Source organism: Botryllus schlosseri, chromosome 15 (assembly GCF_051294905.1).
Source record: "Botryllus schlosseri isolate E-star chromosome 15, Bs_hap1, whole genome shotgun sequence".
Taxonomy (NCBI): Eukaryota; Metazoa; Chordata; class Ascidiacea; order Stolidobranchia; family Styelidae; genus Botryllus; species Botryllus schlosseri.
Genome location: NC_137250.1, coordinates 3,142,168 through 3,214,256, shown reverse-complemented (window position 1 = coordinate 3,214,256; position 72,089 = coordinate 3,142,168). Strand labels below are relative to the sequence as shown.

Genomic DNA, 72,089 nt, shown 5'->3' with positions numbered 1-72,089 from the left:
CATCGTATGACTTGAGCCTGTTTGGATGCTTCAGTATAGTGTGCGGGCTCTAGACCTGCATTTCGGCTCCAGCCATCTCCAAGCCTGGACACACCAAGACATATTAAATGTCGGCACTTCATGCGAATTCCCGAGTGATCTCCCCGAAGGATGGTCAGCGAAGAAATTCTGGCCCAAAACGATCGACACGTATTGGTCGGAAGCTGCGTAGGCACCAAATAATTCATGCAATGTGCGCCAGTACCGAGATTATGGACCGAATTCACCCGTGAGCTTTGCAATATATTTCGAAAATATGAGCGCATTGAATGTTCAAGACACCAATGTCAGCGTACAAAACGTCATCAATACCCAAGTGACCCGCGCAATGGTTTGGAATACCGCATATCAGACGCTTGGCCACCTATGGTGTAGAACAGGGGTTTCCAAACTTTTTACGGTAATGAACCCAAATTTCGATGTGAAAATGTTGCGCGACCCCACCCCACCAGCACCTTCGCGCTAACCTACTCACGGTCCATGTGTGAAGCTTGCGACTATATGCGCAGTAATTGCAATTATCCAACTCGTTCACCTTCGTCCTTGGATTAAGAAACTCAATCAAGAGTCATAACTATAGCAATGTATATAGGTCTTTTGGGACTATTTCTAACGATATCCAATCGATGTATAGCAGAGGTGTCAAACTCAACTGGAGTCGCGGGCCGGATTTAAACCTTCAGATCACTCGCGGGCCGGACCAGCCGAATGATTCCAAAATGTTGCCTCAGAATCCATGCCCTTGTTTTTACTTGCGCGCACTTTATTAAAAAAACCTGTATTTACAGTAGTATATTACATTATTTTACAGATCACATGGGTTCTATTCTAGCAACACCTTTCTCCACTGACAATGGAATTGGCAAAATACGATGATTGACCGGTTGAATACAGTTATGAACAGCTAAAAAGTGGCTCTAACGACGATATAAGCTGGCATATATCTATGCGTCCCTCGTTTTATTCGCACTCCAACGGCAGTGCTGCGTATGAGTTGAGAGGAATGCAATATATTCAACTGTAAATGCGGGCGTAGGGATTGTTTTATTAATATTTAGTCGATATTCGGATTTCTCTGGAGGCCTGGAGTATTTGTCAGAATTCAGAGGTGATACAGCAGTGCGACAACACGTATTTGAAGACTATTTTTGTGTACTATCATATTCCCCAAGTAACCTGCATATATAACGGTTTCGCATTGGCGTTTTCGCTTCAGTGAATAACTCCGTTTCTGTCAGTTTTTCCATGAAAACCTGTACTCAGTGTGCACTTTTGGGCCTTCCTGGAATTGGGTGACTGATTCCTAATGGCGAACAGAATGATATCTGAACACCGTTCTAGGATGGTGGTAATGAGGCATGTGAACACGAACAATTGAACATACTCGAAATGTGTCGATTTGAGGGAATATTTAATGGATGTATTTCCCAACAAAAATCTCAGTCATTGTCAGAGATGTATACTAGATAATACAGGCATTTTCTCAATCTACTTAGAATTGCTTCGCTGGTTGGATGAAATCGTCTGGCGGGCCGGATGCGGCCCGCGGGCCGTATGTTGACATCCCTGATATATAGTCACGTCCTGCTTCGTGAAATAATGCTTAACGCAAAATACAGATATCGATTTATAGGTTATTCGGCCGCGCCGCCTCGAGCGTGTGTATGTATTAGACCAGTGCTTTTCAACCTGTGTGACGGTTCGCACTGGTGCGAATGAAAAAAATTGCAGTGCGAATGACGAAGGTGGTGCGAATAGTGCGAATGAAAATCCGGGGCAAGTGCGAATGACGAAGGTGGTGCGAATGGTGCGAATGAAAATCCGGATCAAGTGCGAATGAAAATCGTGATTAATTGTTGACTTTTCTGACGAGGAATAGTTCAAATAAACTTAATAGGAAATTTAGAATCAGTGTAATTTTTGTAGTTGCGACGCAACTGTAAGAACTTAATACGACGCACCACTAATCGTATAGCTCCTACAAGTCGTAGTGAATGAATATTATTCCCACACTATAATTATTACGTCACCAAAAGTCTGGTTTGGGAGCTGCTGTAGTGGCAGTATAGAGATCTCTACAATCTCTATAGTGGCAGGCATACAGTATATCAGCCCGTCTGATCCTGCGACGGGCTCGAAAAATGATGTCAAATTGACTTTCTGCTTTCTTTCGCTAAACAATCATCATATTTTCGTAATAACTGTTCGATTAGCGCGAGGTACGAGGATAGTAAGTAGTAAATACCATCATTACAGCGACTCACATTCGCAAATTTTCTGTAACGTAAATTTTTACCCCTTCATGGTTATTAATGTAGGGACCGCAAAGGGTATAATTTTGGGTCGACACGGTGCCAGAGCTATCTGTTAATATGTAGGCTATGTAATATTTATTGAATTTATTGCAGAAAATCCTGCGATCGTTTTTACATATCCAAGGTCACTGTGTTGGGTACTGTAGCCAATAAGCGAGACGCGCAGCAAATATAGCATATGACATGGAATTCATGATCAGATTTGTCCGATTGTTTTTTTTCTGGAAATCATGGTCGAAGACCGTTGGGATGAACTAGTGTAGGGGTGTGCAACAAGCGAGTTCAGGCCTATGAGACTCATTCATTTCGAGGCCAACCCCTTTTGCGTCGGGGCACATGAAGACGTAAAGTTTTGGCGAATAAACCGCTGATAAAATGCGGTGCCAAAAATATGAGCGGCGACAAAATCTCGGTCTACAAATGACCGATGCTGGATGGCCAAACCTTTCGAGATGGATTGGATATGCTTCGTTGTCGGCACGGAAAAGTCGCGTTCTTGCAATCTGAGTAGACAGTATAGTACAACTGTGATACGCAGAGGAATTTAATTCGCCCTAATTTGAAATCGCGTACGTAAGACATGTGTTGTAGAGCTGTGTTGGTTAGAATTGTGATGTGCGCGTTCTGTATGTCATACATGCCTGTAACATCGTAGCATACAACTCTGTAATATTAAATATAAATTACTCTTCATGGGTGAGGCTCGGGTCGCGAGATGCCACAAAAACTCAGATTCTGGTGGTAGTCTAAAAGCTGGTTTACCGTTATCAAACTGTTATGAATTCTCAAGTTAGATTGAGGTGAAGAGTAGAACGCGCAGTACCATGAGTTATCTGCTCTTCTCATAAACTTGCGAGACAGTAGTCGGAGCAACGTGTCATCAGGTATCGAGCTCTAATGTGCCAACTCTCCTTGATCGTTTTGCACCTTATGTTCCAAAGACATAAGACAAAAGCCTCAACACAAACATGTCGGTTTTTCATCCTTTCGACAAACTGGAGCTTCGCGGGACCTTTGTGTCAGCTCTCATAAACGATTTCTGCCAGCAAGCATTTTTCACTCGCGAAAAATACGCTGTATTTTGGATAGGAGTGCCGATCAGATTTTAATAAGACCTGGCCATCCAAGCACTGGTAGAAGTTATTCTTCAGTGGTGTTATTTTCTAATGAGTTAACATATTCCAAACTGAGCCGCCAACATCGCCCGATTGATTGACATTCTTGTATTAGTCATTGGTATTTAATATTTGTCTACGCAACCCCAGAGAATAGCATAACGACCGATTGGGGTCGCAACCCCTAGTTCGGGAACCCCTTGTGTAGATCATTGCTGTAAACGATAATAAAAGATGGTAGGTCTCAATGCAAATGTACATAATGCCTTTACTTTCGTGAATTTAGGGCATATAACATGGTATAATGGTCTGTAGCAGTTGCATTCAATCGTTATATTAAATACAATTCGATTAGAGTTAAATAGGTTACGTCGCGGGCCATGTTTGAATTCGGATAACAAGTTTCAGTGGTCCCATATATACGTCGATCGCTATATTTGACCCGTCTGCTCATGTTAAGTTTTTTCAAAATGTATGTGTGTCGGTAGTAGGAGTGATACTAAATATTAGTGATTGTACTGTAATAAGCACAATGAATAATAAACATATACACGGAGCAAAAGAAAACATAGCGAGCGAGTAGGACGTGATGGGCTGAAGACGGCAACTGGAACTGCCCCTGAAAAACATATCCAGGTTTGCTTCTAATCACGTACTTTCGAAATCTGGCAAAGTTGAATCATTGAATACTCTTGGATACTCCAAGCATTCATTACTCCGACGGCGAAAGAGCTGCGCCGAAGGCTCAGGTTAGTTTTCGGTAAATGATGTCCGATCAACGAATTGCAACAGATCAAACGATCAGCTCACGTTACTCTTTCAAGGTCTTTACATTGGCTATATCGTAACATCCATATATAGTACAGGGGTGGGCAATTATTTTCCTACGCGGGTCAAATGACAAGTTGAAAATACGTGGGCGAGCGGAGTGAAAAATTCTAGTTATACTCTCAGCGTATTTTAATTTTATCTCTAAATTACATTGTTAATAAATGCTGCTCAGTGAATGGGTTGATGTTAGGTAATTATAAAGTGACGGTTAGTTAAAAGAATATCTATTTGCCGTCAAGATTAGAAACAATGTTAAACATGATAATTTTCTCAATCTCCCCTATCCACGTTTTTCTGTCAGGACTCTTAAACAGTGGTTCTCAAACTTTAGTTAGCATACCTTCTTTTATGATAGTGAAAAATTATACGCGCTCCATCTTATCATGATATCAAAAAATATTAAAAAGTGCAACCAGAGTGCTAGCAATCCCAACGGATAGTTTGATGGCATGGAAGGTTACGTCTGTTGATGAGAGAATTCTGATATATCGAAGTCGGACAATACACAGATCAACAACTATAAGCTGGGGGTAAATCGCGAGGAGCGCGACAATATTTTTCATTATACTTCGGCTTCGAGCCCCGCTTCAGATGCTTTCACCCCCCTAATTCGAGAACCACTGCAATGGAATGTATATGCGATAGTACAAAGCTTATTGTCTTGGTCTCTGCATTCGGAGCAGTGTGCAGCTTAATAGTCTTGATATTTAGCGAAGCTTGCAATTTTTATGAAATTCGCCCTCCCTTGACCTAAAGTGTTTCGTGTTTTTGTCATATGACCGACTTCAACTAAAATCTTTAATCTCGGCGACATGCTCGGCTAAAAATTTAATGGACGGGTTTACCCCTGACTGAAGTATACAAATATTTAGTGCTTGAAACCTTTAAATATCTTTTTTGACATGTCCGTTGATACTTTTTGGGCGATAGGTATAATGAGTCATATAGTAATCGCGAGCACTGATTGCCTTGTTTTACGAATCAGGGACTTGGAAACGTATCACGTAACAATTTGAAACACACACCGTATAATGCATAATGATACAATAGCAACAAGGAAAGTTTGAACTAAACTGTATGGAGAGAGTGATTTCTTGTGACTTTAATTGCTACTCACACTTTTCCACAATGCCTTTATTTTGGATCTGTAGATTACGCATGCCAGGTACGTATAGGCGGCGTAATCGTGGCATAATAATGAACAGGCTTCAAAGTAAACGAATTTCTTGTTCAGTTAATACAGCCTATGGTGTTGGTCATTCAAAAAGCAAGTTTTATGTTTTGAATCCCAAGCAAGTTTTCGCGGGCCGCACAGAATAGCTTCGCGGGCCGTATTTGACCTGCAGGCCGCACATTGCCCAGGTCTGATATAGTAAATCGTAGAAGAAATTTTTTCTCCGCTATACGAAGCATGTTTGCGCGAGAAAAATCTCTCTTTAAAACTTACTTAACTGGAATATTGCAGTCACCGAGTTCTAAATGACTGATTGTCTCGCTGGAAACGGAGCTAATTTCATTTCCTGAGTGATGGAAATCGAGCGAAACAATTAAATAACTGATCGATTGTGAAGCTAAAGCGTCATCACGAGAAGTAATTGCTTTTATCTTTACCAATATTTGCTACCAGTGGAAGTAGAATGTAATAGATTGCTCTTCTTGACTATATGTTCACGGTGGCTATAGTGTATCGCAAAAATTATATCAGTCGGACTGCGATTGTACATTATACGTCTCCGACAAGTCGTAGTTACGGAAATGTGGGTATTCAGTGATTTAAGCCGCTATTTCTAGAGGTATTAGATCAGATTAACGTATGTCTGTATTGATAACTCAAGTACGTATTAAAATCTGCGCACGCCGATGATCGTTGGGTAATCTTTCAGCTCTCAGTGTTGTACCCAGCGAACGTTTAGCACGGCAGAGCGTCCAATAAAGTAAAGCAGAACGTATTTATTTGTGCAACAATTGCTCTCTCCTTGAAGGTTTTAACCTAGTGCAGTGGATCGAAATACTATGAGTGGCATAAACTAGATTTACCTTTTCCAGATTAGCGATGGCAATGTTGCAATGAAGTACGATGAAAATGCTGCCACTAACTAGATCAGGGGTTCCTAACCTTTCTTTGGCAGTGGCCATTTTCCGGTTTGAAAATGTTCTGTGGCCCACCTCTTATCCTAGAGTCATAGTTTTGTTCAATGAGTGGTAATCGTCGGCGCCGATATGCCTATTTCTCCAAAACATGCGCCTATTACTGTTGCTATTATTAATATTGAAATATGTACCGCTAGAGGGATATGAGATCGCGCGAAGCGTGACGGAAACTTTCAGTTGAATAAATATCCTCATAGAAACTACCAATGAAATAGTTTGGGCTCCTATACGAGTTCCCCCCGATTGGAGGTTGGGGTGCGGAAGTTACGGTGTACATTATGACCGTCCGCTGTTCCACTCAGCACGTCGCGCAACCCAATGATCTAATCCCCGCATGTACTGTGTGATTGGGGTTTTAGTTCCACTTTATTATGGGAAATAATATAACCATTCTGGGTCAGCTGCAAACAATTACTTGGTGAATGGGATACTACAGAGAAGTGGAGGAACATTTGTTTAAGATGCAAGCTGTACAATGTACGTAAATAATGTGTCTTGTACCTGCTGAAGTTGCGATGTCAGAACATTCAATCCAATGATACAATCAATTCTTGTGACTCTTACATTAAGTACAAAGATTTTAGGGTCGGACGTTTTAATCCGACTCCAAAGATTTATGTGCTGCGCTACGTCCTCAATCCATTACGATTCGTTGCTGTGAAGCCTCATACTTCGCAGGAAGTTGATAATTAAAAATAAATTGCAGTCATAGGCATTTTTATGTTACAATAATACGACCTGCCGAAGTAGCGTAAATCTACATCAAATACACCTCAGTTCGAGTTTGTTGCTTACCCATTGCAACAGCATATGACCTCGCCGGAATACTTTTGGTTATTCAGCATTAATTTCCAGTTAATATATAACCGAAAGCCGGGGCGACAAAATCCGCCGTTTATTCCCCATCCAATTTTCGACTTCCACATGGTGACTTACATACGTGCCCCTACGTCACATCAGAGTCTGATGAAAAGCTTCATGTAGCCTACGTATAACTCGATAATGTGAATATATGTTTCAGCGAATAACATGATAAATATAACTAAACTTTCAGTTATTCTGCAATTTTCCAAATAGCTCTGTGACCCACCTCAAAATGCTCCTGTGGCCCACCGTTGCGCCATGGCCCACAGTTTGAAAACACATGAACTAGATTGATCATGCAATTACAAAAAAAATGTTCCTTAATTCGTTCCTCACATGCTCATGACGACAATGCATGATTGAATAACAATTTCGTATCGCTCACCTAATAGCTCACAGCCAGTTGCGGCGGCTAACGATATGGCTCTGAAAGCGAGCGAGTCTCGATCGCCAGTAATAATATCAATACCACAAGTTTACTGTATAATTGATAACAAATCCTATGTAACATTGCAACAATCCTGCCTTTAACATCCATATTTACATTAAGTAGGCGGACTGGCGATTTAGTAAATTGTCATATTATTGGCCTATTATCTCTGTAGTAAATTACCAAGTTGGAAAGAATTTTGACATCAATTAGTGATATTGATATCGCGAATCAACGAAATCGAGTAATGATTTTCTGGACCAACAAAGTAATCCATGCATTTTCGAACTGTAGTTGGCACGTAAATAATTTCCAAAGTCAGATTATCGGATTATCATATGTAAATAAGACCTTAACGCCCTGCACACACGCTATCCATCACAAAACTCGACGGATACAGTCAAATTCTATATCGACATCCGTAATTCACTTATCACAAATATATATATATTTTACGGAACCATGTTCGATTTTGTGCGGTTCAGTAGACCTAAACAATAAACATTCGGTTGCGATTTATTAACCTGATATACCATACCTCTCAGAAGCTCTTTAGAATATATACTATAACAGGAAACGAAATTGTGTATTGTTTGACCCAACAAGGACGATCATGCAATTGCCGCTCATTTTGATGTTGACCTTGCTGGTGGCTGCCTTCGCAAACTTCGGAATGCCCAGGAGTTCCTCCGGAAATCAACGAAGTTAGTATTCGCAGTTATTCCAACATTGGCAGCGCCACAACACAATGAAAATAACATTAGGAAAATTTCGTCAAGCGATACTTTGCGGGCTGTTTTAAGGTGGTTTCATTGAGCTGACAAGATTTTAATGTAGATTTTCGGAATGAGTGCGACTCTAGCCTTCGATTAGGGTCAGTTTTATTAACTTTCAGCGCTCGGGTCGCCAGCTATAGCACTAACAATCATGCTGCTTATAGATTACTCAGCAACAAGATACGCTGTTTGATCAAGCGTAACGACGGGATTTGCGGGAGTTGCGTATCTATCCGTTGGTTAGTAGCCTATAGTTCAATCGCATAACACCGACATACATTTTCACGAAGCTCATTAAGCCATAAATGTACCACCATGCTCATTGTCGACCGAAATGCTCTTAAACGTGATTCTATAGATAACTAAGCTCCGTAGCTTGGTTATCTATAGCGATTCCTCGATGTTAACTGACGCACTATATCAGTGTTCCTCCGACAACTTTTACCGGTGACGTCGTGCATGCGTAACCGAAGCCATCTCTGAGCATATTAATTCGCCCAGTACGCTTTTCGACAATATTTGATAGTATGTATTCCGAGTATTAGTGTTATCACCATGCAGGAATGCTTATGTGGGTAGGGTGTGATGGCCGTGACGAAAATGTAGTTAAAACCAGGCATTGGCCACAAAGAGAAAGAGGCCGCCCTTATAGCTACATTGCATAATCTTCATTCGCCGTAAACCAGTGGAAAAGTTAGTTGGCTATTCGCGCGACATCAAAAGTTCCAATGCGATAATTTATAAAATATGAACTGGAATTGGTCACCACATCGCAATGACCTGTGCTGCTAGAAGTAGCAAGGATGGTTGAAAAACAATTACTGCGAAGCCATTTTGCTATACATGCTATATGTATATCAAATTAAACGATTCGTGTCATTGATCTACACCAGGAGTGGCCAAACCGTGGTCCGCGAGAAGGTTTTGTGTGTCTCACGCTGTCATTTTTGAAATAAGGTACATTATTAAAATTTTATTTCTCACGTAATTTATTGTGAAATTGCAGTGTCAGCCAAAATATTGGATATCCTGACGGATAGATGCGTAATACGTGATTACCGGTTGAGTACCTCGATAATGTCGCCGATTTGTAGTCGCTTCGTGGCATGCAAGCGGCTGGTTGTCGGCCAGATTAACTGTTAAAATGCAGTTATGTTTGGTTTGGAGAGGACGCGGGGCATCGAGAATCGGTTAATTAGTGGTATAGTAGCCTACATCTAGCAATTGGCGCGGCTATCAAAGCATTAATATCAGTAGGATATTTGATGAGCAAAAGAAGTCATGATATTCACTCAATGTATGTTATCAATCGGTTTCAACATTCACTCTCATTTTTCAGCCAAGGTTTGCTTAAAATAGTTTGACATTTGCCCTAAACACCACAATGTACAATGCGATATACAATACACAACGCGATATAATCAACAGTCTTCGATGTAAATCTTTCTTCGTCGGTCCTTTTAGACGCCATTTGTTGCTCCTTTCTTCATCAGGTCTTTTACTGGGCTTGTTTGTTGCCGTAAGAACAGCGACATATGGGAGAGGTACTCAACCGCTAAATCACGTGTTGCGCATCGATCTTTAGCGATATTTGGGCAGTTTATGACTAATAAAACAGTTCCAATGCATTGTCGGAGCTTGAGGAGGCGAAAGCGGTAATGCACCCGCCCCGTCCGATATTGTTTGTTAATTTTCGTAAATCGAACATTGATTAGAGTATCTCGCTGCAGATTTACTCAACTTGAAAATTTTCTTCGGGCGATTTAGTGCCACTAGACTTCTTGCCTTTAGTACTTCTCCCGATAAATAAAAATGCAAAATGCGCCATTTTTACATAATTGAGTCAAACTGTACTCGCAATATGGAGACGCGGTATTCCTGGTATCGCTCGAGACCGCTGGGATGCTTCAGTATAGCGATGTGCAACCACTGGGACCGTCATTTCGCTGCTAGTCATCTTTGGACCAGGACACGTAAAGATTTATCAAAGATTGGTAAACATGCGACTTCGCGAATGAGCTGCCATAAGTATTGTCGGCGATAAAACATTGGTATATTGATATGTCCCGGCGCCGAATACTGCTGCCCTTATAATCTGGGCATCAGGGTACAAATGAGACCGGCAATATATGCTAGTATCATTCGGTAATTTTAAAATATTTTTGCGTTACGCATGGCTAAAACCTGAATACACACGGATCTTTCATGACATAAATGTCAACGATATTGGTGCGGAGTAGGATAAGTCATGCGCTCATTGTTTCCTAAGCCGACTCACTCATATAGGACGGCGACAAAAGGGTCATCGACATTCAAGTGGCGCGCACGATGGTTTGAAAAACCAGATATGGCCCGTTGGCCAAAAAGGTTTTTCACCCCTGAACTACTGTACACGATGATACGGAAAATAACAATTTAGTTTATTTAGATCTTGCTTCCAGCTCTAAAACGAGCATTTCAAACCTTTGTCGATGCATCGCCCTGCCTATACAGTTTTACAATAAACTGCTGGTACTAAGGAAGTCACTCCGAATCTACTTACTAGACTGAGACTTCTCTCTAACACTGATAGATCGTATATGTCCTGAATAAACGTGCCCGTCAACTCTACGAATTGGTAATTACATCAAATGATGCGCAGAAATAACACAATTACACGAATATTGACAGTATACAATCTATTTCGTGACATACTGATATAACATTTGCAATTTCAATATAACCCTTTTGATCTGCATCTTCATTTATCATGTAGCCGATGTAAAACAGGGGTGGACAATTGTTTTTCCCAGCAAGCCAAATCTGAACCAGAAAATACGTTGGATGGCCGAGACAGAATTACAGACTATTTTCTGCGTCGTGTAGTTTTATTCCCGAATTGAAAGCAGTGAATTACATTGTTAACACATGCTGCTAAGCAGAGGTGGTCAGTAACGAAGTACTTCTACTTTTTCGAAGTACTCAAGTAGTTTTCCTCTACTTCTGATACTTACTCAATTAGATCTGATTTTCGCTACTTCTACTTCTACTCCGTAATATTTTGTGATCTACTTACTTACTTTTCGCTCTTTTCAGTTTGTCAAGTAGAAGTAGTTCAATCTTTCAATCAGGAAGATAGCCTGAGGAATTTCGGGGCTGTTTTCACGGAGTATCAACATTTAATTTTCATAAAAGTTTAGTAAAGCCCAGAATTTTCGTCGCGCTTAGCGCGCAGTGCTGGATACGGAGTGACCAGTATGATTTCACGAAAGTATCGGTGAATATAATTTAGGTAGAGGGTTGGCGTGGTTCCGTTCACACCACATTGTCGCCCTTCGTCCATATCACTTAATTCATCACTGTATATATGGCTCATCATAACGTTTGAAACTGATGCTTCGCAATCTAGCATTTACTAGTCATATCGTTATCTAGCATGTCCATGGTGTGTCCAAATCGGGAAAAGTGGACCCTGACTTTTTTCTAGTTTTAGAGCTGTTTTAGCATACCACCTGTGACACTTTCTGGACTAAAAACATGAAATACATGTTCTGATTTTAGAAGTAGTGTTTATGTTTCACTTTCAATTCCCAGTATCATATACTTTGAGTTATAATTATTATCAGTTCTTTTGTCTGGATAACATACATGTTGAAGTATAAAAGCAAGTGTAGTAATGCCTTCAATTTCTGGAAATAAAGCTACACAATATGGCATTTTTACGGTCCACCGTATCCTATACAACTTCTCCGTATTGCTCTTCGACTAAACTACGGGCCTTATAATAAGGGGAATGACGCAATACCATGCTATTTTCTTAAACGTGCTGTTCGAGAAAACAGAGGATTAAGCATCACATTTCCATATCAATACTATCATTTTCATCTCATGATGTGGACGAATAATACTTATGCTATCGAAAATTGGATACCTGCTGGTATGCATCAATATGAATCAAGCTCGTCACCTATTGCACAGCTCAATTTGCACCTTTTTACAATCCTTATGAACGAATTAGGATCGTTTTCATAACTAGGCTTACTTACTTACTTGAGTACTTTTAAAGTCAGTCAATTCTACTTCTACTTCAAGTAGTTTTAGGTTGCTTAGGGAAGAAGTACTTTTACTCGTACTTGAGTAGATTTTTTTCGTCGCTACTTCTACTTATACTTGAGTAGATTTCTTTACTACTTTGACCACCTCTGCTGCTAAGTGAATGTGTTAATATTGGGCTGCGTCCTGAGCTCTGTGTGACTTGGTAAAATAGCCTTGCTGTTTTGCTAGTTTCGCAAGCAGGTCTTTCTCATCAGCCGAGTGTATGTATTTCACTGTTTGAAGAGCTTCTTGGAGGTACAGAACTTCAATATACAATTGAATAGTATATTCAACCCGAATATTTTCGGCTGACACTCGTCAGCGGTAATCGTCAGCAACTAGTAGAGAATTGGAAAGAACATTATATATCAAAGGCCGGTAATTCTGCCATCGGCAAACATCTGTTAGATCAGTGGTTCCCAACCTTTTACGACCCATCGCCCCCTTTTCAAGCTCAACACCGATCATCGCCCCCCAAATTTGGTGTACCGAAAAATGGGCATACAAACTGTAATCACCGGCGGGTTGACGTAAAAAAAAGAGGTCAGCCGTTTTGACGCGTCATCGCCCCCATTCACTATTTTCGCCCCTTGTCGCCCCTTGTCGCCCCCTATGTCCATTTTCGCCACCCTATCACCCCCTTCGTCATTTTCGCCCCCCTAGACCGCCTAATCGCCCCCTGGGGGGCGATATCGCCCACGTTGGGAACCACTGTGTTAGATAATCCGATTTGTGCGAATAATTATCGAGACGACCAATTTCGAATCGTTGGGCGGGGCCGTTCACCATTCCATTTGTGCTCCTCGGAGTCGACTTTTATCAAAATACACCAACCAAAACTCTGTCAACAAAAGGAGTTCGTGTACCACCTAAACATAGTACATTGAACGCTCTCTCTTATTCGAAATTTCATGCTGGTGACGTCATATTTTGTGATACGATTGTTGATATACATATACAATGTTTTTTCCAATTCTCTACTAGTTGCTCACGATTACCACTTACGAGTGTCAGCCGAGAATATTCGGGTTCATTTCAATATGAATATAATATTCAATTGTATTTCACTGTATAATTTTTCTCCTAATGCCGAGTCCGATTAAATCATAGAGACCTGCTCGGTGCCCATCATAATGAGGTTCACGGCTGGCTCCAGTAAACAATAATTAGGTGCTCCAAATCTTGTTGAAATGTCGGCCTTCACGCAGGCGCATCTTTTATAAATTGACATAATATCGTTTATGAGTGAGGATGACCGCTCACCACGTGCACTTATTGCATTATTTTACGTATTAGAAGTTGGAACGATGTAACGTAATAGTTTAATGCACAGTCCTAGTAATCCCTAATGTGACAATCGCCCCAAAAATATTGGACCTTAAATTTGGAAACAGTGACTTTTGACTTTGTTTATTACGTCATATACTTTTCTACATTAGTTTTATTTTGAGCCTGGATTGCTCAAATGAGGTACGTATGTTACGTAATCATGGTACATAAATGAGCTAGACTTCAAAGTAAACACATTTCCGGTTCAGTTTATACAGCCTATTGTTTTAGTCCATTAACAAATATATAATTTATGTTCTGCAACTTTTCACGGGCCGGTCAGAATCGCGTCGGGGGCCGCATTTAGCTTTAGAGCCGCACAATTCCCAGGCGTGATGTATATCATCCCTACATTAGCTAATCCATCTTGGAAGTTACGTTTTCAGTTGAAATTGATGAAACTACAGGGCTTTGAAATGACTTTATTGTTTCTAGTGGCGGGATTGTTCCGAGTACTTTCAGCCAAGTGCAAGTCAATGTACTGCCCCCTGGCCTCAGGTTATCGCGGCTGTGTTGGATTTTCAAGAGTAAGAAGTGTTCGCAAATGTAAGTATCGTAAATGTTAATTTACAACAAAGAGTAATAAATGTATTAACGGTAAGCCTATCACTGATATGGAATGTCTGTATAGCGAACATTACTTAAAGTATTAGCTATACGTATGTACTCATCTCTAAGAGGGTATCTCGAGGGGATACTGCTTTTGTTATATTTTTCAAATTTAATACTTCTCAAAGTACTGTGATTTAGTAGAGGTCAATCTGATGTTTGTACAAAAATAACTGAAACAGACTGCGAAGTGGAATGTTTTCTGTGATATTAAATGACTTTCACCGGACGCACATATGATATTGATCGTATCTTTGCGATATCTTCAACAACTGCGAATTAGCAAAATTGTATTGAAATTTTTGTTCGACTTAGAGTCCAACCACTAACAGAAGAGCAATGTATATGACTAGGAAAGACGGAAGCTAAATGTACTATCGCTCAATATACTATTTTAAGATGGTATGCGAAATCCTTATGTTGGTTCAAACTAGGTTGGCATATATTGATCAAAGTCGACTCCAAGTCACACAAAGTAAAATGTGAACGGCCTCTCCCAATGTCGTGTCGTCTGTCGTGTCCATGTTGGGAGAATTTATAGACTTTGCCAGTTCTTCTTCAGACTTCAGGGAATGAGTCAAAGACGACGTTTTCTCGAAATAGACTGTTTTATGCGGCCCTGCAAACGTTGTGGCGATCTTTCCACAATCACAATGGCCCTTATGAGTTTATATGTCAACCCATATCATGTTTATTCACTTTCAGTTTGTCGTATATGCTTGATGCACTTCTGCAGAGAGGAGGGAAGCAAGTCCCTATTTGGAATGTAGCTCAAAGTAAGCTTGAAGACCGAAGAATGTCATTTGGAAGACTTTATCACCGTTATGAAAAAAAAAAAACATTATATAGCAACTGCAGATAGGGTCACATTTTTATAGTTTGCGTTGAATAGTTCTGTTTTCCTGGTCGTGAGATTTCATTGAGCACATGTATCGCTACGCGAATGAAATTTGAGTAATTCGATAATTCGTATCGTCAAATTGTTTGAAATTCAAGTAAATTCGAACTGGTTCTATACCCTATGTTTGGATATCTAATATTTATTATCTCACTGTTCTAGATATTTCAACATCAATGGCCATTTCACACAATTCGTTATTTGTTCTAGGCCGGGTTCTAACTCTTTATTTGATTGATTATCTCATTATCAAGTTCTGTGTCTGTTTCGCTCCGCAAATAGCTAGAAGTCATCAGTATTGAAGTAGATCTACACCAATAAGGTATTCAAGTACGTTCTATTAAATAAATCATGCTGAAATGCCAATTTTGCACACATAATTATGTCAGCTAAAGAATATTTTTGCATGCACTTGAATAACCTTTACGAGAGAAGAGTCAGCTGACAGGCCTTGTCCCATGTATAGATCCCTCAGTGCATATCTGTCACTATGTAAACCGAATTTGGCGAAGTGAAAATGCACGAGAGCCTATCGGTGCAGCCTGATATTTCATTACAAACGGTCTTACATTTATGATATCGGATACCATTGTGATAATTTAGCTCGTACAGTTCCAAGGTCACGTGACGCGCTGAAATATTTTCACGTGTAGTAACTTCTGATTAAATATATTCTTTTACTTACGACAGACGTATAACAGATATTGAAAATGTACGGGATGTAGTATCCGAAACGCTTCGTTTTGGGTGATTGTGGTATTTCTGGTGTAGCCTACATGTGAGCTAGCCAGCATGTGTGGCAGGTTATTTCATCCCAATCTGATCCAGCCTAAATTTCATGAACCGAAAATATTCAACGCAGTTACGTAATAGTAAATCTCGAAAATTTCAAACTCAAGCGTCTTATATTGATGCAAGCATCAGAATTCGAAAACATCCGACGGTTGACCACGCAAAATCCGTATCCAATCCCAACCTTTAGAAATAAGGTCAAATCAGCACTGATTTCAATATGAATCCCAAGTTTTCTCTTGTGGTTTTACACATTTTAACGCCCGATTCAATGAATAATATGTAATCCAACAACTAGACCTGGTCATGCGGTATATAAAAAAAATCACATTCATTAAGATGCTATGCAAATGTAACCCACGGCCCAGGAACAATGATGTCCGAATGGGAATTTTGCTTTACACAATTGTTTTGTAGTTTCACATTTTTATCACAAACCTTCAAAAAATAATATATTTTAAAATGCCTTATTTTTAGCATTTTCAAAATTTTATTTTGGCAGTCTTGGCATCTGGTTTCCGAGATGTCAAAATGCCTGGAGATGGGGTAATCGTGGATAGTAGTCGTAACTGATCACGACGATCATTGCATTTTCGAGTAATCGTTATCGGAATCGATCACAGTCGTGAAGTAGCCGAAGTAATCGTAATCGTAATCGATTATTTCACATATATGATTGGTTTCTTTTTAAATAGACGATTGCTTTTTATTTATAGATGGACTATGGCATAAGGACTAAAAGATGAGAGCGATATTGTACCAGGTTATTGATTGAAGAAACGTCGGATTTTCAAATGCCATCGTTCATTATTACGTCACAATTATTAGATCGTCATTGCGTAATGAATCCACACGTAGTAATTAGATGAGGGGTCTCAAGCACGCGGCCCGCAATATCATTTTGTGCAGCCCGCGTCGGCATTTTGGATTTTCAAGTATATTCGACAATTTAACTGCCACATGTCTTTTTTATATATTTGAGAACTTGAAATTCGCTGTAAAACCACCAAAGAAAGCGTGATACTACTCATGAAACTTCACTATAACATCACTTTCAAAAATTGCCATACGCTGGAAGATTAGCTAAACTCTTTCGAGGCCGAGCTAAATTTGACGATTGTCTTCAAAACGCCGCGTTTTCCACCAAATAACACCAATTTCAACCGATCGTAACTTCGTCGCTACCTTAGCTACCGAGACGTACCTACGTCCGTATTGTAGCCGCAAACGATATCTATCTAATGATGCGTAACGTGCCTTGATTGATGCTGTTGTGTTGCTAGGACAGGCTTCGGTACGAACTGAAGTTTTGCTGATTTCAGGCGCTCTGCTGCCAAGGTATGGATTTTGTTAGTCTTCCTATGGTACTCTTAGATTAGCTGTGACGTTGTAAGTTTCACAGAATATTCTTATTATATTATATATTGATAATATATTATCCCTAAATCGTTAATTCCTTTTCGATGGCAATGCGGGGGTTTAGAACATAGGTGTATGGGAGCAAAAACTTTTAGGGATGCGAAAATAATTTTATCGCGCAAATAGACAATGAATCACAAAAGCAGTTATAATGCATTTGTTTGTTTCGATGTCGCACTGGGAACAACTTTTCACATATTCAGGGCTGAAATACACTGAAAGCAAATGACTGATACACACACACACACTGATACAGAGTCCAAGATTACTCTAGGCTTCCCAATTTCTGGGCAGTGTTGGCAATTCAAAAAAAGTATTTGTTTCTGCCATGGCGAATACCAAACACATCTATGATATCCTCAATATCAATATTATTTGTCATGTCTCTTTCAAGGTATAATACCGCCATGTTAGTAAGACGTGGCTGCCCCATAGTGGATCTCAGATAGGTCTTGAGCCTTCTCAACCCTGAAAAAGACCTTTCAGCAGTGCAAGATGTCGCAGGAATAGTGGCAAAAATCTGTGCGGCCCTCGAGAAATGGTGAAGGGTTTTTCCAATGCCAGTAGACACAAGAAGTTCCGTACATTCTCCAGCACTTTTGATCATACCTTGCGGATTTAAGTTTTGGAACAGAATACACTCAGATTCCAACAATTCCTGATCTATGGAATAAAAGGCTGATATTTTTTTATAGTCATCCATAGTTCCTTTCCCTTGTACCATTTCTGCTAGCGACAGAAGAACTTTCGACGTGTTGTTGGCAAACCGTTCAGATAGCTCAGCAGAGATTCTATCAATCGCGTCGAAGTACACTTCATAGCACATCCTTTCCTCATCAGAAAACCCCCCGAGTTGCGTCCCTCTCACCATCCTCACCAACCAGTGCTTGGAACCTTTTAGATGGCCACTGCTGTCTCTGGTGTAGAGTCACCTCGATGTCAACATCCTGGCGTTTCAGATGTTCAACAGATTTACAAGCGTCTTCCCAGATTCCATGAAATGCCGTTTTAGTCCTTGCATTACGCAAGCATGAAATGGTTGCGGTTGCCAGTTGTTGTGAAATTCCTATATCAATTTCTGTCCCTTGAAGATGGGTGGAAAGGCTGTTAGTAAATTTGAAAATCCAATTCAAAATTTTAAGTCCCAAAAGGAATTGGAAATTGCAGACAGCCTTGAGTAGACCAGCAGCATCAACACAGGTTTTCGAATCTTTTTCATTTGAGCAAGCATCATCACTGGGCGCTATCACAGGTATTTCTGGCACTGAAGGACAAGACACTGCCACAGTAGGGATATCAAGTTCAGGAGAGCAGGAGTTTACATGTGCACTGTCGATTGGCACCAGTACTGACTGCTGAGACTGTTCAACTTCAATGGGCCGAGCAATGGGTTTGAAAGTTAGCTTGCTTTGTCTAAGATGATCTTCCACACTAAACTCAATTGAACAATCGCCCCCATGAGCAGCCGTTATGTGATCTTCTTTGGAAGACGAAGATATGGATCGACGACAGCTTTTGCATATCAGTCTTGTCCGAGAACTTCTCTTTCGGCACTTTTCCATTGGATTACCTGCACACAATTCAAAATCGTTACTAGCTATCTAGTGGTTACACTACTTCATAGTGATTTTTGCCAGGGTTGTAATGACTCGAGTCGCTATTGTCTGGTGACTCGACTTGACTCGAGTCATTTCAAAATAAATAAAAATGTCTCGACTCGATAAAGTCCATTGAGTCGACTTGCATGACTCGAGGCTGGGTCTACCAGGACAGGCGCATTTCATTGTAATTTCCAAAAATAGTAAAGTTATCACACTACTATCATTTCGTCTGTCAATACTGATACTTGAAAATGCTACTAAAACCGTCAGAAGTGAGAAAATTGGTATATATATTGCGAATGCGAAGCATACTGTATCACCAAGCAGAGTTGTAAAAAGTGGGTTTCACATTGTAAACGACTGTCATGCGCGAAAGCATAAGTAGGCCGCACGCAAACCAAAACCGTGACGGCACACACGGGCACAGGCAATCTGCGAGGCACGTGTTCTCAGAACCCGCATATTGAGGTTGGCACGCCCGCGCTTCAGTCGTAAGATAGACAATTGGCTCCATTTCGCTCGATTTATTCTTCCTTTTTCTTGTTTAACCGCAGTATCATTTGAACCTGGTAAATCTACAAGTTTCTAACCACTAATTACTACTATTTGGCTGTTCTGTGCTATAAAAGAAAGCTCCTTGGATCTGCGTGTGTGATCAGGATTGCCAGAGTACTCAGAGCGGTCATTAGGCAGTCGACTTAGTGCGTACAACGGGAACTGTAGCTGTAGCGTCGACTCCAATCAAGCACTATACCAGCGTGTCTTGCAACAAGTCGTTGCAGCGACCGCTACACACATGACATTAACTCGGAACCGAACAGTCAACACATTGACTTGGACTAGGACTTGAGTCAAAACAATATGACTCGGACTCGAAACTCCATTTCGTGACTTGGACTCGGACTTGACCCGATGACGAATTGAAAGTGACTCGACTCGAGTCAAAATTTGCGACTTGGAACCTTGTGACTTAGTTACAACCCTGCTTTTTGCTAAGTTAGAGCGCAACTGTGATACGGTATACACGAACTACCGTACCGGTAGTTTGTTAATCAACTTAATTTCAAGTGAAATTTTTTCCTAGAAAATATCAACTTGAAAAAATTATAGGCCGTAACTTACCGGTTTTGTGCATGAATTTCGTTTTCATAAACTTCCAGACAGGAGACAGAGCGATACTGCTGATTCTGATTCTCACTCAGCCAACACCACAGACCACGATATTTTCTTAAAGTAGCAAAATCTATGTATGAAGCGAGTGGCGCATATAATACGACAAACCTGTCACGAATCAAATATATTTTAACAGTACCCGCTTTTCCATAACTTCCCGTACCATGGAAAACAAATTTCCATTCATTTTCCCATGCCTTTACTGAATCAACAGGTTTGAAAAACAAATTAAATCGTCAGTGAGCCATTGTTTTTCACAAGTAGAACCTCAGATAATCTTCACGACGAAATCTCTGATGCCTGCAACACAAAAGGATGTGCTACCTGCGACAAATCAAAGCAATATAATATATGAATACACGTGCCGATGTGACAGTCGGTATGTAGGTCGCACGTCTCAGCGCTTGCAGCAAAGAATTCGCCAGCATGTCCCACGGCAAATTAGAATAAATAATGTTTCTCCAACTCCTTCATCGCAGTCTGTTGACACACTGCGTGATTATGATCAAGTTACTGCTTGTAATTCGGCTATTGGACAGCATCTCTTATCCCATCCAGATTGTGCTGATCATTACAACGACAGTCAATTTTCTATACTTGCTCGTGGCCGTTCTCTTTTTCATTTAAAGGTCCTGGAATCTACGATCATAAAGCTACGAAAGCCGATTCTCTGTCGCCAGAAGGAACGCCTCTACACTCTTGGAATATTTCATTAATGTTATGTGTTGTGTTTTCGGTTATTTATAACCGAATATGTACTCGTAACGTTTGTTTTGTACCGTTACTACCGTATCTAGCCCGTCTACTAGTTGTTTGTTTTTGTTATTATTACGTCATACAGACAAAATAGTTCTTACATTTCGAATTTGATTCACCCCATCACTAACGTTCGCTACTGATGAGAGTTAGTCGAAAAGCTTTTAGCGAATAAATTAACAATATGAAGTTATTGTTTCGCGTTATTCTGAATCAACTTAGTGATCTATGATTCAACTGTCGCTATCACTATGACATCACTTAGGGTACTACCCACAATGCATCTGTATCTAGCGATGACGTCAATTTACATTGCCGGAGATCGCAGTAGCAAAGCCTTTAGCTATGGCAGTAGTTCGGGGCTTGGTGATATTAGATTGCTTTTTCGATGTACGAGAGATGATTTTAAAATGTGCCTTATATTTTATTCTGTGCCGGGATTACCTCGTGGTATCGTCTATCAGCCGTGTAGTCTTTCTACTTTCCATGCAGTGTGCAATCTGCACATCCTTATCTTTACATCGCCAAGGCCAAGGTGAGTGTCTGATTTCAAATACTATCCAAGTCGTTTCGATACCTTTCTATCTTTTCATTGTATCGCAATTTTTGTGATGTATTGCACTGATAAAAGTTGCTGATAAACCGAACCTATGTTAACCTATGACCTCAATGTTTTGTTTCAACCCAGTGACCATGACAAGTATACTGCGTCTAGCTGCGGACCTGCAGTAGCGTCTAGCACTCTAGCTGGTAGCTAGGGATATACTAGGTAATCCTAGTAGCTTGTCGTGTCGTTCTTGGCGATGGCATATAAAAGTTGATAAGTTATTTATTTAGTCAATGATTTGAATTACTTTGGATTTTTCAAGTTATTGCTTTGCAAGAAAATGTAGGATAATTAACGTAATCTACTGACATACGTTCAGCATAATAACAAGCTGGGCAAATTCTGAGTGGTTTGATTCCGAATGAGTAAGGTATTAGGTTTCAATTTCAAGCACAGTATAAATCATTAGAATTTCATAACAGTTCAAATGAGTATTTTATGCTATAGAAAAAGAAGAGGCGGAAAATTGGGCAAATGATCTTTTATGTTGGATAGCAACTCTGAAACGTGGAAGAAGCCGAAAATATGGACTTTGCCGCATCGAGAAGATGGCGTATTTGATTCAGATAACGAAATCTGGGATCGAAACAAGATGAAAATATTTCTAAGAGCGGAAAGTCAACCATCCAACTTGGATGACATTACGACATAGCGTTCAGCGAAACGGTCATAATATGCTGAAACCAGGATCTACTATCTACATATATGGAAAATGTTTCTAAAGAGCGCCAGAGCGGAAAAGCCAGCCATGGGTGTTCCAGGCTAATCTGGAGGAAGATTGCCCAATGCCGATTGATGTCACAGTGGACACTGGACAGTAATGTATTCATAATATACAGAAACCAGGATATAGTTGAGGGGAAAACATTTCCCAGGAACAGAAATGCAAACCAGGCATGTCCCAGGCTAATCTGGAGGAAGATGCCAATCAATGACATAATGGACATTTGATCATAATAATATTATGCTAAAACTGGAATTCAAATTAAGACTTCGATTCTCTGTTCGTGCGCTTGTCATGGTGCCGTTAACTCCGTAAGAATCAAACGTCATTGATCTGATAACTCAATACTGCAATGAATGTAGTTTTGACAGAAATATGCCCGTTACGTTAAATATATGCCCGTTACGTTAAATATATGCTCCTTGTATATTGTTAAACAAGTTTCTGTCACTGATTTTGTAATATAGTAAGGAAACTAAAAAAGTCAATTCGTGACAATCTAAGATATTTGGATAGGGGATGCGACCGCATCCGTCGCATACTACTCCCATCACCTATGGTTTAGAACAGGGGTTCTCAGCCCTTTCTTGGCCGTGGCCCATTTTCCGGTTTGAAAATGTGCTGTGGCCCACCTCTTATCTTAGAGTCATAATCTTGCTTAATGTGTGGTAATCGACGGCGCCGATATGCCTATTTATCTAAAATATGCGCATTTTCTCTTAATTTACTGCTGATATTTAAATCTAGACCTCTCGGGACATGAAATCGCGCGAAGCGCTACGAAAATTTTCGAGTTGAATAAATATCCTTCAACAAACGACCCACGAAATAATCTTGGGCCCCGTCGAGCTCCCTCAATTGGGGGTTTGGGTGCGGCAGTTACGGCCCTGGTAGATCATAAGCTGAAACTCCTGTGTATATTATGATCGTCCGCAGCTCCATTCGCGTCGCGAAACTCAATGATCAAATCCACGGATCCACTGTGTGATTGGGGTTTTAGTTCCACTATTGTGGCGAATAATATATTCATTCAGGGTCAGCTTCAGACAATTCATTAATGAATGGGGTAATGGGTGCTAGTACTACAGAGAAGTGGAGAAAGAGTTTTTTAATATGCATGCTGTACAATGTATGCCTTGTACCAAACCAACTGAAGTTGCGATGTCAGAATATTCAATCCAATGATATAATCAGTTCATGTGACTCTTATATAATGTTCAATGATTTCCAGGCCGGACATTTTAAACCGACTCCAAAGATTAATACGCCCCGCTAAATCCTCAATCCATTATGATTCGTTGCGGTGGTGCAGTAGACCGTCACTCGAAGTAACTAATAATTTTCAATTATGGCTATTTTTGTCGTACAATAATACGACCTGCCCTGCCGAAGTACAGTAAATCTATACCTTAATTACACTTCATTCCGAGTTTATTGCACACCCTTTCAACGGCATACGACAAATGATCCTGCCGGGATACTTGGTTACTCCAGCATTACCTTCCAGTTATCATATACTCGAAATTACTTTAGTTGCTGTTAGCCGTAGGTTGTCATAGCCAGTGGAATAGGCCGCCGTTTGTGCCTCCCGTTTTCGACTTGTACATGTCGGATGAAAAGTTTACGAATATATTTCTAGCGTTTAACATATAAAATATAACTAAACTTACATTAATTCTAAAATTTTCAAAATAGCTTTGTGGCCCACCTCAAAATGCTCTGTGGCCCACCAGTGGGCCATGGCCCACCCTTTGAGAACCCCTGGTTTAGAACCTTCGTGAAATACCATTGCCGACTTGATCTTCGGCGTCGATGCTTCAAGGTTGTCATTGTGACGTCAATTCAGCAATAATGGCTCGAAATTTTGACTTCTACTAGTACCGGTAGTCAAGTTTGTTTTTCAGGCGCAGTAACACACCGACAGAGCCCATTTGTGTACGATTACAAGCATCGGTCTGCACAAAAACATCAATATTTGTCACCGTTGGGTCCTCGTCATCTCCCGATGCAATTTTACGTTTGAAAAACTTGAATAAATATGTATATATTGGTGTGAAGTCTGTGTTGTCGCAGTGCATGTACTGCCTTCGTTGCTTTAGTAGATCCGTAAATCAACTTAACGCGCGATGTGTCGCTAAAGATTGGTGATAATGATGTAAAATGTCTTTAAGTATTGGCATCTGTTGAAAATCATTACCGTCGTGGAAATATATAACAATTAAAGTTAGTATTCCGTACAGGTAATCGAGCGAAATTGCTTCTCAGTAGCATGTCTTGAATTTTGAATTCATTACCGCACAATGCCCCGACTGGCATGAACGCAAAACGGCATGCCAGATTTTCGAGACAAAAATACGCTCACATTACCTGTGTATGATGGTAAAACAAGACCCCTTTGGTCACTGGCGCAGCAGCATGTGCTGCCGCCCCTGGCTCTCACTTAAAATGCCTCCCCCTAAGTAGACCGCAACAAATTTCGACATAGATTCATATTCAAGCAATCTTGTCAATAAAAATAATTACAAATAATATGCCGCATCTCAGCCTCACCGTCTCAACGTCAATAAGGCTTTCGCCGAAGCAAAATCAGCAATAATATCCTCAAATTCAAGTTTTTTACCGTAGTCTCTTTCTATAGACAGAATGGATAGAGCTGATAGCTCATCATCATTCATGGTAGAACGTAAATAAGACTTAATTAGTTTGAGCTTTGAGAAGCTCCTCTCACACTCGCAATTCAGATAAAGTTTCCGACACAAGCATAAATATGGGGTCGAATCAAGTAGCTTTGCATTATCTAACCACCGTAAAACATCAAACGCTGTTGCACTATACGATCAAACGTGGTTTCACTGCTCCGCACCAGCCTCTTAAATCTGTCGATTTCCGCAGCCAACTCCAAAAAGTCCACCTCGTCGTCATAAGTGCTTTTAAAAGCGCTGCTGAATAAAGTGTTACTTTCGATTTGCAGCAGCGCGTGGGGATTCAAATATCTAAGCATATCATTCAAGTGGTGTATGCCGGTAAACCTAGTTTCAGCTTCAAGTTTAAATCTGTCCAAAGCTTCAAACATGCACCGTCTATCTTCTTCAACAACACTGAGTCCAGCATTTACTGATTGTTCGCCGGGAATTCTCCTTTTTCTGCGAACTCTCCGATCTTCAACTGGAATCTCGAGCTCTCTGCATTTTGTGATCGCCACAGAACCTTCAACCACGTGAGCTAGTTCTTCCACTAAAAAGTTAACAAACGCTTCATCTTGTTAGAGCATTGCTCCAACAACAGTCCTTTTTGCTGCAAGTAAGTTTGTGTGTCATGAGATTCTCGCAGGATTACTTTCCAAAAACATAAGAAGGAATAGAAAGAGAAATTCTTAATCGCTTCCAGAATCCTATGAGCGTCACCTCGTGTAGTAAGATTTCGTTTGGATTACCTAGTTCCTCAAGAGCATCCAAAATTTCATCAAAACTTGCGTGAAGGGCCTTTACAGCGGCGTGATGTGCGCTCCATCGCGTGTCAATCACTCGCTTCAGCGCGATTGGCGCATGCTTTAGAAGGACATCCCATCTATGCGTAGAAGCAGCAAAAAATACATACAATCTTTCTAAAACAGCAAAAAATCTGTCGGTTAATTGCGGTGATCCGACTGCATGAACGCCTGCAAGATTCAGTGTGTGATTTCCACACGGCACGAATAGTGCTTTTGGATTTATGTTTTTGATTTTTGCTACACTCCAGCATGAATTCCCGACATAGTAGATGCGTTGTCGCAGCCTTGTCCCCTACACATTATCACATCTAAGTTGTTTAGTTCAAGTTCATCTAGAATAGATTGGGAAATTTCAGCTGCCGTTTTTCCGTTCAACGGAAAGAAATTCAAAAACGATTCCTTCAGTTGGGCAACGCTGTTTTTTATTGTTACATAGCCTACCTCATTATAAGAGTCATTTGATCAGTATGTGATATGTCCGGAGTACTGTCGCACATAATCGCGAAATATTTAGCTTCGCGCACCTCTTCAAGAACGATGCTTTTGACTTTTTTACTGAGAAGCACAATAAGCTCATTTTGAGTAGTGGAAGAAATATAAGTAGTTGTCATCTTCTTAGAAATACAAATATCAGAAAGATGTTTGCTGAGTACGGGACTATATTTTGCCAGAAGCTTCACGGTCTCTAAAAAATTCCCTTGGTTGTTGGATTCAAAATCTTCACGATGTCCTCGAAAAGGAAGGTTTTGTTTACTTAAAAATAATATGACATCAACAACGCTTTCTAAAATTGCTCTCCTCTTCTTTCGCTCTCCATCCATATGTTTCTACATGTTCTTGCCAATTGTTTGTTGCGATTGTAGTCTCATTGCAAGCTCTTTCCATTTTTCCATGCATTCTTTGTGAATTTCGGAATTCTCATGCTCAAATATGCATGGATTTAAATGCCAAAAATGATAGAAACATTTTGCGCTACATATGGCAGGGCCAGTAAGGTGGAACAACTTAACAGCAATAACAATACAATCCAGATTGCTTTTTCGAATATAATAACCAACTTCCCAAAATTCTGTCACCGTTTCTGAGTATATTATAGAACCATTCTTTAGAAACACTTCTTCGCTCAACCTTAGTGCTGTCGCCAACTTTAATTATTCTGCTGCAAGAAGCAAATGGCCCATCCTTGTTTTGATACTTTTCTGGCCCTGCTTTGACTAGCTCAACTCTCAAATGGTGATCTATAACTTCAGGCCAACAGGCCACATCATTGGGCAGATTATTGACTACTGAAACTGCTTCTTCGTTGTTTTCACCTTGGTCTACATGTGTATAATTGATATCATTGGTAGGCCTATTACTCTTGGTAGACTCTGTCTCTCGCGTTTCTGCAGATAAGCTGATCTTTTCAGTATCTTTCTGGAGCTCAGCGTTATTGTCCTGATTTTCATTTGAATCGTTCTCTGGTAATGTTAAAGAGACGTTTGAGCCAGAAGAGGTTACAAATTTCAGCATAGCTCACTCGTGCTTTTTTATTTCTGCTTGTCTTGCTTTCTTCTTCTTTCTAAAAAAAAGCTCCACTCTCTTTGACACGTTTCATTTTCTAGTCTTAATTAACACTTGTATAAATTTAAGCACAATATGTGAATCTGACAATTATTACCAACTTAAGCAGTTCCTAAGACTGGCTTACCTTCACAGTTATCTCGGTCTGCTGTATCAAATCGTAACCCAGAGTATAAATCACTAACCTACGGATACAAGCCCAACTTATTGTCACACTTGAATACGCATCCTATAGTTGGCCAGGCCCTCCGAGCGCTCAAATTTACCAATACTCATCTTAATCGAAAGCTATTGTTGCCCTGATTCTGTAAATACAGTTTAAATGCTGATCTGAAAATCTGCATTGCTCCGAATAATCGCACGATATAATTTTCATTATCATGGTCAATTGGCCTTGACGGCTATTTCGGAGTATGGTTCCATTGCCATGTTAATATATTAATTCGTGTTTTCGGAATCAGCGCGACACTAGCTTTCGATCGAGACCAGTTTGATTAGATTTTAGCTCCCGCCAGCTATTAGACTACCAATTACGCTGATTTTAGCCGGCTGTGTACACTGCGCAGCCTCATTTTGCCGACCCCTTGGAGCCTGCCGCCCCTGGCGCAGAGCCAGAACCGCCAAGTGGCTGCTACGCCACTGCCTTTGGTAATTCGTGACTGAAATTGTGATTTGGACTTGGGCGCAACTTTTTTATAGAATTGCTCGAACTCGGAATGAATGCGTGATACTAGGGATGGTGTGAACCTCTGAAATATTCAGGTTCGTGTGAACGCGAACCTTTTTGCAAGGTTCTGTGTGAACAAGAACGTGAACCTCATGACGTCACGTGACGTCATATTGCTAATTCCAACCCTATCTTTCAATGAAGTGATAGCCTATATCAGGGCCGGCCAACCCGTGGCCCGCGGGCCACATGTGGCCCGCGAGAAGGTTTTGAGTGGCCCGCGAGATAATTTCCGAAATTTCTAATATCATCAAAAATGGATTGCACAGATTGCGAACTTTGATTGCGAAAATTTTGATTAGTCTGGCCGCAACACTTGAGATGTGATGACTAAAATATCAGTTCCGACGCATTGACAGATCCATCAGCCATTCACATATTGGTATATCTTCGTACACTACAATAAAGCAGAATAATTTGCGATTGATTTATCAAAGGTAAAAATTTTCTACAAGCTTAGCGCAAAATGTTGTCACTCGATTTCTTGTTTTTAATATTGCTGCCCTTTTGTGAAAATGTAAGAGCACCTAATGTATCAGATTGAGTCTAGCTATATTCGCGATTACGAGACAAAGTGTCGTTCAACATATGCGACCTTGCGTTTGCGCTCGCAGTAAGACCGTCGACTATGAAACCTATAGGCACGAAATGATTTACGCATGTTGGTCGCAGCTTTCGATATCGATATGTCCATGCGCCGAATAGCCAAGTCCTCGCAAACATAGCCCAGCGATATACAGCAGGCCCGCAATATAGTCAGATGACAATATTATTGACCTATGAACTTCAAAAAATTTTCGCGCTTCGCGCGGATAGTGGCCCGCGCAAAAGTTCGTCAATCGAATGTGGCCCTTTGGTCGAAAAGGTTGGCCAGCCCTGGCCTATATTAATGTGCACGATACCTAGCGACGACTCGAGCCACATCATTCCACAATGCCGAAGTAAATGTTGGCGTTTTAAACGTCGCTAAATGTATCAACTGAGGCAATCAAAGGATATGATAGGCTACTCCTATAAAATCAATATCTTCCATCGCTTTGCCAACAATTTCGATGAGGACTTACCAGGGAACATAAGCTTACGCCTTAACGTTCTAGGCCAGACCGGACAATGTATTCGGCGTCTGAGTATCGCTACTTGATATTAAGCTGAATGTAAAACGGGTTTCTATACTTGCTACCGATATTACCCCATTAACAACACCTCAATCGCAAGGATTTTGTTTTAATAATGCAGTAAAGATATGAAGTCAAGATTGACCCCGTACGCCTGCTTGATTTTTTTGCATCAGAAAACGATATCAATCTCATCGATTGGTTGAATAAGCATCATTCGCTGACTATGTATTTCGCTCGTGATGTTGTGTGATTGCGGGTCAAACTCACAGCAGAGAGTCACTAAATATTCATAAACGGAAAGATGGATATTTCGAGCAAACTTTTGTAACAAAGCAAGTAAAACTTTTGAGATTGTCAAGGCGCATGCTCGTTTAGTGTTGATTTTTAATGCTGCCAGCGCCATGCATAGAGTGGCCCGCAGTTGAAATGCAATAATTTTCAACCCAATATGTTATAATGAAGTGAAAATTGTAATATATGAAAAAGGTTCACAGTGCAGAACCTATCAAGGTTCTGTTGTGAACGCGAACCTCTAAATTTCCGAGGTTCCCACACAGAACGCGAACGTGAACCTCACGTTCACACCATCCCTAGGTGATACCATAAAAATGACTCGATTTATGTCGGTTCAAATATTACAATCAGAGAAGGACTTGCGACGCGGAACGCCGTGACTTGGTACAACCGTGGACGCAACAAAATATCAAACTGTTATGGGGGCTGGTATAATACATCAAAATGTCGTAGCTGCGCTGCGTACCGTATTTAGATATCTAAGCAGGTCGGGATGGCAATCATTGGCATTCTGTTGTTCCTTAATGTTTCGTTAGTTACATCTTGCGTCGTCTTGGATCTCTTTATCCATGTTATTATCGCCAATTAAAGGTGGCGAGTAAAGTAGTGGTATTCGTTCCACATCAGCTGGACCACCAATGCATTCTTCGGCGATTCGACATTTCTATCATTGAATAGTCTTTTCACTTTGAAATGAACCCGAGTATTCCCGGCTGACACTCGTATACTCGTATTACTCGTATATACTCGTATTCGTCAGCAACTAGTAGAGAATTGGAATGAACATTGTTTATCAACGATCGTATCACAAAATATGACGTCACCGCAGCATGAAATTTCGAATAAGAGAGCGTTCAATGTACTATATTTTTAGATGGTACACGAACTACTTTTGTTGACTCAGCCTTGGCTGGTGTATTTTGATAAAAGTCGACTCCAAGGCACACAAATGAAAGTGTGAACGATACTTTTCCGCGCAAACGAGATTATCCAACAGATGCTTGCCAATCGCAGAATTTATGACCTTTGACCTGGTTGATTAGGTTGATGACGTGTTCAGGGTAAGATTCGTCTATTACTATGACACAATTATCATTCTATTTTAGCTGTTATTGATCTGTTCTAATATTCGAAGGAAAATCTAAATCTGAATTAATTTGACTTTGGTTATGACATGAACAATAGCCTAGTTATCAGGAGTAGGCATATGCTGCCCGAAACCCAGATTGGGCTGTAGCCTACTGCTCCAACGCTGTGACATCAGATCAGTCTTAGTCAAATTCTAAAATATTTTGCCTATAATGATGGCACGTCAAATGTCCGCTATAAGCTGCAAAATTATAACGCGACAGCTTTTGCGATGTCATGATGAATTTACACTCTCGCATGGTGTATATGACTAATTATTTTGACGAACTATGCCAGTAAGTACAACAACGATTTCATTCAGATATTCAAATATGTGATTTATTTTCGTGTCAGGCGTGAATTCACAATAGTGAATATCATTCTCACGATGTGTGTGCAATTCCAGTCAGCACGGTCCCGTAAAATAAGACCTAGTTGGAAATACCCAGAATGCCGGCTGCGGCCCGCGGCTCCCTCAAAAACTAGTAAATATCTGTATTCAGTGCATTGTAACCAATAGCAATAGGCATACCGCATGCGTACGTTCATTGTTCAATTGCGAGAAATATTCATTATGGCTGAATTTCATATTTTAATACGACGGTACTTGAAACGCGCACCAATCGTTATTTCGCGATTCCTTACTCATCGTTCGGATATGCAGTTTAATGCCGAACAAAATGTATAAACAATCAAAAAGAGACTAGTGGGGAGTTCGAGTTGATTTAAAAACACCTGATCGGCGCAGTCGAAAATGGTCGACGGACGCTTTTTTATCGGTGCTTCCCAACCGGAGCAATTTCAGATGGGTGGCGAAGACGTTCCAAATGTCACACTTTCGTCTTCAACTTTTCGAATATTCCATTTCCGAATACACATTCTCTTCCTCCAAAATAAAATATTTTGCGCCCATAAGCGCCACAAGCCACGTTGCCCTGCTCACAATGATTCGTGAGCAAGATTTGCGTCACAGTTGTCATGTTCGTGCATTTACGTTTCAGTGTCGTACAGCTCTTTCTTTCTATAGGATTAGTAATTACAGCCAATAATTATTTCCTCGTGTGTCGTGCTTGTATTTATACCCTGTGTTCTGTTGTCTCGTGGTCTTCCATTTAACTGCACTCTGGATCGTGTCGCCTGTAGTAAAGTTATACTGCTGATAATATACTGATTTCTTATTGCAACCTCGTCGCATTGAGTTATTGTTGAAACAAGATCAAGAACATAACAACAGTCATGTTGATTAAAGCGTGAAATTCGACAGTGCGTTGTTGCATATGCGTGAGATTGAAATTCATGATTTCCTCCAAAGGCTTTGCGAGCGTTGATCGGGAAATGCAGCAGGTCAGTACGATTTGTCGCTATAATCAGCAAACAATTGCCTCAACGCAAGCTACTCACAACACCTTTCTGTTCGACGTAATGGACCAGGGGCTGGCAACCTTTTGTGTGCAGCGGTCCAAAATGTCAATTTTTTACCAGCTTGAATTCCAGACATTCAATTCATTAATATTTAACGTACCAAGCAAGTAATGCCAACAACCGTTTTTCTGCAGCTGGCAACGGCATCCGTCACGTCAGTGATTCTTGATAAGTCGCGAAGGGAATAAATTTTGGTCGCTACCGCACCCGATCAATCGTTGATATGTTCGTGATATTTACATAATTTATTTTCCGTCGCGCACGCATTGGGCAATGATCGATCTTATGTGGTTGATTTGGTCGTTTCCCAGTCCACTGTGTTCGGTACCATATCCAATAAGTGACAGACCAATCAGTGTTGTTGCGATGATATGGTCTGATGATGATGAAAAATGTGCCCACCCCTGTATCATTCAAGTCGGTTTGGTGTCACATTGAGACCGATCTGACACTAGATTTATCTGCAAAGGTCACGGTAAAGCTGTAAAGATTGTCGTTGCTCCAGATATAATGCAATTGCTTGCACGCCAGACGAAACCAAAAGAATATCTTCTTCCGAGAGACGAACACGATTCCAAATACGCATTTTGACACGAGGCTCATTATTATTTTCTTTGGTGGGTCTCATTTGATACGTGCGGCTCAAGCTGTGGGCGTTAAATTGTTTCGCGCTGGTCAAGTTTCGCTCCGGTAGGCTGCACAGCGAACGCTCCTAGACTAAAGCATACAAACGGTTTCATACGATATTCGGTTGACGTTCTTTCATAACTGCTAATACGGTTGACTCATTTCTGTACATTATGCATAGTTTAAAAAAATATTTTCTAAAAACATTTTCTATATTGATATATATTTATTTGTTGAGGGTTGGTTTCCCCATTATAATCAAGACATCAGGTTCCAAGAAATCGCGCCAAGCGCGGGAAAAAATTTCAAGATAGTAACATCTGCCCTAAAAGACTCTATTTTATGTTGATTTACGAAAAAAATTTGGATCGCCTACTAGTTTTACATTTTGAGAACTTTTGTTTCACTTTTTGCAAAAACATGGTCTCAATATGTCGCTTGTGTCAAATCATTTGGCGTGCCATTAAAAATCACCTCATGGGCAACAAATGGCACGGGTGCCGGGGTTTGTCTACCGCTGTAATAGACGAATGGCTGAGTGGATGCGCGCTTTCTCATCTGTTGTTTGTTTGTGGTATTCATGGTGTTTTTCTGCTACAATGGTCATTTACATTAGGTCGATATTCTTTATTGTGATGCCACCTCTGACGACTCGGAGCACGGACCACTTCCAGTCTTTTTTGGAATACCGCTTAAGCAGATCGGATGACGAGGAGCCTTGATTAGCCCTTCACATCTGTAATCATCTGTTACATGCAGGACCATAACTGCCGCACCTCAACCCCCCAATGGGTGCATCGAGCTCGACAACGGGCCCCAATTATCTCATGAATAAACGTAAATGATGTGGAGTATTTGGTTGGAGAATTATTGAACGTCTATCAAATTTTCTTCGTGCCGGGCGCGATTTCACATCGTCAGATGTTTTGGTTACAATATGGGTACCAATATCCCTAATAAAATAATAGGCATAATTTATAGAAATAGGCGTTCCAGGGTGGGCCATTACCTCGCCACCACATACCAAGATTTATGAAGTTTCGGCCAACATGTGACCGAGCGAAAAGTGCTGCCAAAACAATCGACAGTGAGAAAACCTCTTCCGAAAAGAATCGATACCTTCGGTATATATATGCGGAATGGTCCATTGACAATAGGCGCCTAAACGGCTGTCTTCAAATATTGCTGTCTCCTAAAATTCGTAATAGTATATACAAGTGCCAATATCATAGATTTATTGCCATCATGAATTCGGTAAAATATTCCCCCTATGCGTAACCATACAGCTGTAACACACTAACTGCATAAAACTGGCGCCCAAGAGCAGTCATCTAAATGTTAGTCGCGAGAGGGCGTCTGGTGGGTCGCATAATGAAATTGGGATGAAAAGAAGATCGCAAACTGACAAAGATTGGGAAGCACTGCTTTATATAACCTTGTGGCAAATACCACCACACAAAGTTATTGCTTTTAATTAAATTCCTACGTCTATTCTGAATACCACTAATGATCTACGTAGTCCTACATAAAAATTAAATGACAAAGTTCAACAAATGGAAGTGTATAAATGGACATTGGACATTTTTGTTTGACGAAGCAATAAAATGTCTGTATACATTACCAGCGAAAAACATGGTAGCGCATAACGTAGTGGTACTTTCCACCGCTGCAACACCGATCCAACAACGGCCGAATAGCGTGTCGTATTCGCATTACCAAGGAGTAGGGCTGGGCACATTGATTCGAGTACTCGAATCTGAATCGAGTATTAATTTTAACGATTCGAGTCGAGTAGTAAAAGAAGATATTTTCGAGTACTGAAATTATACGCTTCTCGAAACTGAAAGTTAATTTACTAGAGAGAATTATAGTTTTGATACTATTTTCCAATGAGGAAGCCCTGAAACCTTGATTGGCCGTGTCGCAGCATACGAGACATAGTACAAAGCTATACGAACGTTACTGGAAACAGCACATTTCCAAAGTCATGATCATCCCACAACAATGTCAAGAAGTGCAATGAAATCGGTATGGTCGAAAAAATACCACTGCATCTTTAATGTGACAGCTAATAGGCACATTGTTGTGGTGGCATAAAAGGTACATAGTTGAACTTTCATATATTACGTTCTGTTGTGGCGTCATATTAATGGATACTCGAATACTCGACTCGAAGCACAATACGTGATTCAGAATCGATTCACTCAGGTACTCCATTTTGCCCAGCCCTACCAAGGAGTGAGTTGTGTGACTGCTCGTAAGCCTATACATTGGCAGACATGAGCCAGCAAGCACAGTCGCGAGATCGTAAACCTTGCAGGGGTCGGGAGTTTCATCTTGTTGTTGCCCTGTGTTAAGGAGGCAAATGATATGTCGAGGTTTTCCCTAAAGTGCGCGTCCCAAAAGGAATTACTGTCTCTCATCGAATCCACGTTCCATTGTCGCTGGAGTGGTATGCGCTGTGCATGTAACCTCGCAACGACAAACGGCCAATATAAATTTACTTTCTAAAGTAACTTCCGTAGGATTGAGGCAATGCTTTCCTAACATGTTTGTCGATATCGATTATAATCTCGTAACATTATCCGACGGATATTGCGCTTGTGAACGCTAGTTAAATGGGCGCCTTTGGTCGCTCAAACAATTGAGCGACATCCAGCTCAAAACCGGAATTATATTCACCAAACAATTCGCATCGATTTGTAGTCATTTCAATTATGCATATGTATGGAAGGCCTCGATCTCTATTGCATTACCTTCGAGGATATATTCTGTTTACCTCCAACGTGCCTTCAAATCGCAGTTATTCCACCTCTGCACATTTTAGCTACTCGATGCTATGACCGTGACCGCGCATCATAACGCTTAGTCAAGCAATCCTGTATGTCCTGAGATCATTTTATAGGTATTAAAAATGAGAAATATGAGAAATTCTGAATTACCGGAATGACATCGAATGCCATATTTTCATATGTAGCGTGAACGCGTCACCCGAGTAGAAATATGAAGGATCATTTTTCGATCACGTACTCGCATTCCTAGAGATTCAGCGATATAACAATATTACTTGTGAATTGTCACCTATAACTTACTATGCGTGCCTTGTACAATTCAATGCGAGATAACGGTACTATGGATGACAGCAATAAACAGATGCTTATTCTCTCTGTTTCGAGGATTAATAATTACATTGGAGATATGGCTTTTTCCCGCATTCATGCTCCGGGTCGTCTACACACCATTTCCTTTTTCCTTGCATCATTGGGAAGTAATACTGCAGATAGACGATAACATGCTGTTGTGTACATCAAGATGTCGCATGTCCTAAACCCGCTTGTCCTTTAAGTATGAACAATTAAACATATACTTATAATCAAATCAGATCAAATAATATTTGCAGAGCTTCTTGGAGGTGCAGAACTTGAATATAGGCTACTAATAATATGCATATTTGTACAGTGTTATCCATTCTTACTTATGATCAGATTTAGGATATATGCATTGAATCCTAGTATCAATATTTTCCGACACAATGTACTAGAACGAAACCCCGATGAATTGTGAATTTCGATTTTGCCGTTCTAACTTCTCCACCATACGTTGGTATAACAGTGGGCGAATGATATGTGGTATGCAAAGAAGTGCTTTGATTTGAATTAGGATTAAAATGGCATTCAGTAATTTGGCAGGATTTTCCCTGCGGTTGTCAGTGAATGAGTTGAACACATACTCACTTCGTAATTACTGTCGATTCCTTAAATGTTATGTTGACAATATCGAAATCATATTGTGGATTTCTGTCGTATTGAAAGTGCAGTCAATATAATCTACATAAACACAGCATTAATAACTCCGGAAATGAGTACTATTGTTGCGTGGAATATTAATATTGATTTAACCTGTAGTTTCGCCATGTTCCACGGGATGTGGTTCCAACTTTACAAGGTGTTCAGGAAACTTAGTTTTTAACACGGCATGTTGGCCGCCGCACTTTCAAAATAATCGTATATTTAACGTGTGGTTGATTGCAGTGCAATATGCCCTTCTTCTCATGTATTTCATCGGGATTAACCCACCCTGATGCTAATCACTTACACTAAACAACTGCGATAGGGATTATAGGTCATTTGAGACGACTCTCCAAATCAGTTTGGATGTGACAGTTCTCAATGTTAGACGCATGGTTAATACCGTCCGCTTTTGTTAGTAGCGTCTTACAGCAGTAATTAATTGACGCCTACTCGAGGGAACTTCGTAGAAAAGATGGGCTCAATAGCGAAAGACAACATTCCATACGATCTTGAGGATAGCCTTATAGAAGCTATTGATAAGATCCTACGCGGAAGACGGCCGAACGAGAGTAGCTTCGAAGCGATTCTGTCTATGATTTGCGATATCGTTAATCTGGAAGACGAATTTAGGCTTGCGGTATTCAACCCGCGATATTTGCAGAGGTTGAAACGAGTGTGGAGTAACCGCCACGCAGTCAACGACAATTTCCGCTGGCCAGCAAGCTTCGCTGAGAACAATCTCCCCAGGACTCGGAATAGCGAACTGTCCAATTCCGTTTTATCTCTCGGCGAGAGCAGCCTCTCAAGTGATCCGTTCCCACTCGAAGAGTATGTTGGCAGACAGCAAGAATTTGTCAGTTTATGTTCAGGTGATGTTGAAATCAGCAGCTCGGCCTCGTCGATAAAGTGCATCAGACCTAAAAATGGAAACTCGGTGAAGGGTTCTAAAGCATTAGCCTTCGCCAAAGTGAAAGAGGGCCAGATTGATTTACAAAGTATCTGTTTATCTTGTGGGGACACCAATATCGTTGCTAAGCATCCCCTGTTCATGGGCGGGCTGTGTGCGGAGCACAAAATATTGTTCTACGAGAACTTCTTCAAATATAATTCCGACGGATGCCATTCCTGTTGCTCAGTATGTTGTAAAGGAAGAAAGGTGTTGCTTTGCGATGTCCCAGATTGCGGAAGGTGCTATTGCCAAATGTGTGTTGATAGTGCCACCGAGAAGAATTATTTCCAAGTGGCGGTGTCGTCTAAGCGGTGGATATGCTTCTTTTGTCAGCCTACACATAATTCTCTGCTTAAAAGACGTGAGGAATGGCAAGAGGAAATTCAGACCTTGTTTCAAAACATTGACGATTCGCAATATCCCGGATTTTACGTGCCGAAACCAACTCCAATCAGCTCCAGGAAACCTCTCCGAGTTTTATCTCTATTTGACGGCATAGCCACAGGAATGGTGGCACTCAAGCAGCTCGGCCTCGGGATTGGATCGTTCTTCGCCTCCGAGATCGACGAAGATGCAATCCGTTTGGTGCAAAATAGGCACCCAGAGGTAGTTCACATTGGAGACATAACTAAACTTTCCGATGAATATATCTACAAACTGGGACCATTTGATTTGCTGTTGGGCGGCAGTCCTTGCAACGACCTATCGGGGGCCAATCCTAGAAGAAAGGGGCTTATAGACGCGGAGGGCAGTGGGTGTTTGTTCTTCGACTTTTATCGGGTACTAAAGACCATAGAGCCACCACGCGGTGCCAATGGAAAGTACAGAGAGCGTCCGTTCTTTTGGCTGTTCGAAAACGTGGTTTCTATGAAAGGAATCGAGAAGCAGAGAATATCTCGATTTTTACAATGCGAACCCCGAATGGCAGATGCACGATACGTTAGCGCTGCCGCTAGACCGCGATTGTTCTGGGGAAATATCCCTGGACTGCGAAACCGTAAAATCGCACCTGGCGCCAACGATCGTCTCAAGGTACAAAACTGTTTAGAGCCAGGCCGTAAAGCCACAGTCGAAAAGTTGAATACGATCACAACAAAATTTACATGTCTGTACCAAGGGCAGGCGAGGCAAGCCCCAGTGGTTCATCATGGAAAGGAAGATATCTTGTGGACGACTGAGGTAGAAAAAATATTTGGGGTACCAGAACATTACACCGACGTCAACAATCTAGGGCCTCGCGAACGTTTGGCTCTGCTCGGCAGATCGTGGTCTGTTCCGGTCGTGAGGATTATTCTGGCGCCACTGAAAGAATACTTCGCGAGCATTCAACCGGAATCAATGGACGGAGTGATTCTGTGGTGGAATTAAATATAACGCTATCAGTTGGATCGCTTTATAGTTACCTACATTTGGAATATTCGAATGTGAATAAAATGTCCGATGAATTGTAAGCAAATGGATATCGTGATGAACAACATTGTTCGTTTCTCTCGAGCCATGTGCAGTAGATGCGTTTCGCAATTTGGCTACATATCGCGATGCGCACCGGTACATATTTGTATAAAGCTCCCTGAATTTCCATTTCATTCACACACCAACATGGCAAATTTACTTCGTGGAATTGCTATTTCTTGATGATCAACACACAGTAATCTTGGAATTCTGGGTCGAATACATACAACCTGAAATGTAAAAGAGTCAGCAGTTTAATAGTCACACGATTGAGATAAAATGGAATGAGTTAAAACGACTTGGTGAGCCCACCAATCCAACTCGGAACATGGCCTTCATTTGGTAATGAAATTAAGAGAATGGTATAACGTATGGATCTGGATGGTAAAGATTGGAGAATGGCGTAGGATACTATCTAGAAATGAACACAAATAGTAATCTTATTTTCTCATAAATATTCAACAACTTGCAAATCTCCATAAACTCCTGAAGCCATACACAATACACATTGAACGTGTGCCCAGTCCAAACTAATAGCACGAGGCATATCGCACTTGTACTTCCTGGGCTTACCGCCAAACGCCCCTTCAATTCCTAAACCACGACAAGGATTTGGTTTGTATATTCCGCACACAAACTACGTAGGTCCTTATGGCATTAATGCGTTGACCCAGCAATTTATAAGGAATATGATACTTGTATAAATATCACAACAGGCACTGTACAATAAAGATTTGAAATAGTGTAAGGCAATTTACCTTTCAACGATATCGTACATTGCGGTGTAGTCAACACTTGAAGCTTTATTATCCGCTTAGTACAGGACTACAGGTGTTCATGACTTGCGCTCAATAATAGCCATCGTTGATTAACAACCGTGTTCGGTAATCGATTGGTTGAAAACCTCATTGCTGCATCAGAATTGATATCTACCGAGAGTCTGGTGACATAACATCCTTCATGAGCGACGATGACCGCTAATCACGTGCACTTATTGCATTATTTGAGGAATTAGGATTTGGAAACGTGTGGTGTGAAATTTAAAGCACATACCTTGTAATTGCTAATGCTATAATGGAAAGAAACAAGATTTGAACTTGAATATGGAAACAGTGATTTGCAAAATTTATTGTAATGGCATACTTTACTATATTGGCTTTATTTTGAACCTGGATTACTCGAACTTGAACATTATTTTGGATGGTGGCAAAATGAAAGCGAAAGAAATGGTAATTTGTAATATTTTTCTTTTTGTTTGATCTAGTACGCGTAACCGATTCCAATAACATTTGAGTAGCGACAATCATTACCGGAGTTCATGCTCCAACAAAGCTATTTATAATAATAGCCCCCTCGATGCGAGCCCTCGGTAAATTCCCGAAGACTGCGTGCCATGAGCATGGCTAAAGATGTACAATTGTACATTGTACAATTCACTTCCACCATCTCTAACGGTAAATCCAACTGGTAAGTGCATTAAGTGTTGTAGGCTGATATACAGAATTGAATGGATAAGTATTGTGTCGGCTTTATTTATTGCGACTCGTTTGTGTTCGCTACGAAATGATTGTGCATGTACTGCTACTGATTCTAATCGCTGCTAGGTTGGTAGCAATTTGGCGCCCACTGATTATGCAATATTTGCGGGATGCCAGAATTCCTGGAAGTAGTATAGATTTACTTCGCGTTACTCGCGATCTGTTGTTGATGTTCGATAATTATCTTAGTATAATGCAGACCTGGGCAAAGTGCGGCCCGCGGGCCAAATGCGGCCCGCCGAGCGATTCTGTGCGGCCCGCGAAAGGTTGCTTGAAATTTAAAAATATCAAACCTACTTTTTAATGTTGCTGCGTGGACTACAACCATAGGATGTATAAACTGAACCGGAAATTCGTTTACTATCAAGCCTGTTCATTAACATACCGTGATTACGCACTTACGCAGCCTATACGTACCTCACATGCCTAATCCAGATTCAAAGTATAGTCAATGTAGCAAATTATGCCGTTAGAATTAAAGTCACCAGAAGTCACCAAACCTTCTTTGTTGCCATTGTCACATTACGCATTACACGATCTGTGTTTCAAATTGTTACGTGATGTGTTTCCAAATCCATAATTCGTGAAACAAGTGAATCAGTGCCCATGATTTTTATGAATATATCACCACCCATAAAGGATGTCAAAAAAGAAAGCGGAAAGTTGAAATTCAAAGATGGTTAATAACTGCAACCTTGGCTAAACAAGTAGGCCATTTCGGCAAGCTGCACACTTCTCGCAAACCAACTACCAAGACAATAAGCTGTATATTATAGGACTGTAACTCCCGCACCCCAAACCCCCCAATTGGGTGGCGAGCTCGACGGGCGCCCAAAATAATTTTGTGAATGTACTTAAATTATAGGGTATTTTTTTGAAAATTTATGCAACTTCATTCAAATTTTTCTCGCGCTCCGCGCGATTTAGAGATCATTGGTTTTTAGAGCTAGGCATTTCGGCGTTAGCCATTACCGCGCCACGACGCACCAAGATAAATGAACTTTAGGACAACAAGGGATTCCGAGAAGGCACTGCGGTTGCAACTGCTGATCAAATTAACCAAGTAAAGGGAAAAAAAGCTCGACAGCGAGAAAACCTTGGCCGAAAAAGACTGCCCTTATGTTGACTGAAAACCACGAAGTCCAATTGACCATAGGCAATATTTGCCAGTGAAGAAATACCAATCGGGAATCGGGTGCGTCTTTTTAGTTTGCTACGCTTTGGCGATTTCAATATCTTTTCACATAACAGAAGGGAGGTCACGAAATAACAACATGCAACGAAGTAATTATACCAACGGGCCCTCCCGAATATTTCCAAGAAAGTAGGCCTACCTCCCTCAGCTCCAGCGGTAAAACTGAGTAGGCCACTACGTGGGCTGAGAGAGGTTAAAAAATATAGCAATACACTTGCAATTAGCTATATTATTGACAGATTGAATAATGAATCCACCAACGATGTTTCCATGCATGCACTGGTTTTTTTGATTCATGTAGAATAAATTTGGCGTACTTTTGTATTGCCCATTTCCCGATAAGACACTCCCGTCACGCTATAGCTACTCCAAGTCGTTTCGACACCTTTTCATTGTATCGCAGTTTTGTGGTGTTTGGAAATGATGAAAATATTAATAAACTGATACTGATACTGATAGCTCGGGTTATTTTGCACAAAATGTTTTGAACTAGGTATTGTATCCTGCAGCGCACTGCGTGTCGATATCAAAATAGCACTGTACTGTACAAATTTTGAGAGAGATGCCCTTCCCACATTAAAGATGTTTTGAAGATTTTTGGCCAGAATGATTATCTGAATATACTTGTATCTGAGAGCTACCAAAGTATATCGTCAGAATATTTCCTCATCGTATCATAACGGATGATTCTGCTTAGTGCTGTTACCCCCATTTATGTTCAAGTTGAGAGGTTGGTGAAGTACTAAATTGAATGTGGGTATAAAGATCTCTACCACATTCTCAGTTGATTTAGTAGTCGCGCGAAGAAATAAAACAAACACCAATACAATTAACTTCCCCGTATTTCCAATCGCAGTGCAGAATTCGGGATGCGTACATCGACCTAGAACCAAATGCTACGAGCCTGTAGGCCTTACCCGATGGTTGTTATAACAACTTGGATTTGATCCCGAAAATAGCACATACAATTATACCGTTAGTTAGTCGAGTGGCCTAATAGTGAAGTCCCAGCCAGACTTCGATCACTTTACTCATTAATTTTTACTACAATCCTTAGAATAGAGGGCGCCAGAACCAGGCATTTTTCGAATGGGGGCGATGGAGAAAAAAGGTTAAGAACCACTGCTTTAGCATAATTGCTAAGATCACAGGCAAAAATGGAAGCAAATCATGTTAATATCTTTATTCAATACATATGTGTTACAAGTTACTGTCGTACTGAACACACTTTACTGACATTATAGTGCACGAGGTGCAATCAATTTTCAACGTTGAACATTTGTGTTCGGTCCGCGAAAAGATTTCATTCCGAAATCGGTCCACGGAGCAGTAACGGTTGCCGACAACTGCTTTAGAGCAGGGCTCTTCAACCGGGTGCTTCGTACACCTCGGGGTGTACCAAATTTATAAAAGGGTGTACCATTCAGATGGGGTGAACCGGGGTGTACCAGGCCCGCATTAAAATAGACAAATACCTAGCTATCACAATAAATAGGCAATGTTATACCTCAGAACTAGGGCTGGGCACAATGATTCGAGTACTCGAATATGAATCGAGTAATTATTTCAAAGATTCGAATCGAGTAGCAAAAGACGATTTTTTCCGAGTACTGAAATTCTACGCCCCTCGCCATTGCAAGTTATTTTATCAACGAGAGTTACGGTTTCGATACTATTTTCCACTGTGGAAGCCTTGAAACCCGGATTGGCCTTTCGCAGCATATGAAACGTATAGTACAAAGCTACGGCTGTGACTGGAAAAACATTTCGGAAGTCATGATCCTCCCACAACATTGTCAGAAATCTTGAATATGATGAATAACAGGCATTATATTCTTTGTGGTGGCATAAGTGGTACATATTTTAACTTTGACATATTACACTTTGTTATGACGAGATAATGAGTGATGCTCGAAGACTCGACTCGACTCGAAGCATAATACGTGATTCAGAATCGAATCACTCAGGAACTCGATTTTGGCCAGCCCTACTCAGAACATGTTGACCGGTTGTGAAATATATTACAATGTTCACATCAGTTGTACGCAGCTTGTAAATTACATTCCTTTTGTGATGCAATATGCTAATGTTAATTCCTTGTCGTTCGTTCATCATTCATTGTTAATGGGTCGAGTTTGAGAAACACTGTGTTAGGTGGTGGTCCTGAAACCTGGAGTCCTGTTTAGTATCTAGCATTCCCAATACGTCACAGCCTTGTTCATATACATATTTCAACTGGTCAAAGGTGGAAACCTGCAGGGGTACGGTCACATGCAGCCGTTAAACAATAATTATATGCGGCCCTCTTTACACATAATTAAGTTAGCGTGTGTTGACGGCCGTCAATATGCAATTTGAGTTAACAATTTGGTTCCTATATCTTTTAAGAGAGGTATTGATTAAACTTGAAAATCTTATTCACGCCTGGTGCGATTCAGGGTAATCTTTTTGTTTTTAATATATTAGTGTAATCTGCGCCACACAGCGAGCCACAGAGGAAATTGATGCACCCCATAAGGAAATACCAAGTCAGAATCGTGTGCGTTTCACGAATGAAGGTTTATTCTGCTACGTTCGGGCGATTCCAATACATATTTCGACTATGCCTACAATCTTGATGGGGGGTAAAAAATAACAACATGCAACAAAGTGATTAATAAAAACTAGAAGATGTATCGTCATTAATTATGCGCCCAAAATTTTCGAAGACAACACTTACATCAGCTCTATAGTTAATCTGATCACGTGGGCAAAGAATGGACAAATATTTGACAGTATTGTATGAAACAACCAAGAATCAACGAAATTATGTTTCCAAACAGAAAAGTATTCCAGATAACAGTCCCTAGCATTTAAACTCCCTATTTTGGATTATAGATATAGTAAACCTCCGGCACAGTTAACAACTTTTATACGCAAGGGCAATACGTGGTACCAAGTTTCCAGTAGCTAATTTGTCGTGAGTATACGACGTCGAGATGCCATTGAGGTTATATGCTTTATATCTAATCGAAAAAGGTCGTGGATAGCGATAAGGTTGATTGTCGAACCGTCCTGGTTTAAGCTTACTACGGCATCAGTGTGTTATGTGACAGGGGTTCAGGGGTGTACGAGTTTCGAATAAAAGGTAAAAGGGTGTACCACGACGAAAAGGTGGAAGAGCACTGCTTTGGAGAACATGCACGTGCTGTAATTCATTGGTGTGGGAGGGATGGAGTCCGTGCTATTATATGAAACAGCAGTCCAGATATCTGGTTCGTAGCTAATGAGATATCTGAGGCTATAATGACGATCATATGAATGTGATTTAATGAGAAATACGTCCGTTTTTTTTTCTGCCAGCGGATCACATAAACTGCTGGTGATTCCGTCATTCATAAAGTATAATTATCATTGAGTAGATATGGTAACTATTACCGAAAGAGACATGGCGATATCCGAGGAAGCTGCGCTCACGAGTCGGTCGGCAGAAAAATTTTAGGCAGAACGCAACGTCAATAGCTGAAATAAAAAACACTCGTTCGAAATCTCGCTGACTGAAAACTACTGGTTAGTTATTTTTTACTTTATCCGCGTGGAGCGTGTTCAAGTCCAGTGAAAATAAGCAGGCTGGTAGCAGAGCTATCGAAGTTATTTTGATATGTTTATACGGCAGAATTGTAGTTTCACTAATGATGATAATAGTTAGTGATATATGATGTAGGGATGGCGCGAACCCCTGAGAGGTTCCGCTTCGTGTGAACGCAAACCTTTTTGAACGGTTCTGTGTGAAAGTGAAAGCGAACGTGAACCTATAACGTCACGTGACGTCATACTGCTAATTTCATCCCTACATTTCAGTGAAGTGATACCTTTGCATCTTTATCGTTTTCAATCCTCTCGACGAATCGATCGCTCTACGCTTCACCACCGGGAAAATCATTTCCAGAACTTTAATAAGCTATACCTTCGGGACAAGCAGAATTATCACCAGCCAGTCGCTTTAAGTGTAAGCCTACTCCAAACTTTCGTCGGAGTAGTTTTGTTCGAGGTACTGACGTCGCCATCAGCGTGAGTTTGTTCTGTCGAGTATCTCGTGCGTAGAGCTTCCTCGTATTTCTTGAAGTAATTTTCTTCAAGTTGCGTTCGGTAATAATTTTCAGATCTACAGATTCATGAACATTCCAAATGAATGGTTCACGCGCATCGAGATCCACTCACCGTAGGATTGAGGTAATATATACGCATAAAATCTCATTCATATGAATTTATATTCGTGAATATTTCATTCGCCATGACGAGGGTTACATTTGAAACAAAAAGACTTCCAGAAAAATTACTGAACGTGATTTTCCAACGATAATGGCTAACTCAAATCAGCGGTATATATAATATGCTATGGACTCGTCATATCAGTTATATCCGCAGTCGCATCACTCAGGTTCTATCAATAATTCCGTAAATTACTGGGTAAATTTTTTAAAAATGTCTTTACCTCATGGACACATTTCGAAGTAGTGTACACTTAATAACAGGACTGGCGGTGGCATTATCTGGAATTTGACAGTCCATCCATGGCAACACATGACCGCTTTATTATTAGTATTAAGATATACGCAAAAGATTTCAGCAATTTCGTGACAATTGATCTACCTCATCACTTTGATGCATGCTATATGGTGGATGAACCAAACGCGAATAAATCAGCGGCATGGCCCGAAACACTTACAAAATAACTAAAATAGAAGATAAAAAAGGGGTTGGAAAAGCAAGGCAATTATTATTTAACACAGTGGTCGGGAACCTTTTTTGTCCGAAGAGCCAAATTGGCCTTATTTTTTCCATTTTACCTCCCAAAGAGCCATACATGTCAATCAGCTGTTACGTCACAATTGAAAAGTTCTGACGTCATTGTAGAACTAATTCGAACTCAACTATACGGAATTCGTTGAGTGCGCCACATTTTCTCTGTAAAAACTCCAACTAATCATGCTGGTTGCCTTGCTTGAGCATGCGAAACTTGAGTTACAAGAACGTAGGTTCGCCGTGATGCTCCTTTTAAATGTGAGCACTGAGCACACATATGATCACATGCGTAGGTGGAGCCAAAAATTTTATTGGTCACTACAGTAATCTATATAGGCCTGGCCTACGCACTATAAGCTGTTAACGAAAATGTTGAAACTTTCAAGTATTATTGGTATTTTCTATTGATGTTCATGAATGACTAGATTTTGAACATTTTTCTCCCAAATTCACACAATTTGCATTTTATTGTTCGAAAATATAGTGCGAAACGGAAGGTAAGACACGTACTGGCCAAGTCTCGCCATTGATAACGCAATTTATCGTAAATAGCTTAAAATTTATTAGAACCGATATTAATCCAATGTAACTGTCGCATTGATTCCGAAGATCTCAATACTGACCGACTTCTCAATTCTCACAGAATTCGGCAGTAACATATAGCGTTGCGCTACACGCCTATTTTATCGCCGGTAGAGCTAAAACTTGCCAATCAAGAACGTGGATAGCTATGGCGTTGTTTGTAATTCGAGTTGGTAGTTGTGAATGTCACGTTCACGGCAGTTCATTTCGAGCCGTAGATAAGGACGACAATGTGTATTTGAAAACTCCGTCGTCATATTGGTGTCGCCATGTCTGCTATTCTCTTTGATCAATCAACGTATCGCGCAATTCAAGATTTCGTGTCTGGTAGGTTACATCGAACTCGCGAGTGATAGTGGTCGCCGACGAGACAGTAACTTAAATTTGAGGATTTTCAAAAGAGTTCGAGCCCCTAACCCTGAATACGGCATTTCCTTTACCTCTCAAAGACATGTCTACACTGCCATGGCAATAATCATTCTAGTCGCGATGAAAATTTTCTAAAAAGTCGCGCCAATATTGATCAATTCAGTAGAAAAATAAATATTTGGCAAAGAGCCATATCCTATACCCAAAAGAGCCATATATGGCTCGCGAGCCATAGGTTCTCGACCACTGGTCTATTGTCATTCAGATGAAAGTAGATCTCGCCAGAGTAGTTCTGAATTGGAAAGTGAGAAATTGCCTCTCGAAGATCACCGGAGCTGAAGGAACTTCGAAATTCATACTTCTTTTTTCCAAGTAAATTTCTTCATTTTATTTTTATTTTTGATTAATTTTGACTCTATGCAGGTGGTTTGAGATCATCAACTGTGGCTATAAATGTCCAATAAAAAAAAGATGAACGTTTGACATGGCTTGAGAAGGACTTTGTGAAATCGTTGATGGATTGAGAAGTAAGCAAGCTAAGTCTTGATGAATTGTGAGCAGTTTCATTCAATTTTGCTGCATGTTTTAGGGAAGACGTATCCAAGCATCATAGAGGCAAGAGAAAAAGGATAATCGCTCGTCTAACTCTTGAGGGACTCATTTTCACGTCGGTCAATTTGGTCAAATTGGCTGAAGTATTTCTGGAAGTGATGCCTCGTGTATGGCTCAAGTCATCTACTCAAGATATTCTTGAAGCGTGTTTCGGAAATCTGGTCTGTGTTAATTGTACACTGTACAGCTTGTGGCATAATTTGATCGCTAATGCGTTCTCACCTAACAGAGAATGCAAGCATATAGATCACGGCATCCTGATGCTTCGCAGGCATACTATGGGCTCCAACACCAGGTTCAGCGTAAGTCCATCAAGAAAATCAAAGGGTCCAATGCCGGTTCCTCCTCCACGCATGGCGCTAATAATGTTTGGACTACCATCTATGAAGAATCCATTGTCAAGAAGAAGAAAGTGTAATTCATAATCATTTCCCAACAAGGTGAGATAGTTAGAGACCATTTGATACAATTTCCTAAATTCTGATATGCATGGAAAAGGAAATTCCTGACTGTAATCAATCCTGATGTCCATCGAGGTTATATTATTTTTTCAGGCTTTTCCTTTTCCATCATATCATTGCATAACTAATCAATTTTAGACCAAGGATGACCGCAGTGGCCGCGATAGATGATCGTCATGAAAGCTGTCCATCAAGGTTATATTATTTTTTAACCTTCACCATATGTTAATAAAGCTGTAACCACTGCACTCTATGAGAGGAATAGGATTGTTTTATACTTTTGTGCTTGGGGTTTCGGCGGCATGTTGTAAACCTGTGTATACAGAATGGTTCTAACATTTGAGTGGGGTTCTAACATTTGAGTGGTGCTATTACTAAGTAACGATTGAGGTTCAGCTAGAGACTGAAGCAATTTCACCCAGGCCAACGTTGCATCAATTGTTCCACTTGTCCATGGTATGCTGCCGTATGATGTTATTTTTCAGATGAAGATGACCAGCCACATGACGCCGCGGACCATGCAAGGAGATTACAAAATATGAAGAAAAATCGAAAACTGTCACTGACACCCAACCCATTTGCTGGATATGAAAGGGTCATGGCGACCCGGAGATCTTTCATTTTAACCGGGTTTATACTTTGGTCTCCGTGGTGCCTTCATGCACCATTCTGCTCGTACCAGTTGTGCCCCGGACAGCTCTGCATAACTGGCTAACATCTAGCAAATGGATGATAAATCGTCAATATACTTGATAATTTGTCAATATACAATACCACACATGATGACTGTCGCAAGTTGCTCATTTATTGCTCAGATGAGAAATGAAAGGATTGCATGACTAGAAGTCAACAATGCTTCTGGTGTGATATATATAGTATTGTACCCTACACCTTCATGTGGTAGAGGTTTGTAAATATTCGCGTCGTCATTGAACCGTCATTCTTGTAATAACGTTTCTTGTTGGTTGAACCCTGCGATCACATACTTGTTGCAATGAGATGTCGATCCTTAGCAGCGCGGGTAGAACATGTCAATCTGAAAAATATAGCAGATTATAAACTAGAGAAGACACTGGCGGTGTGTTCAACTAAATCACAATGTACGCAGGCCATTGTCTCGTCCAGATTCACTAAAATCTACATTGCAAGTTATATGCAATGTTCCCTCTAAGCTGCACAAGTGCGCAAATGCGCAGTGCTGAGACGGTCTCTGCGCACAGAAAATCTAAGTTGCGCACAAAAAATCCAAAGTGATGACCTTTTTTTAGTCGTTACGCACTGTTGTCCAAGGGTCTGCGCAGTGAGTTGGCGAGTGTGCGCAGACTCGTCAAAAATTAGAGGGAAGATTGGTTATATGCCATCAATTTTGAAATTGCAAACATTCTAAAACACTTTCAGATCAAGGTTTTCCCTTCAAATCACCACGTGTACCCTGGTTTCCTTTATTTGACTCTCTTCATTTCCGAAGCTTGTTAACTAGCTTCTTTGTGAAGGAGTGACCCAACACTCTAAGAAATAAGCCAATGACATAGTCCATCACTAGTTTGGAATGGACACACGTTGCTCTGTTGATGCTGCTTCTGAAGTTGAATACGTATGAACTTTGGACAACTCTGTCCTGCAAAATTGAAAAGTTCATTAATATTGGGGATTTGCTGCATTCCCTCGTAAACTCTCTGTAGACTCTCCTAAGAAGAAAGAGCAGTTTTGAGCTTGGATATACAAGCGCCCCAGACTTGCGCTACATCAGGGGGATTAACTTGCCAAAGGGCTTGCCACTGTTATTTATAAGATATTCAAGCAAAGATCGGTCTAACTGGTCATTGAATTTTCGAATTGCCTTTCTCAAAGTAAAACCAGCCATGTATTCTAAAATATCTCTCTCCCTTTCAGAAATGCTGGCAGAGACCAATGACTCCGGCTGAGGTGGCTTCATTCCATTATCAATTATTTTCCATGAGCTCGAATAAAAATTTGGCAGAGAAAAGCCTGTCGTTTGATTTTGTAAATAATATTGGATCACCGCAAACCTTACTGTAACTCATCACAATATCATCTGGATTTCTAGTAGAATTCATACTGATAATCCATCCCGTAGCTAGTTCAATACCTTTTTCAGATAGTTCTGGTGGGTCTTTGAACTCCAATGAGCGCAGCAATGGTTCAAGATCCACTGGTTGCTGAATAATATTTGGAACAGATATGGTGTCCATGCTTTCATCAAAGTCGTTGAAGAGAAGTTCATGGACAATTTCCGGGGGAGTATCGTACCATTCTTCAACAACGTCACTAACTTGCGAGGCCGTAATTTCAATAGATATACAGTATAAATGAGTAAGCCGTGTACCTGATCAAATTAAAATAACAATAATACAGCACTACAGACACTACAGTCGATGTTCAACTTAATCACAACTGTCTAAGTCAGGGGTTCTCAACTTCCCTCGTATTACGGGCCGCATTTTAACAGCGAAAGAGGCTGCGGGCCGCAGAACATTATCACCATGTATTTGCGGGCTGCTATTCAATTTAGGCTACTATAGCCCATTTACCAGTCTTATACGGGCATTTAGTACATTTTTATGCATTATGAAACATTGCAGTTTTTTGTGAGAATATCTAACTTCCAGTGGCACAAGTAAATCCCTTCATGGAGCGTACATTGCATACGTTGCCAAGTCGGTATCTGCACCTTCAACCCAGGGATATCTAGAACACCTAGTTCTAGATATCCCTGCTTCAAACCCTTCCACAAAAGAACCGAACTCTCTGTTTCAATGCGTGAGCGAGCAAGTATAAAATTACGGTAACTGTTTCGTTACAGAGGCCAATAGCCCTTTGAGCTCTCAGTGATAGCAGAAGAAGTCAGGCGTTCGGGATCATTTCTGAGCAAACCAATCAAGTCTTCTCCTTTCCTTCCATGGCTGGAGCCCTACACCAATAGTTACAGAAGTCAGCTTTGTAAAGTGGATGTTTTTTCACTGGTCCCCTCCCCACGTTTGCCCGTCTGCATTTCCTCTGGAAATATGTCCAGTCTGATAAAACGCACTTGGATAATTTGCTATGCCACGTGTGTGCAGTCGGTGGATTCGTCCAATGCTAGGCTAAAGTAGTCTACGTGGAAACGTTTTTCAGAACATGCGATAAAAGATCGACTGACTTTGCTGTTACTCTTCTGGTGACTGTTGAATCAGACAATTTAGCTTCGAAATTTGTCAGGTGATGTTGGACTTGCTGCAAAGTTCCGGAAACAGCGAATATTCGCACAGTACGTTAAAGTTTTATTGAAGTCACACCTTCTCTAACAGATTCTTTGGTTTAGCGATATTCCAAGCAATTATGAGCAATGCGTCTGTAACGTATTCGGCAATTTTAACAATGCCTCGAAACATGGATTGGTGGGCTTGAAACCTAGCTAGCAACGTTTTCTACCCGATCAGGCAGTACAACTCCAGAAGAAACTATCGTGGTACCATTTTAAGGTACTGCGCTTCGTTACAACAACTGTTCTTCGACACATGTGACACATCGGTCATCCATAACAATACAGTGCCAGTAGTAATTGCGTTCCTACTGAAAGATGTCGCGGGCCGCGGGTTGAGAACCCCTGGTCTAAGTAGTACTACATGAAAAGTAATCTAGACAAGCTACGATAATAATAACACTTATGTGCAACTGATAAATCGCTTCTCAAAAGATTTGGTGTTCTAAACTTAGAAGACATGAGGAAGCTAGAAATCGCCAAGTTTATGTATTAACCCGCTATGTGTGTGTTTACGTTAGCCGGAGCATCACTGCAAACAACCGAGACATTCTGGCTGCGATGACTTGTCATTCAAGCGTATCTGATTGACAGGCCACGCAGTTACCGTTCTATCCCATTCAGTTTTCCATGTTGCTACCAATACGCTTCATATGTTCAATTGTGACGTAACAGTTAATCGAGCTCTGAGTAGCAAGCCTCGAATTTTGTATCACTACGCACAATGCCCCTTTTGGCATGAACGCAAAATGGCATGTCAGATTTTCGAGACAGAAATACGCTCTCTCCATTTAGCGAACATATAGGGACGGGATAGGTGGCGTTTGATAGACAATCGGTAGCGAACATATGGGGATAATGGAAAGCTAATGGAAAGCTAATGGAAGCTAATGGAAAGCCGGATAAATTTCAACCATGTTGAAACAAAAGTATGGTAAAGAATGCATAAAGTATCGATTCATCGCTACAGAATACGGCAATGTTTGTCATTGTTTGTAGTATTTATAAGAACCCTTGATAATAGCAATCCCCATGCTGATGAATCGTATTATCAAAGTTGTTTCGGGCTATTGAATTAGCAATGGATTTCATTCATAGCTGTATCAGCTGCTATTCATTCATACATTCAACAAACCCTAGCTGTACAGGACATTTATTTGCAACTTTCAACTCTGCAGAATCGTATTGATACATTTCAAATACTACATAACGTCCTTGCACCATTACGTTGTGTTGTATATTCGTATTGACAGGCAGTACGAAATTCGATTAGCTGGGTCATTTCATTACAGTGTAAGCAGGTTATGGTATGTAATGGCACGAAATGGGAATTTCCACACTCCTTACCTGACTCAATCGTTTCATACGATACTTACACTTTTCCATACCATAGGAATATATTTCCCCCACACCATATTTGTTACGATTTCCATACTATCGCGATTGCCCAACCTTCCAGATAATATTCGATTTTTATGCTTGAAAATTTCCGACGTTTATACTCTGATTATTTTGGATGAAATTACCCATTTTAAACAGCCTTTATGAAATAACTCCATCCTCAATTTCTTTGTGTCATATGTCAGCGATAGAGTTTGCCTAATCAATGAAGACAGTACATGAAATATATATACCGGATTATTTTGGAATCTCAACAAGAGCTCATTACATGTAAAACTAGTGCTGCTAGCAGTAATATGGAGAAATCATCTACAAAATTACAAAAAACCAATGCATTGTACCATTATATTATATGTTGGAATCGGTGCCTACGATAAGTTAGGGATATAAGGACAAGAATATATATCAAGCGTCATAGGCGTTATATTCAATCGGTTCATTCTTGATTGCAATATTGTAGGACTGCCAATTGCCACACACCTCACATGCATGTAGGTCTATGAGCTAGCTACATAATATTTGATAGTGTCTCGTAGAGACTTGCATGTTTCAAGAAGGGTACAATTATGACATAATTGTGTAAATACTTTCCAAAAAACATGTACTATCAGCCTTCGGACTATTTATACCCGATTTAGCCGATGTATATATATATACAATGGTTGGAACTCTAGAGATCGTCGGCGAATCAATCTTTATAGCAGATAGTTTTGTATTATTAGTACATAATGAATGCTGCGAATATGATGATCTATACCAGTGCTTTTCAACCTTTTTGAGCTCCATTCGCACTTTTTGTGTAAAACAGATTTCATTCGCACCAACTGATCAAAAATTGTTATACAAAGAGAAGATAAAGATACTTAACATTTTGTTCAGATGTGCAACAAATTGGCTACTATGTAACTTGGGCTATCAAGTGTCTCATTACAAAGAAACTTTTTTCGCTCGTTTTGGTTTTATTTCATTAAAACCCTTCTCGGCAAAACAAGTTGTTAGGTTTTGTACAAGAACGTTTACTAGTGCTTGGATGGCCAGGTCTTAAAAATATGTTCTGCACTCCATCCAAAATAGAGCGTATTTTTCGCCAGTGAAAAATGCTTGCTGGTGGAAATCGTTTTTGAGAACTGACACAAAGGTCCCGGAAGCTCCAGTTTGTCGAAAGGGTGAAAAACCCACATGCTTGTGTTGTGACTTCAGCCTTATTTCTTGGAACATAAGGTGCAAAACGATCAAGGAGAGTAGGAATATTAGAGCTCGCTACCTTTTGATACGTTGCTCCAACTTTTGTCTCGCGAGTAGCCTATATGAGAAGAGCAAACTCACGATACTGTATGTTCTGCTCTTTCGCTCAATCTAACTTGAGAATTCATACCAGTTTAATAACGGTAAAGCAGCTTTTAGACTACCAGCAAAATCTGAGTTTTTGTGGCATCTCGCAACCCAAGTCTCACCCACTAAAAGGAATCCATTTTTAATATTACAGTTACATGCTACGATTTTACGGACATGTATTACACACAGAAGGTGCACACCACAATTCTACCCAACACAGCTCTACAAAACGTGTCTGACGCACGCGATTTCAAATTAGGGCAAATTAAATTCCTCTGCGTGTCGCAGTTTTACTACTGTCTACTCAGATTGCAAGAACGGAACTATTCCGTGCCGACAGCGGAGCATATCCATATCGAAAGGTTTTACCATCCAGCATTGGTCATTTTGGCCAACTTTTTGTCGCTGCTTATGTTTTTGGCACCACCGCATTTTATCGGCGGTTTGTTGGTCAAAACTTTACTTCTTCATTTGCCCCGACGCAGAAGGGGTTGGCCTCGAAATGATTGAGTCTCATAGGCCTAATCTCGCTCGTTGTACACCCCTATACACTAGTTCATCCCAACGGTCTTCGACCATGTTTTCCAGAAAAAACCAATCGGACAAATGTTACCATGACTTTTCATGATAAAGTCATATTTTATGAGTGTCTTGCTAATTGGCTACGGTACCCAACACAGTGACCTGGGATATGTAAAAACTATCGCAGGATTTTTTGCAATAAATTCAACAAATATTACTTACATATTACCAGATAGCTCTGGCACCGTGTCCAGTGTCCACCCAAAATTATACCCTTTGCGGTCCATACTTTAATAACCCTGGAAGGGGTAAAAAGTTGCGTTGAAGAGGTTAAAATTTGCGTTACAGTAACTTGCAGATGTGAGTCTGGAATGATGGTAATTACTACTATCCTCGTGTTTCGCGCTAACCGAATACTTAATACGAAAATATGATTGTTTAGCGAAAGAAAGCAGAAACTAAATTTGACGTAATTTTTCAGCCCGTCGCAGGCTCAGACAGGTTGATATACTGCATGTCCGCCACGATACCAGATTTCAAACCAGGCTTTTGGTCACGTAGTAATTATAGTGCGAAAATATGAATTCACTATGGCGTGTGAGAGCTACGTCGTGCGTCGTAAGTTAATCAAGTTTTTACAATTGCGTCGCCACTACAAAAGTTACACATACCCTAAATTTACTATTAGGTTTATTTGAATTATTCCACGTCAGAAAAATTAAAAAATATTCACCATTTTCATTCGCACTTCATACGGATTTTCATTCGCACTATTCGCACCACCTTCGTCATTCGCACAGCAATTTTTTTCATTCGCACAAGTGCGAACCGTCACACAGGTTGAAAAGCACTGGTCTATACGATCGTAAAAATCTCGCATTATGATATAGTCCTCATCAACGATATTTTGGCCCGTTTAATGCAGTTGTCGCAATTTTTTTTTTGGGTTAAAGGAAGATTTCAATGAAATGATCTGTCCATGTAGCCATATGCGGCTGTGATGATCAGAATAATTGAAAAGTGTTCAAGTCTCATTCAATGGATGTTGTTCGTTTCTATATCCATGGTGTTTTTCGACTACAATGGTCATATGCACACTATGCCGATATTCTGTATTATGACTTCGTATTAGCTGACATGGGGCAACGCACTTAATGGCCCTACTGATTCATTCAACAACGTATAAATACAGCTCCAACTGGCGCATGAAGTTACTCGACTGCAAGATTAATTTGTTGTTGATACTCGTTTTTCTCAATAACGTTACAGCGGTAAGTCGCTCTCTTCTGCTATGTAGTAGACATCGGCGTGGTATTGATATCGTTATCGCTAACTAGATGAAACTCCCGCTTCCCGCATTGCTGATGATCTCATTCTGTCTCGTGATTCAAGGCGTAAACGCAGGTTGGTGGGGAAAGGCCTGGGGATGGTATAAAAAACACCAGTGAGTAACTGTCGCGGCGATGTTTTTTCCAACAGTATATGTTAACCAAATGATATTTCTAAATTGCGGGAATAACTGTGTGTGACTTTGTTTGGATATCAATGTATATAATATACATATTTAGTAACAGTTGTTCGTTCAAAAATTGAATTTTTCATATAGGTCAACTATTCATGCCGTTGGGGGTGTAGCAACATCCATACTAGCCGGAAAAAAAGACGCAGAAAATCAGCTCGCAAGTCTTGCGCATATTAAAGTTCAGGTACGTATCCTCGACACTCGACAGCATCTCATTAGGAGTTGGAAGCGGCTATGGCGAGACATCAGACTACATGTGACAGTTATTACCACCTGAAGGAGCATCTCGCGAAGCGCATTTGCATATTCAATTTTATTGATGCTAATGTTTTCTCCACCCCCTTAGAGTTGGCCCACCTGAATTGAAATCAAGACTAGGCCTACATAAGGCAACGTTCAAATACATTTGACTGGCTTCATACTATTAAAAATTGGAAATTCTCCGCGGGCACCAGACTGTAAACGCCTGCTCTGCAGCCCACTGCAGACGCCTACCTAAATGTTGAAAGTTTATGTAGTCTCCTCCTCGCCATGTGATCCGCGTAAGCGATGTCTTACAAAATTCTAGATCAAGAGTGGGCCCTGCTAAAAGTCGACAGCTCAGGAATCGCGAAAAAGACTGCAGGCCCGCAGTAAAAATGACTATTGACCGATGTCGTCGAGATAAGAAGCAAATTGCAAGGTTTCGCCCAGAAAAAAAAACGTTTCTTTAGAACAGTGGTTACGAAGCTTTTTGTTATCATTCCCCACTTCAGATATATTCCGCGTCTTCATAACCCACTACCCAGAACTACTATATACCCTTTAAAAATGCGTCTCCATAACATTTGGCCAGACGTTTAGCAAGGACTTGCTATTGGAAATGTGTAAAGAAAGTAGATGATATTCAACAAATGAAACATTTCAACGAAAGCTAATGCAAAAAACACCACAGTTTGCCCCACAGCCAATGCGAATTCTGCTGTTCAGTGAAAATGAGTTTTTTTTTTAACAACGCGCAATATAATTCTCGATAAATACATTCCAGAGCAGTTGACTTGTAACATTAATCGCGCATGTGTCTCCGTAAATTTGTAGACTATCCTGTATATATGTTCAACAAATGCGTCTATTCCCCACCCGAAACCATTGAATTCCCCACCAGTGAGGAATTCCTCACTGGTTGGGAAACATTGCTTTAGAATTATATAATCTAATCTCTTGACACCAGCATTATCGACGATGTTTTGAAGGTGACACGTCACTATAAACATCAGATCTAACGTCGCATTCAAATTCGGTAAAATAGATATTATGAAGCGTTTAAAAAGGATATTAGTTTTTATACCCCAAGGACCGTGGTGTAAAAAGCAATTTTTTGCGAAATGCACTACGAAATTATTTTGCACTTATTATCAGTAGTCAAAACATCGTAAGTGTTCAACCAAAAACGATGACAGCCCCTAAATTCTATATTTGATCACACATAGGATCGGGACGAATACGATAATGTGATGCAGACGATTCAGTCAGATGTGGAAGAGAGATTCCCAGAGCTAGACGCGCGCCTGGTGGTGGCGGCTCTGGATGAATTGACTGACATGGAGCCTGGTAAGTCCGAACATGCTTGCTGTTGCGAATGCCGTGTAATGCGCTTACCTCACAGACGAGCGCTCTCGCGTAGTGCAAAATATCAAAAATCATAGCGACAGTGAAATGCTGGATGCCTTGTCGGAACCCGTCGCCGATTTCGACATGGAGTAAAGAACATACCGTTACTGTTTTACGCAACGACCGCCTTTTGTTCTACTACTTTCTTGCAATTAAGCTGAAATTATTGAATGTGTCCTATCTATTGTGCTATAATTTGGGAGGCTTCGATGGGGTTTTCCAACAGGAATGGGTGACCTACTGGTCACATCCGTCTAGTTCAGGGGTTCTCAAAGGGTGGGCCATGGCCCACTGGTGGGCCACAGAGCATTTTGAGGTGGGCCACAAAGCTATTTTGAAAATTTTAGAATTAATGTAAGTTTAGTTATATTTTATATGTTAAACGCTAGAAATATATTCGTAAACTTTTCATCCGACATGTACAAGTCGAAAACGGGAGGCACAAACGGCGGCCTATTCCACTGGCTATGACAACCTACGGCTAACAGCAACTAAAGTAATTTCGAGTATATGATAACTGGAAGGTAATGCTGGAGTAACCAAGTATCCCGGCAGGATCATTTGTCGTATGCCGTTGAAAGGGTGTGCAATAAACTCGGAATGAAGTGTAATTAAGGTATAGATTTACTGTACTTCGGCAGGGCAGGTCGTATTATTGTACGACAAAAATAGCCATAATTGAAAATTATTAGTTACTTCGAGTGACGGTCTACTGCACCACCGCAACGAATCATAATGGATTGAGGATTTAGCGGGGCGTATTAATCTTTGGAGTCGGTTTAAAATGTCCGGCCTGGAAATCATTGAACATTATATAAGAGTCACATGAACTGATTATATCATTGGATTGAATATTCTGACATCGCAACTTCAGTTGGTTTGGTACAAGGCATACATTGTACAGCATGCATATTAAAAAACTCTTTCTCCACTTCTCTGTAGTACTAGCACCCCATACCCCATTCATTAATGAATTGTCTGAAGCTGACCCTGAATGAATATATTATTCGCCACAATAGTGGAACTAAAACCCCAATCACACAGTGGATCCGTGGATTTGATCATTGAGTTTCGCGACGCGAATGGAGCTGCGGACGATCATAATATACACAGGAGTTTCAGCTTATGATCTACCAGGGCCGTAACTGCCGCACCCAAACCCCCAATTGAGGGAGCTCGACGGGGCCCAAGATTATTTCGTGGGTCGTTTGTTGAAGGATATTTATTCAACTCGAAAATTTTCATAGCGCTTCGCGCGATTTCATGTCCCGAGAGGTCTAGATTTAAATATCAGCAGTAAATTAAGAGAAAATGCGCATATTTTAGATAAATAGGCATATCGGCGCCGTCGATTACCACACATTAAGCAAGATTATGACTCTAAGATAAGAGGTGGGCCACAGCACATTTTCAAACCGGAAAATGGGCCACGGCCAAGAAAGGGCTGAGAACCCCTGGTCTAGTTAGGAAATTAAAGCGATGTTACAGGACGTGGGGCAGATGAAAGTGCGGTGTGGACCAGTTTCAAAACAGTCTCTTCGTTCCCACTGTCTCGTGTTGGTAAAGTTGGCCAGGAACGGAGTATAGCTCTAATTTTTCGAAGTATCAAGTAGTTTTATTATAAATGCAGTATTTAGTGAAATCAATCTAATTTCCTACGACTTCTACTTTCACTTCATACTATATTGTAATTTATTTACGTACGTACGTACATACATACGGATACGTACCTGAACTTTAATATGCGCAAGACTTGCGAGCTGATTTTCTGCGTCTTTTTTTCCGGCTAGTATGGATGTTGCTACACCCCCAACGGCATGAATAGTTGACCTATATGAAAAATTCAATTTTTGAACGAACAACTGTTACTAAATATGTATATTATATACATTGATATCCAAACAAAGTCACACACAGTTATTCCCGCAATTTAGAAATATCATTTGGTTAACATATACTGTTGGAAAAAACATCGCCGCGACAGTTACTCACTGGTGTTTTTTATACCATCCCCAGGCCTTTCCCCACCAACCTGCGTTTACGCCTTGAATCACGAGACAGAATGAGATCATCAGCAATGCGGGAAGCGGGAGTTTCATCTAGTTAGCGATAACGATATCAATACCACGCCGATGTCTACTACATAGCAGAAGAGAGCGACTTACCGCTGTAACGTTATTGAGAAAAACGAGTATCAACAACAAATTAATCTTGCAGTCGAGTAACTTCATGCGCCAGTTGGAGCTGTATTTATACGTTGTTGAATGAATCAGTAGGGCCATTAAGTGCGTTGCCCCATGTCAGCTAATACGAAGTCATAATACAGAATATCGGCATAGTGTGCATATGACCATTGTAGTCGAAAAACACCATGGATATAGAAACGAACAACATCCATTGAATGAGACTTGAACACTTTTCAATTATTCTGATCATCACAGCCGCATATGGCTACATGGACAGATCATTTCATTGAAATCTTCCTTTAACCCAAAAAAAAAATTGCGACAACTGCATTAAACGGGCCAAAATATCGTTGATGAGGACTATATCATAATGCGAGATTTTTACGATCGTATAGACCAGTGCTTTTCAACCTGTGTGACGGTTCGCACTTGTGCGAATGAAAAAAATTGCTGTGCGAATGACGAAGGTGGTGCGAATAGTGCGAATGAAAATCCGTATGAAGTGCGAATGAAAATGGTGAATATTTTTTAATTTTTCTGACGTGGAATAATTCAAATAAACCTAATAGTAAATTTAGGGTATGTGTAACTTTTGTAGTGGCGACGCAATTGTAAAAACTTGATTAACTTACGACGCACGACGTAGCTCTCACACGCCATAGTGAATTCATATTTTCGCACTATAATTACTACGTGACCAAAAGCCTGGTTTGAAATCTGGTATCGTGGCGGACATGCAGTATATCAACCTGTCTGAGCCTGCGACGGGCTGAAAAATTACGTCAAATTTAGTTTCTGCTTTCTTTCGCTAAACAATCATATTTTCGTATTAAGTATTCGGTTAGCGCGAAACACGAGGATAGTAGTAATTACCATCATTCCAGACTCACATCTGCAAGTTACTGTAACGCAAATTTTAACCTCTTCAACGCAACTTTTTACCCCTTCCAGGGTTATTAAAGTATGGACCGCAAAGGGTATAATTTTGGGTGGACACTGGACACGGTGCCAGAGCTATCTGGTAATATGTAAGTAATATTTGTTGAATTTATTGCAAAAAATCCTGCGATAGTTTTTACATATCCAAGGTCACTGTGTTGGGTACCGTAGCCAATTAGCAAGACACTCATAAAATATGACTTTATCATGAAAAGTCATGGTAACATTTGTCCGATTGGTTTTTTCTGGAAAACATGGTCGAAGACCGTTGGGATGAACTAGTGTACACTGTTAAAAATATTCTATGCCAAATTACTGGTCTGGTCCTGGCAGCAGTTTTACGACTATGAGACCGGTAAATTTGAAAAATATTTTCCCGTAAATATTATTGACCGTAATTTATTTTTACAAAGACTGACTGTTAAAATTTTTACGGAAAATTCCCGTTACCTGATGTAACGGAAAACGGCTGTAATACCAAGTTACTGGTCTGGTCCAGTGCAGCAGTTTTACGCTGATGAGACCAGTAAATTCGAAATAACTCTCCCCGTAATATGATTTTACATATGCTGACCGTAGGAAATTTTACGGAAAATTTCCCTAAGTAAAGGTAACAGAAATCTGCTGTAATATCAATATACTCGTCTGGTCCCTTGCAGCAGTTTTACGTTCCTGAGACCAGTAAATTTGAATCAGGTTTATTTGGTGCCGGAACACGTAAAAAAAAGTAAGTGTGGATAATGGCGAAAATCCAGTCTTTCTTGTGGAGATCATCAGTCAGCAACTGCCTGAATGAAGAGGGCTTCATCAAAACTTCAGCAGCAGTTGAAGGACTGTACTTTGGGCCATGCTCTTTTGTAGGCTCTTCTATAATCTGAACAAAGATTATGCTGTCATCAACACAGTTACAATTTGGAAACTTTGAGACGCTATAGTATGACATACTGCGAATTTTCATATTCTTGTCAACTTCTCGAATAATGATGGCCTAGGATAGCGGTGTCAAACATAAGGCCAGCAGGCCGCATGCGGCCTGCGGAACAATTCTGGGTAGTTTGAAAAACCCCTGTATTACCCAGCACATTTTCTAACAAATGTTGAGATATTATTGTAAGGAAAGTTTCCCGCAAGGCCACAAAAGTCAAGATCATAGACCGTGATATAATTATCCGACAGTGGTGTTATGGTTGTACTCTAGTCATCATCAGGAACAAGTTGGTGATACTGACATCAAATTCCCCAAACTCCAAAAAGTGCGCACTGAGTTCATATTTTTATGAAGAAATGAGCCAAAAAGTAGTTATTCGTGAAGTGAAAAAAACTGTTATATGCAGGTCGCATGGAGAATATAATAGTTATAAAAAATACAATTCGAATATATTTGGACGCACTGAAAATACAATTCGAATATATTTGGTCGCACTGCTGTATCACTTCTACTCAAAGGCCCCAGACAGACAGAGAAACCCGAATGACGATTAATAATGACACAAATTCTAACGTCTGCGTTTACAATTAAATCACTTGTGTTCCTCAAAGCGCATATGATGGGTTACCGGCAGATTTCGAATAAAACAGAGGGAGCATACAAATATATCAGCTTATTCCGTCGTTAGAGTCAGTGTTTTAGCGGTTGAATTCAAATGATCAATCTTTGAATTTTTGCCAAAATTCCGTTGTTTGCGAGTAAAGGTGCTGCTAGAATATATCCATATGATATGATCGTGAATGTTATGTAATATACCAAAATGTATACGGGATTGATGATAAACTATTCAAGCGAAAAGTAAGGTCGGGCGTTTTGAGGTACCGTAACATTTTGGAATGATTTGACTGATCCGGCCCGCGAGCGGTTTGAAAGTTTGAATCCGGCCAGCGACGCAAGTTGAGTTTGATACCCCTGGCCTACGACTTCGTACCTGAATCATCTTTTCCAGCGTGATTGCAAACTTTTCTGGCAATATTCCTTTGCATCGCACGTCCAATGTATTTCGCACGGCACTGTGCTAGAAGCGAGAGGCGAAATGATCCCTTTCTATCACATAAGCATTCGACGTCATGATTCATAATGCCATAACGCTTCCATTTTCGTGTAGTTCAATGTCAGAAAATGTAATACATTCTTATAAGCCATATCTCCTGTTCACCATTAAACTGTAACGAAAATACATACGTCTTCAGAAACAGGACTGAGAATAACTTGCCAGATTTGAGCTCGGATACTGCTATACCTACAATATCTGCTATCACCACCTGCAATACTCTAAAGCTAGAGTTTAGCTGTGGCTTCGAAACCCTCAATATCTTACAGCAACGCATCTTGTTATTATCCAATACGAAAACATCGCGTCGATATAGTATCTATCTCGGAACATTCAGCCGCACGTGCTCAGGCTCAGATATCTCTGACGTCTGACGCCGCTATGTCTGGAATCTGTATGACGTCACAATGTACTGTTCGCTCGAGCAGCTACGAATTCATGATCAAACAATTCATAAGGCCATTCGCAGGAAAAAGGTAAAGGACGTATACTACTCCCATCGCAATGGCAAAGGAGCATGGCGGCTAAACACCAGCTCCAGTGTTTCGATATATAGTTTGCATCATACATGCGTTAAGGAGTCTACAATGGTGGCAGAACTGGTCCAACAGATAATTACACAAAAGATCATACCTGCAGTAAAACTACATAACATACCAAATTCGCTTGGCATGCTACTATTGCTAGACCTTTATGTCTCAAAGGATACTATTTATAAAGCGATATAAACGATGGTATCTGCACTGCAATGCCCAAATGTTCGGATACCATTCACCGATTAGCATTCAGCACGGTCATCGATGTCGTAATTTCCTTGATGATTGAAACATGATGTAATGACGAAAATCACATATATATATGTCCATAAGACCGTAAGCGTGTAAAATGATCGAATTGTGAGTGCAATAGCAATGTTCCAAATAATGATTATCCAGTAAATCGCTTTTACGAATGCAAAAGTAAATCCGGAATACTTATTATCCAGTAAATTGCATTTACGAATCCCAAAGTAAATCTGAAATACTGGTTATCCCGTAAATTGCTTCTACGAATCTAATCTGTAATTTTTTTACCCTCTAAAAACAAGTAAATTTACTTTTGACGTGCCCGTATATTAATTTAACGGGCATTTTCCGTTAATATAACTGACGGGACAAATTTACCGGTATAATTTGGGTAAATCTACGAATATTTCGAAGAGTGTAGGGGTGTACAACGAGCGAGATTAGGCCTATGAGACTCAATCATTTCGAGGCCAACCCCTTCTGCGTCGGGGCAAATGAAGAAGTAAAGTTTTGACCAACAAACCGCCGATAAAATGCGGTGGTGCCAAAAACATAAGCAGCGACAAAAAGTTGGCCAAAATGACCAATGCTGGATGGTAAAACCTGTCGATATGGATATGCTCCGCTGTCGGCACGGAATAGTTCCGTTCTTGCAATCTGAGTAGACAGTAGTAAAACTGCGACACGCAGAGGAATTTAATTTGCCCTAATTTGAAATCGCGTGCGTCAGACACGTTTTGTAGAGCTGTGTTGGGTAGAATTGTGGTGTGCACCTTCTGTGTGTAATACATGTCCGTAAAATCGTAGCATGTAACTGTAATATTAAAAATGGATTCCTTTTAGTGGGTGAGACTTGGGTTGCGAGATGCCACAAAAACTCAGATTTTGCTGGTAGTCTAAAAGCTGCTTTACCGTTATTAAACTGGTATGAATTCTCAAGTTAGATTGAGCGAAAGAGCAGAACATACAGTATCGTGAGTTTGCTCTTCTCATATAGGCTACTCGCGAGACAAAAGTTGGAGCAACGTATCAAAAGGTAGCGAGCTCTAATATTCCTACTCTCCTTGATCGTTTTGCACCTTATGTTCCAAGAAATAAGGCTGAAGTCACAACACAAGCATGTGGGTTTTTCACCCTTTCGACAAACTGGAGCTTCCGGGACCTTTGTGTCAGTTCTCAAAAACGATTTCCACCAGCAAGCATTTTTCACTGGCGAAAAATACGCTCTATTTTGGATGGAGTGCAGAACATATTTTTAAGACCTGGCCATCCAAGCACTAGTAAACGTTCTTGTACAAAACCTAACAACTTGTTTTGCCGAGAAGGGTTTTAATGAAATAAAACCAAAACGAGCGAAAAAAGTTTCTTTGTAATGAGACACTTGATAGCCCAAGTTACATAGTAGCCAATTTGTTGCACATCTGAACAAAATGTTAAGTATCTTTATCTTCTCTTTGTATAACAATTTTTGATCAGTTGGTGCGAATGAAATCTGTTTTACACAAAAAGTGCGAATGGAGCTCAAAAAGGTTGAAAAGCACTGGTATAGATCATCATATTCGCAGCATTCATTATGTACTAATAATACAAAACTATCTGCTATAAAGATTGATTCGCCGACGATCTCTAGAGTTCCAACCATTATATATATATATACATCGGCTAAATCGGGTATAAATAGTCCGAAGGCTGATAGTACATGTTTTTTGGAAAGTATTTACACAATTATGTCATAATTGTACCCTTCTTGAAACATGCAAGTCTCTACGAGACACTATCAAATATTATGTAGCTAGCTCATAGACCTACATGCATGTGAGGTGTGTGGCAATTGGCAGTCCTACAATATTGCAATCAAGAATGAACCGATTGAATATAACGCCTATGACGCTTGATATATATTCTTGTCCTTATATCCCTAACTTATCGTAGGCACCGATTCCAACATATAATATAATGGTACAATGCATTGGTTTTTTGTAATTTTGTAGATGATTTCTCCATATTACTGCTAGCAGCACTAGTTTTACATGTAATGAGCTCTTGTTGAGATTCCAAAATAATCCGGTATATATATTTCATGTACTGTCTTCATTGATTAGGCAAACTCTATCGCTGACATATGACACAAAGAAATTGAGGATGGAGTTATTTCATAAAGGCTGTTTAAAATGGGTAATTTCATCCAAAATAATCAGAGTATAAACGTCGGAAATTTTCAAGCATAAAAATCGAATATTATCTGGAAGGTTGGGCAATCGCGATAGTATGGAAATCGTAACAAATATGGTGTGGGGGAAATATATTCCTATGGTATGGAAAAGTGTAAGTATCGTATGAAACGATTGAGTCAGGTAAGGAGTGTGGAAATTCCCATTTCGTGCCATTACATACCATAACCTGCTTACACTGTAATGAAATGACCCAGCTAATCGAATTTCGTACTGCCTGTCAATACGAATATACAACACAACGTAATGGTGCAAGGACGTTATGTAGTATTTGAAATGTATCAATACGATTCTGCAGAGTTGAAAGTTGCAAATAAATGTCCTGTACAGCTAGGGTTTGTTGAATGTATGAATGAATAGCAGCTGATACAGCTATGAATGAAATCCATTGCTAATTCAATAGCCCGAAACAACTTTGATAATACGATTCATCAGCATGGGGATTGCTATTATCAAGGGTTCTTATAAATACTACAAACAATGACAAACATTGCCGTATTCTGTAGCGATGAATCGATACTTTATGCATTCTTTACCATACTTTTGTTTCAACATGGTTGAAATTTATCCGGCTTTCCATTAGCTTCCATTAGCTTTCCATTAGCTTTCCATTATCCCCATATGTTCGCTACCGATTGTCTATCAAACGCCACCTATCCCGTCCCTATATGTTCGCTAAATGGAGAGAGCGTATTTCTGTCTCGAAAATCTGACATGCCATTTTGCGTTCATGCCAAAAGGGGCATTGTGCGTAGTGATACAAAATTCGAGGCTTGCTACTCAGAGCTCGATTAACTGTTACGTCACAATTGAACATATGAAGCGTATTGGTAGCAACATGGAAAACTGAATGGGATAGAACGGTAACTGCGTGGCCTGTCAATCAGATACGCTTGAATGACAAGTCATCGCAGCCAGAATGTCTCGGTTGTTTGCAGTGATGCTCCGGCTAACGTAAACACACACATAGCGGGTTAATACATAAACTTGGCGATTTCTAGCTTCCTCATGTCTTCTAAGTTTAGAACACCAAATCTTTTGAGAAGCGATTTATCAGTTGCACATAAGTGTTATTATTATCGTAGCTTGTCTAGATTACTTTTCATGTAGTACTACTTAGACCAGGGGTTCTCAACCCGCGGCCCGCGACATCTTTCAGTAGGAACGCAATTACTACTGGCACTGTATTGTTATGGATGACCGATGTGTCACATGTGTCGAAGAACAGTTGTTGTAACGAAGCGCAGTACCTTAAAATGGTACCACGATAGTTTCTTCTGGAGTTGTACTGCCTGATCGGGTAGAAAACGTTGCTAGCTAGGTTTCAAGCCCACCAATCCATGTTTCGAGGCATTGTTAAAATTGCCGAATACGTTACAGACGCATTGCTCATAATTGCTTGGAATATCGCTAAACCAAAGAATCTGTTAGAGAAGGTGTGACTTCAATAAAACTTTAACGTACTGTGCGAATATTCGCTGTTTCCGGAACTTTGCAGCAAGTCCAACATCACCTGACAAATTTCGAAGCTAAATTGTCTGATTCAACAGTCACCAGAAGAGTAACAGCAAAGTCAGTCGATCTTTTATCGCATGTTCTGAAAAACGTTTCCACGTAGACTACTTTAGCCTAGCATTGGACGAATCCACCGACTGCACACACGTGGCATAGCAAATTATCCAAGTGCGTTTTATCAGACTGGACATATTTCCAGAGGAAATGCAGACGGGCAAACGTGGGGAGGGGACCAGTGAAAAAACATCCACTTTACAAAGCTGACTTCTGTAACTATTGGTGTAGGGCTCCAGCCATGGAAGGAAAGGAGAAGACTTGATTGGTTTGCTCAGAAATGATCCCGAACGCCTGACTTCTTCTGCTATCACTGAGAGCTCAAAGGGCTATTGGCCTCTGTAACGAAACAGTTACCGTAATTTTATACTTGCTCGCTCACGCATTGAAACAGAGAGTTCGGTTCTTTTGTGGAAGGGTTTGAAGCAGGGATATCTAGAACTAGGTGTTCTAGATATCCCTGGGTTGAAGGTGCAGATACCGACTTGGCAACGTATGCAATGTACGCTCCATGAAGGGATTTACTTGTGCCACTGGAAGTTAGATATTCTCACAAAAAACTGCAATGTTTCATAATGCATAAAAATGTACTAAATGCCCGTATAAGACTGGTAAATGGGCTATAGTAGCCTAAATTGAATAGCAGCCCGCAAATACATGGTGATAATGTTCTGCGGCCCGCAGCCTCTTTCGCTGTTAAAATGCGGCCCGTAATACGAGGGAAGTTGAGAACCCCTGACTTAGACAGTTGTGATTAAGTTGAACATCGACTGTAGTGTCTGTAGTGCTGTATTATTGTTATTTTAATTTGATCAGGTACACGGCTTACTCATTTATACTGTATATCTATTGAAATTACGGCCTCGCAAGTTAGTGACGTTGTTGAAGAATGGTACGATACTCCCCCGGAAATTGTCCATGAACTTCTCTTCAACGACTTTGATGAAAGCATGGACACCATATCTGTTCCAAATATTATTCAGCAGCCAGTGGATCTTGAACCATTGCTGCGCTCATTGGAGTTCAAAGACCCACCAGAACTATCTGAAAAAGGTATTGAACTAGCTACGGGATGGATTATCAGTATGAATTCTACTAGAAATCCAGATGATATTGTGATGAGTTACAGTAAGGTTTGCGGTGATCCAATATTATTTACAAAATCAAACGACAGGCTTTTCTCTGCCAAATTTTTATTCGAGCTCATGGAAAATAATTGATAATGGAATGAAGCCACCTCAGCCGGAGTCATTGGTCTCTGCCAGCATTTCTGAAAGGGAGAGAGATATTTTAGAATACATGGCTGGTTTTACTTTGAGAAAGGCAATTCGAAAATTCAATGACCAGTTAGACCGATCTTTGCTTGAATATCTTATAAATAACAGTGGCAAGCCCTTTGGCAAGTTAATCCCCCTGATGTAGCGCAAGTCTGGGGCGCTTGTATATCCAAGCTCAAAACTGCTCTTTCTTCTTAGGAGAGTCTACAGAGAGTTTACGAGGGAATGCTGCAAATCCCCAATATTAATGAACTTTTCAATTTTGCAGGACAGAGTTGTCCAAAGTTCATACGTATTCAACTTCAGAAGCAGCATCAACAGAGCAACGTGTGTCCATTCCAAACTAGTGATGGACTATGTCATTGGCTTATTTCTTAGAGTGTTGGGTCACTCCTTCACAAAGAAGCTAGTTAACAAGCTTCGGAAATGAAGAGAGTCAAATAAAGGAAACCAGGGTACACGTGGTGATTTGAAGGGAAAACCTTGATCTGAAAGTGTTTTAGAATGTTTGCAATTTCAAAATTGATGGCATATAACCAATCTTCCCTCTAATTTTTGACGAGTCTGCGCACACTCGCCAACTCACTGCGCAGACCCTTGGACAACAGTGCGTAACGACTAAAAAAAGGTCATCACTTTGGATTTTTTGTGCGCAACTTAGATTTTCTGTGCGCAGAGACCGTCTCAGCACTGCGCATTTGCGCACTTGTGCAGCTTAGAGGGAACATTGCATATAACTTGCAATGTAGATTTTAGTGAATCTGGACGAGACAATGGCCTGCGTACATTGTGATTTAGTTGAACACACCGCCAGTGTCTTCTCTAGTTTATAATCTGCTATATTTTTCAGATTGACATGTTCTACCCGCGCTGCTAAGGATCGACATCTCATTGCAACAAGTATGTGATCGCAGGGTTCAACCAACAAGAAACGTTATTACAAGAATGACGGTTCAATGACGACGCGAATATTTACAAACCTCTACCACATGAAGGTGTAGGGTACAATACTATATATATCACACCAGAAGCATTGTTGACTTCTAGTCATGCAATCCTTTCATTTCTCATCTGAGCAATGAATGAGCAACTTGCGACAGTCATCATGTGTGGTATTGTATATTGACAAATTATCAAGTATATTGACGATTTATCATCCATTTGCTAGATGTTAGCCAGTTATGCAGAGCTGTCCGGGGCACAACTGGTACGAGCAGAATGGTGCATGAAGGCACCACGGAGACCAAAGTATAAACCCGGTTAAAATGAAAGATCTCCGGGTCGCCATGACCCTTTCATATCCAGCAAATGGGTTGGGTGTCAGTGACAGTTTTCGATTTTTCTTCATATTTTGTAATCTCCTTGCATGGTCCGCGGCGTCATGTGGCTGGTCATCTTCATCTGAAAAATAACATCATACGGCAGCATACCATGGACAAGTGGAACAATTGATGCAACGTTGGCCTGGGTGAAATTGCTTCAGTCTCTAGCTGAACCTCAATCGTTACTTAGTAATAGCACCACTCAAATGTTAGAACCATTATGTATACACAGGTTTACAACATGCCGCCGAAACCCCAAGCACAAAAGTATAAAACAATCCTATTCCTCTCATAGAGTGCAGTGGTTACAGCTTTATTAACATATGGTGAAGGTTAAAAAATAATATAACCTTGATGGACAGCTTTCATGACGATCATCTATCGCGGCCACTGCGGTCATCCTTGGTCTAAAATTGATTAGTTATGCAATGATATGATGGAAAAGGAAAAGCCTGAAAAAATAATATAACCTCGATGGACATCAGGATTGATTACAGTCAGGAATTTCCTTTTCCATGCATATCAGAATTTAGGAAATTGTATCAAATGGTCTCTAACTATCTCACCTTGTTGGGAAATGATTATGAATTACACTTTCTTCTTCTTGACAATGGATTCTTCATAGATGGTAGTCCAAACATTATTAGCGCCATGCGTGGAGGAGGAACCGGCATTGGACCCTTTGATTTTCTTGATGGACTTACGCTGAACCTGGTGTTGGAGCCCATAGTATGCCTGCGAAGCATCAGGATGCCGTGATCTATATGCTTGCATTCTCTGTTAGGTGAGAACGCATTAGCGATCAAATTATGCCACAAGCTGTGTGGTGATCGCTATCGTCTCATTTCGGTTTTGTTATTATTGCTTAATTGGTTGATTATGTACTGTAGTCCTAGGTATAAAACCATTGCGTTTCTATTCATTGTTTGTCTTAGTTAATAAAAGCCTTGGATGTAAAGAGGTGTATTTGATTCACAACAATTTTATTAACTAAGACTACGCAGCTTTAGTCATGTCGGTCGATGGAGCAGCAGAAAACCGTCGATGCCCTATTCTCATAAGGGTACCTACTCTTGAGGTGTTACCGAATGCTCCGGCCGTTCAGAAGTCATTCTGTCATTGGGAACGACAACTGGAATCCTACATAGCTGCTGCATCCCTTGCCGATGCCACAGTAGATAGGCTTGCATTATTGTGTGGATTCATTTCGGCGGACGTCTACGCATTGATAGAAGAAAAGCAATCCTACGACGAAGCTCTGGAGTTATTACAGGATCTTTACAAACCTAAGAAAAATGTTATATTTTCAAGACATCTTCTCTCAAGTAGAGCGCAAGATACCAGCGAGACCGTTCAGGAATTTCACCAAAGCTTATCAGCGCTCGCAAAGGATTGTGATTTCAAGAGTGTCACCGCCGAGCAATATCGCCAAGAATCCAT

The 72,089-nt window shown here is 40.5% G+C and overlaps 2 long non-coding RNA genes and 1 pseudogene across 2 annotated transcripts; 2 read left to right on the top strand and 1 right to left on the bottom strand.

Annotated features, from left to right (window-relative positions):
• The first annotated feature begins 21,386 nt into the window (after positions 1-21,386).
• Positions 21,387-22,561, top strand: LOC145457964 (uncharacterized). The gene is made up of 2 exons (XR_013921023.1): positions 21,387-21,707; positions 22,227-22,561. It is a non-coding gene; the product is annotated as an uncharacterized LOC145457964 (long non-coding RNA).
• A 14,259-nt stretch (positions 22,562-36,820) lies between these two features.
• LOC145457967 (DNA (cytosine-5)-methyltransferase 3A pseudogene) lies at positions 36,821-38,999 on the top strand (annotated as a pseudogene).
• Positions 39,000-62,105: 23,106 nt separating this feature from the next.
• LOC145456784 (uncharacterized) lies at positions 62,106-64,668 on the bottom strand. The gene is made up of 2 exons (XR_013920706.1): positions 63,343-64,668; positions 62,106-62,297 (listed from the first exon to the last, which is right to left on the bottom strand). It is a non-coding gene; the product is annotated as an uncharacterized LOC145456784 (long non-coding RNA).
• Positions 64,669-72,089: the final 7,421 nt, after the last annotated feature.